At 26.1% G+C, this 72,089-nt stretch overlaps 3 protein-coding genes across 6 annotated transcripts; all 3 read left to right on the forward strand.

Annotated features, from left to right (window-relative positions):
• The first annotated feature begins 1,685 nt into the window (after nucleotides 1-1,685).
• On the forward strand, nucleotides 1,686-20,202 carry LOC129976152 (proteoglycan Cow-like). 2 transcript variants are annotated; one of them, XM_056089579.1, is made up of 12 exons: nucleotides 1,686-1,988; nucleotides 3,477-3,662; nucleotides 4,964-5,021; nucleotides 6,148-6,250; nucleotides 7,714-7,979; nucleotides 12,506-12,677; nucleotides 12,896-12,984; nucleotides 14,411-14,527; nucleotides 15,079-15,285; nucleotides 15,573-15,620; nucleotides 16,260-16,397; nucleotides 16,813-20,202. In XM_056089579.1, exons 2-12 carry the CDS (start codon nucleotides 3,486-3,488, stop codon nucleotides 16,920-16,922), a joined length of 1,485 nt encoding a protein of 494 aa, XP_055945554.1. In that variant the 5' UTR covers nucleotides 1,686-1,988; nucleotides 3,477-3,485; the 3' UTR covers nucleotides 16,923-20,202. The 2 variants fall into 2 exon arrangements, with proteins under 2 accessions (XP_055945554.1, XP_055945556.1); XM_056089581.1 differs by having other exon boundaries at nucleotides 4,967-5,021.
• A 3,555-nt stretch (nucleotides 20,203-23,757) lies between these two features.
• LOC129975998 (ciliated left-right organizer metallopeptidase-like) lies at nucleotides 23,758-47,007 on the forward strand. 3 transcript variants are annotated; one of them, XM_056089321.1, is made up of 18 exons: nucleotides 23,758-23,849; nucleotides 25,277-25,575; nucleotides 27,655-27,733; nucleotides 28,298-28,355; nucleotides 28,444-28,590; nucleotides 31,882-32,004; nucleotides 33,316-33,391; nucleotides 33,614-33,786; nucleotides 34,244-34,309; nucleotides 35,656-35,758; nucleotides 37,712-37,775; nucleotides 38,863-38,962; nucleotides 39,530-39,607; nucleotides 40,586-40,681; nucleotides 41,558-41,663; nucleotides 43,028-43,343; nucleotides 45,023-45,294; nucleotides 46,935-47,007. In XM_056089321.1, the coding sequence occupies exons 2-17, from the start codon at nucleotides 25,281-25,283 to the stop codon at nucleotides 45,246-45,248; spliced, it is 2,106 nt and encodes a 701-aa protein (XP_055945296.1). In that variant the 5' UTR covers nucleotides 23,758-23,849; nucleotides 25,277-25,280; the 3' UTR covers nucleotides 45,249-45,294; nucleotides 46,935-47,007. The 3 variants fall into 3 exon arrangements, with proteins under 3 accessions (XP_055945296.1, XP_055945295.1, XP_055945297.1); XM_056089320.1 differs by lacking the exon at nucleotides 23,758-23,849 and adding an exon at nucleotides 23,860-23,978; XM_056089322.1 differs by lacking the exons at nucleotides 23,758-23,849; nucleotides 46,935-47,007 and adding an exon at nucleotides 23,860-23,978 and having other exon boundaries at nucleotides 45,023-45,317.
• A 9,775-nt stretch (nucleotides 47,008-56,782) lies between these two features.
• On the forward strand, nucleotides 56,783-71,117 carry LOC129975783 (WD repeat-containing protein 74-like). Its single transcript, XM_056089003.1, has 9 exons — nucleotides 56,783-56,866; nucleotides 57,576-57,682; nucleotides 61,768-61,889; nucleotides 63,055-63,115; nucleotides 63,205-63,351; nucleotides 63,503-63,601; nucleotides 65,331-65,627; nucleotides 67,065-67,282; nucleotides 71,034-71,117. Exons 1-9 carry the CDS (start codon nucleotides 56,809-56,811, stop codon nucleotides 71,047-71,049), a joined length of 1,125 nt encoding a protein of 374 aa, XP_055944978.1. The 5' UTR covers nucleotides 56,783-56,808; the 3' UTR covers nucleotides 71,050-71,117.
• Nucleotides 71,118-72,089: the final 972 nt, after the last annotated feature.

Below are 72,089 nucleotides of genomic sequence, written 5' to 3' on the forward strand. Positions count from 1 at the left end.
AAAAATTATTTATTAAAAATAACCTTTATCCAGTCAAATAGATGATGATAATTGTTTATTAGCTTATCATCCAAATTAATGGAAAACGGTTTTATTTAAATCATGCAGAAATCATCCCAAGGTGATTTCGTACGATTTTCTGTTGTATTATTCAATCAATAAGACTCCATCATTTAGCAACTTTTCATTGTGTAACTTTTTAATGGTACATTCTTATCGTTAGAACCATATATAATGAACCATAATTAAATGCTTTCTCCATAATTCCACATAAATTTGAATGCAAGTATTTCTGGAGAAATGAAAGGAACTTTTGAGTATCTTTTGCTTATCTTCCTTCCCCTCCCCGCCTTATATTTGAGGTTAAGTAGAATAATCAAAAGAGCAGTATTTAAAATAAAATCTGAAAACCTAACAGAAATATAATTAATTTCAGTAAACTAGAAAAGTTTCTTTTCGCTAAATGATCGTAATGATTTAATGACAAAAAGTAAGTTCTGAGATGCAAACATTGACTTCGTAGCAAAGTTATTGGTCTTATATTAGCACAAAATGTCCCAAAACAGTGTTACTATATCTTTACCATATTATCTAGCATTCAGAACAATATCGTAGGAATATCACAATATCGTAGGAATATCATATAATACTTTCTATTAAAACGAAGAAGGAAATAATCTGTTAATATTTTAATATGATCTGTTCACCTTCAAAAATCTTACTAATGGCTTACCAAGTGAAAATGACAGAGATATTTTTTCTGCCCATCTTCATATTTGTCTTTTAAAAAAAAGCATAAATGTGTATTAATGCTTTGCCTCATGACGTCTAGAGCATCTACATTTCCTTGTCCTCCTATCAGTGATAGCATAAAATGCTTGCCTATATTGTTGCGATATCGTCAAGACTTTCTCGACATCAAAATATTGCAAAATGTCATAATAAGCTAACAGGGTCAAAAAACACCGAGCATGGAAGAATTGATATTCGACCCTGCCAAATACCTCCTAAATGTGTAGGTCTAATGCACACTGATTTTGTTATCGTGGGATAAATATACCCCCATTGTGTGGTATAGATTCAATACTTGCATATTTGTCATTAGTTGCGCAGAAAAATTAAGAAGAGAAATTAGCGCATAGGTTTTAATATGATTTTTCCCTCCACCAGTCTTTTTCATTGGAATGACATTCTACACTTGATATTATTTTTTCGCCCATTTATGATACTTCACTTCAAAAAGTAACATAAAGGCCATATTATTTCATCTTCATAGCTCCCGGACCATCTGTACTTATCTTGCCCCGGTCACTACGCCACTGAAATTTACGAGATCCTTATCTATCGCCCCTCATGTAATTTTTCAGAGAATAATTACTATCCAAACAAATTACTAGTTGAAATGCGTAATTGAGTTACTTCAATCTTTTTATCTGTCTTTCTTTCTAATTGTTGAAAGATGTATTAAATCTAAACACAAAGTTATTTAACAAACAGACTGAATGGCCGTAAGACTTTACTGAACAAGTATTTTTATAAATCGAATCTAAATTCTTAACAGTAAGAAAAAGGTATTCTCTCTACTTCGCTAATTGGATATTTCTTTCATGCAATGAGCTTCATTGGAGTCAAAGAAAATACTCAATAGCCAATCAGGTATTAGAGTTATCCCTATGCGTACACATAACTGTGATTACAAACGCGCAAACTCTCTTCATGTCTGCAGGAAATATCGAAGATTATCATAGCCATAATGCAGTGCTATGTATTACTCTGGCACTGAAGAGTTAAATTTTGCTTTCGATATTGTTTACAAATAAACTGAACTTTGTGCGATGGTGTTCTCAGTAATGTTTTAAAAATATAAATATTTGCAAACTGTGCGGAATTATTTATTCTGCTTTTGTGGGTCAGAAATCGAAAACTAAAAATCAATACATTTGTTTTAAGTGTTCGTAATATTAATATTGAAATCGTACATTGAACTGGTAAGCTAAAATGTAATTCGTAAATTCCTTAAATAATTATATTGTTTGATTTTGCTTTTTCAGTAAATTACGTAATTACTAAACATTATCGAATAATCAATAATTAGATGTAGGAATGAAAAAAATATTAGACAATGAGACAGTCTTAAAAAATTTGACGTTCTTGCATCATTCTTCGTACAGTATTATTCCTTGGTAGATTTCATATGCACTTTGATGTTAATTTTCTAATAAATCAAAATGCTGGAAAATAACAAATTTGAAAGTACTTATTTGTGAATTAATTTTTTGTGCAATTCCATGTATAAATCTAATTATTGTTACGATTAATTGAGTAATTTTTCAGTAAATTGTCTGTTTGCAATTTGTATTTACAGCATATTTTTATGTCCAGGTATTCCTTTTTTTTTAAATTGATTTCTAGAAATTTATAGCAAATGAGAGTAGCTGCATTTTGTTTCCTACTCTTTAATATTTTTTTCACAATTTTTTAAGTTAATAATGGCACAAAAATGAATTCGTTTAATTATTTCCTTTGTGTTATTAAATAAAAAATTTTATTAACAAATTTTAAATTAGCATTAATTAATAAAATTGTTAGCAAACAAGTTTTTCATGTTAGACAAATTTATATTTAAACTATATTATTTTCTTACATTCTGTTTAAATGTATGAAAATTGTGAAATAAGTTTTAATTTGATGAATATTAATTAACATTTCTTAATGTTATTTGCTTTTTTATTATATATTTAATTTATGGAACTCTCAAATTGCATTTTTTCCACTCAAATATTTAGTTATATATATGTATTTTTTGTTTATTCGTTTGAGGTTTACTTGTTATTTATTTTCTGGAATCTTGTAGGCAAACTTAATTCTATATATAAATCTTTAAAATTTCAATAGTTTTGAATGGCTGAATTTCTTTTATTGAATCATTTGCCTTTAAAAAGATTCTTTAAATAATGATTATTCATTTAATTAACTTTAATTTAGTAATTATCAATCAATTTAATTCATTAATAATTACTAAAATATGTTAATCTAGGAAACCATTCTTTAAATTTCAAAACCTGAGCTTGTCATAAATCTCTCATACCCATAGTCTTCTAATTTCTGAAGAATAGTAATAAATTCAAAAGAAAAATAAGTAACATTTGTAAATTATGTAAAATTTGAAGATTTGTTCTTTTAAAGAATATGCACAACCACTTAAACAGTTACAATATAATTCTTTCACAAAGATTCTTATGAACTGTAAATGGCATGTTAAGATTATGTTTAATAACTCAATTAAATAAAGCACCTAGAGACTAAATTTTTAAGGTAAAACATATTATAAATAATATTGTCTATTGTTCATGGATTTTTTGAGATAATTGTTATCTATTCTTTAATACAATTCTTTCTTATATTATTTCTATCAAATATTGATTTCTGTCAAAATTTATATTTCCAATTTAAAGATTTTCCTATTTATTCATCAGGTAAAGAAAATGTATTGTTGCAAGGCATCTCTTGCTGTTTCTCTCTTACTCCTGCATACTTGTCATGTTTTCTCTGCTATCTCAAAGAAGGATCCAAAAGATCCTTTGGACTGGAAAAGTCCAAATGGATCTTATGAGCCATCTGCTCATACTTGGGATTTTGAATTTGATGATAAGCAAATTCAAGTAAGTTCTGAAATTGTTTTTATTTTTTTATAATATTTATATTATTTTGGTACAGATTGGAAATATTATATTGTTCTTGAGATAAGACTAAAGAACATGATACAGATTGTCCACCAATGTCTACTAAATCTTACCAAAAAGTAAGAATATCATCAAATATTGTGTAAAGGATGTAGATGTGTTACATATATGATAATTTATTACCTTAAAAAATTACAGCTTGGTGATTGTACCATAGTTTTTGTTGATTTATATATTTTTGCATAAAACTTTTTTTGGCATCTTTTCAAATTATTAGTAAATATAAGACTTATTTTGCATACATAATACATATAAAAGTAGTAATTTTTATCTTTGCAGTTAATAGCTATTTAATATATTTAGATTTGACTACTAATTATTTGTAATTTTAAATTTATTTCTTCTCTAGGAATTACATTTCAAAATATAATGGAAATTATTTATTTGCATTCATTAAAATCTCTAAATATTGTATTTTATTAGTAACTAATCCATTTATAATAAAGTAATTGAAGTTAAATAAATAGGAAAATTTTTAAAGAATGTAATGGGTGAATTTTGAAATTAAATATTAAAGGGTTATTGTAGATACATTCTTATATTTCTACTTGCCCTTACGTGAATATTGTATGATTTCTTATGTATATTTCATTATGCAATTTTCAATTGCTAAAATAATTAATTTATAAATAGAAGTTATTTCATTCTACTGCATTGTAGATATTGGCAATTGAGATTCATTCTCTAAATTATTATAATTTTTTAATTTGAAATCCTTTACAATTATTATTGTTTGAAACAAAAATTTCATAAAAGCTTTCAACATTTCAAGAATTATGATCTTTTAAATAATTATAATGGCTTTGGCTATTGAAGTAGAGTCAGTCTTATAAATAATAAATAAAAAAATATTCATTCATCAATAACTGTCATACATCCAAAAATTGTGACATCTTATTGGTAGAAGCCTAGTTTTGTCATCAAAGAATCACGGATTTAAATATTAATTTTTCTAACAAAAGGTGCAAAAAAAAAATTTTTTTAACATTAAGCTTGTAATATTATAGAAAATAAGTTATTGCTTTGAATTGCATCTTCATCTAATAAATTAGAGAAGTTTACTTAAAAAAAAAAAAAAAAAAAAAAAAAAAAACAAGAAAGAAACTAAGTATTTTGATTAATTTAAATTTATAATTATACTGCCTAAATGAATTGCATTTTGTTTAATAATTGTATTAAATTTCTTTTGAAAAAAAAAATTATTTATATATTTTTACCAGCAGGATGATGCAGAACCAGAAAAATCATTTCTGAAGGCAACAGAAATAATTTCTGAGAGTAAGTTTAATTCATTTTCTTAGTCTTAAGTCATATTTGGTTAATGATATTCTTGCTTTCGACTTTTCTCTGCCTTGCATATTTTTCTTTGTCCTCATTTTACAAAAAGCAAGTGTAATTCCATAGTCATTAAAAATATGCCACACTCCTGCCATGTACTAAATATTAATATAATCTTTGAATATTTTTTAACTTATTTTTGTTCTTTTGCAGGTTTTTTTGTATTTTTTGCTGTATTTTTTTGGAAAAAAAATCTGTTAGGATTTATTTTATACTCAGTATTATAATTTTTTAATGGATTTTTAAGACCTTTTTTATATTTTCTTAATTTGTTTGTAGTTTTTGTGATTTTTCAAAAAAATTGTTAATTTGATGTGAATAACAAGATTCAAATAATGATCCTATCAAATTTGTTTATTTAAAATATATGAAGCTAATATTCTTAATATAAAGCTACTAGAATTTTCTGAAACAGTTTATTAAATTAGGTGATTTGGTTTAATTAAACTGAAAAGAAAGATACAGAGCAGAAGTAAAAAAGTTTTATGCCATTGTTTATAGACATGTGGGTGCATTTCTAGGAAAGAAATTATAGAATAAAGGATACATACCCAAGATTAATCATCAAAAATAGCATGCCTATAAGCATTTTTGTAAGTAATTTTCACCAATGATATGTGATTAATACCTAAGAACCAAAAGAAGAAGAAGAAAAATGGTTTCAAGAAAATTTTAAATAATTTAATCTCATCATAAAATTTAATATATTCTCTTTGAAATTTCTTCAGTTATCATCATCTATTCTAAAGTTTATAAAATATAACTTTCAAATTACTGTAGTGAAAATTAAATTTAAATATCTCATTTATATATTACTAATATGAAATTGTAATTTAAACATTAATGTAGTTATAGAGTTGTATTAAAGAACGTAGAGCATATTACCAAAAACTTTATTATCAAATTTATTTATGCTTCAAAAGATAAACTAATTATATTATATAATTTTAATTTGAGAGTATAGATAAAATTGTTAAAAAATATATTATTATTTAGTTACACAACAATTGAATTATTGTGAACATTTATTTGCTTTTAATTCTAATGAATTTTAATTCTTTTATAGATGATCTTTGCAAAAATCTCCAATGTAAACCACATCAGGTTTGTTTGGTTGAAGATGATGATGTTGCTGTGTGCATTAGCAAACGAAAGCTAAGTGCCAAAGAGTAAGAATTATATGAATTCTTTCAAAAAATATATCTAGCAAGTTAGATTAAATAGTATTTGCTTATTACATAGTCTGAGTTAAAATTATTACATTTATAATAACATAAAAAGAATGCATATTTCATTTTATCATAAGTAGATGATGATTTTCATGATGTTTCATTACATTTTCAATTAAAAATCCTACTTTTTAATGTGTGGTAGATTAAGAGAAATGTTTTTTTTTTTGTCTTACTTTAGACAAAACATATTACACAGTTTCTAAAAAGTTTTATGCATATACAAGAAGGATAAATGTTAAACAAGGAAGCGTGGTGTATCTGTATCATCTAGATGGGTCTGAAATTTGACGCACTGGTCATCGTAATTCAAATTTTAAACATGAAATTTTTATTTAATATTTTGTGTTGTTTTAAGGTATATTCTGCATGTATTTGTCCATAGTATAGTTTCTTATTATTGCTGTGAAAAAGTCAGTGTATTCTAACTATTATTATTCTAAAGAAGCTGTTTCAGTCTATAACATTATTTACAGAATTTTGAGAATTTTCTTGTAAATATGTATGGTACTTTCTCAAAATTTTGGTTTGTGAAAAATGAGCAATTTTCTCAAAAAAAAAAAAAAGTAAATTTTTGCATCTAACTTTTTAATTTTTTCTTTTGCAATTTTTTTCAAGGTTTGTAGTGATAGAAGGGGGGGGGGAGATACATTCTTTAGTTTATTATTATTATTTATTTATTTAAACCAGGAAATGTTGAAATACTTTTTTTTTAAATTAAGTTTTTAAAAAAATTTCTTTCCTGGTTAATTCAAAAATTTTCTTCTGTGATCGTTTTTGGAAAATGTTATTTCTCCGTTGTAGCATATTTTTCCAATCTCTTATCGTTGCAAGGAATCAAATGTGTACTCATTTTCTAAGAATTGTGTAGATTATTTTTATATAGTTTAAATTCTAATAGCATCAGACTTTTTAATTCCTTTTTTCCAGGAGGGAAGTTGTTTATCTTTAATTTCTTTTATTATTAATCAAGCTTTATCATTGTTACAAAGAGAAATTAATTTGTAAATTGATGCTTTTATTTTCATAACATTATATTATTGCTCTTACAATTATCATGCTACCAACAATGTTGTGCATATTCTGTTACTTATATATAAATGCTGTGATATCTGCAATATATATATATATAGTATATCAATTATTTGTTTTTATATTTTTGCATTTAATAAATTTTTATTTTTCTAATATTATTTAAATAATAAATTTATCAAAAAATAATAAAGAAATTCTTCTATGGGAGCAAAGAATATACTTTTCACATTTAAAATATTATTTACTTTTTTATTATCAATCATTTAGTTTTACTTATTTATTGAATATCAAAGCTATATTCTCTTGAATACAAATAGCACTTTAAATATTAATTTTGTTTTGCCTATATTATCTTACTGATTTTGTAGAAATGCTTTGAAGATGACTAACAAAAAAGCAAAATCAAAAGAATCGAAAACTGATGAAGTATTCTGGGAAAAAGGTGGAGAGACTGGAAAAGAGGCATCTACTTATGAAAATCAAAATCCCTGCATTCCTTGCCCTGTGCTGAAACCAGAATTTGTTTGTGGAACTGATAATCATACCTACTCTTCAGTATGCCGATTAGAATTCCGTAATTGCATGCATAAAGCGGCTGTTAAAGTGAGTTGCAAGGGATTTTGTCCTTGTAAAAGTAAGTTATTTAAAATTCTCTCTTCTTAATTATTTTCATAGTAGATTAAATAATTTTTATTCAAATTTGCATGTTAAATAAAGATGATATATTTATTTATAAATGCAATGTAGTAAGTATTCTTTTGTTTGGAAAATTATGTGTGTGTGGTAATTTAAATTTATCTGTTTAATAAAAATAATAATTTTAATATAAACTCTTAATATAAAACTGAACCCAAATGCTTTATCAACAAAATCCTTTTTGAAACTACATAAATTCAAAATACTTTCTTGCCTTTTGCCTTTCTTTTCAGAATGTGTATCTTGCCTGTCCATAGCACTTGCAAATAAATCTTGATAATGGATAAAAACTAGGTGCTTTTTATGAGAAATAATATAAAAGATTCACATTTGCTTCTATTTAAATAACAAAAAAATTTACATGTACTGGCATATATATGTTTAAATGTAATATATAAATCAAAATATTATTTTACTAAACATAATGACATAATATTCTGAAATAAGAAGTTAATGTCAACTTCATTGCAAAGCTAAATTTGAAAATTTAAATTGTATTAGAAATAGGTAGAATTATTTCTATCTTGTTGTTTTACTCGAAATGTCAAGAAATTAATAGAAAATAAAGGAAATTACTTTTAATGCATTTTCTTTCCATTTCATTTTCCTTAATATTACTTTATTTAGTTTTCTTTCTTCCTTTATTCGGTTTTATTTTTCTTTTAAAGTTAGTAAGTTTTTATAAACTTTGACAATTTTTCTAAGAAATCAATATTTTTTTGCTCTGTTCTTTTATCTACTTTCTGCTATATGATTTTAATTCTTGTTATTAATTTGAGTCTGTTTTTCTCTTATTTATTCTTTTATTTATTTAATTGGCCTTATTTTTAAAGAAAACAATTAAATTGCAATCTTTACTGATTAATTATAATACTAATCATAAATGTGCTGCTTCAATTGTAGAAAATAAGTTGTGCAAAATTAGTATTATTTTTTGAGTTACTGAATCTTAATTTAAGTAGATTATTTATATTCCAATTATTCTTTTTGATTTAAATTAGCAAAGATAAAATGAATAACAAAATCTTCACCCATATTTTCTTAAATAATATGATAACAGTATGTATGTGTAATATTCTAAATAATTAAAAAGTTTCTAAAATAATATACAGAGTAGATAATAATTAAACTTTCCCTATAAACAGCATCATACAATGCAAACGGGTGAACGGATTGCAACGAAACTTGGTATATAAACTATACATAACATGCGCTCACAAAATTTCATAGAAAAAAAATTTAGTTCTAAAATGTCCACCAAAGGGTGCTTTTTTTGGGAAAACATTAATTTCAACACTATAAGCAACCAAAACAGAATACAGAAACAATATTACCAATGCAGAACGAGAATTATGATTAATAAAATTTAAAACTGGGGAAAACTGCTGAGATTTGCATGTTTACTTCTTTAGGTAAGAAACATTTGCAGTCGTTGTCATGTTTTATGTTGATGTTTCCGGCTGTAATGATGGTGGTATCCTGTTGCAACATTAAATGATTTAAAGAACTGCATAACACTTCATGTGCGAAGCATCACAACTGATCAGTTACGATCTGCTGTTGAACACACTGTCCATCAAAATTTTGCAGGTTAATGAGGGTGATCACATGGAGCATCTTTCCTTACATCATCCTGGACACAATTAACAACTGCTCCTCTTATGGAATTTTGTCCTAATCTGTTCTTGTTTCTACAAACTGAATTGTTTTGTCCCCCCCCCCCCCATCAAACAGCGAAACAGCGTACTGTTATTTTTTCCTTTCCTTTACTTAATGTGGTGTGATGGCAATGTGATTAGAAACTGAAACATTGATTGTATTGTCAATAAATGTTAATATTGTTTCTATATTCCGTTTTGTTCGTTTATTGTCTTAAAATTAATATTTTTTCTGGGAAAAGTGCGTTTAGGTGAACATTTTAAAACTAAATTTTTTTTTTTTTTTTTTTTTAATTCCTTGAGTGCATTTTGTATATAGTCTACATGCCAAATTTCATTGCAATCCGTTCACCAGTTTGCATTATATGATACTGTTTATAGTAGATGTTTAATTATAACCACCCTGCAGATTAAAACAATTGTGGAAACTCAAATTTTTATACATAATTGTCTATTCTTTAAAATTATTATTCTAATCCATCTATCAATATAAGGCAGCAAAAGTCGCTGATGATTATCTAATGCTGTATATAATTGGTAAAACTTAATAATTAACTCTTCCTGAATTACTTACTCCAGAATTCTTCCAATTAGTCTTTTATGTCAAAAATACAAAAGACTAAAATTTAATAAATTAGTATTTTGTATCAAAAATAAATCTTATCTTAAAAATTAGTATGTTTTATTAAAAATATATTTTGTCTTAGGAATTAGTAACTTTATATCAAAAATAAATTTTTCTCATGATTGGAATTGGATTTTCTTATCATCACTTCCCCTTTCTTAATCTGTGCAACTCTTTCTTGTATTATGTGCTTTTTATGCAAGAAAATCATTTGCAAACCTGTAAATTTCCTGAATAAATTAAAAACATAACTCTGGTGCAGTTTGTTCTACCAAAAGGCCTTTCACAGAGTTGCCAGGGCACTAGGAAGATCATGAAAAACACTAGGAATTCAAAAATTACCTATAAAAACAACAACTTTGAAATTTTCCTTAAAAACTGAGAAAATTCTGGGAATTTTAAATTTCTTAAGGAGAAGGAATTCTATCTAAAAAATATCAATCTCTTTAAGAATCTCTTAAATGTCAATCTCAATAAAAGATCATCATCAAAGTTCAAAAAATTAAACAATACTATTCATGACTGTTAAACCATGGAAGCTGATCCTTTTTCTACTCATTTCATTTTTCTTCTGCATAGATCAGTCCAATTTTCAATGCTGGGAAGAAAAAAAAAAATACTGATATTAAAATAGTGACTGTAACTATTTGAATAGTAGTGAATGAAGAAAAATATTGAAACTGAAGAAATATATTTTTTTACAATGTTTTATATTTGTAAAAAATGCTATAAAAATGAATTTAAAAAAATATACTTTTTGGCAAAAAGTTTATATTTGTGAATACTACTAAAAAAAAAAAAATTGAATGCAGATCTGAAAATTGTGCAATTTTAAAAGCTTTAACATATTTAAAACCACACTTATTGAAAAACAATGCAGTATTGTGTGAAAAGAAAGACAATGCAGTATTATGTGAAAAGCAAATGGTTGATTTGCTACAACTTTTTTATTCTAAATTATAACTTTTCACTGCATGTTCAGAATTTGCAGTAATCTAATTTGAAATTTTCTTGAAAAAACTAAAAAGTGAAACAAAGAACAGCTTGGTTCATTGAATGAAGAAATTCATTTAGATGATTTATTTGTATTCTAATGTTTTAAGTTTCAAAGAATCTTTTGGGTTTTGTGAAGTTGTAAAAATATTTCTCGTATTGACGCCTAGAAGTGCATCTGTGGAAAATGGATTTAGTTTCAAGATATGCTTATTGAAATCTGAAAAGAAGATTTTTTAATTGGTCTAAGAATTTTATTTGATGCCATAAATTTTTATGCAAGTGTCTTAAATGTTCTGATCTTAAGACATTTAGTTTAGTATGCAAAATCAGCACATGTGAAGTTTTATAAAGTTTTAGAGAAGCAGAAAAAAGTTCGGGGGGTGGGGGGGGGTGCAATAAATGCAAAGTAACTTTGCAAATTAAATTGCTAATAAAGAAAAACTACGAAATTGATGATTTAATTACACATTGGCGAAAAATGAAAACAAAAAAAAAGCTTTTTAATGTTTTTTGTTAAGTTATCATTAAATGATTTTTATCATGTTGGAAAGAATATTATTTTGTGTTTTATGTGTTTTATCCTTGCCCCTCAATTTTGATGATTGAATTAAAGAACTTGAGGAGGCAACTCCCCCCCCCCCCCTTAATATATGAATATTGTCTTGTTAAAATCTATGCCGTAATAAAGAGAAATTGTGTATTTCTCTGTATGTTTTTGTAATATAAGTATTAACTTAATATACTATTACTTGGTAATATTGAATTGTTCTCTATTTTTTCCCATTGATAAAAATTAGAGGATATTGTTATTCTATTATAACTAGTACGAACTCTTTTACTAGTCTAAGTAGAAGAGTTCATACTAGTCTAGTCCACAAATCTTTTTAGATTTGTGGGCCAACCTTATTTCATCAAATAAATTTAATCAATCAACCCTAAATGATATAATTTTCTTTAAGATGTAAAACAAGTTGGCCCCTCGTGCTTATATAACTTTAATGGAAATAGCTTTTACTTAAAGATGTAATTACAAGAGAGTCCTTCACTATTTCTGTAGTAAAATTTCTATAATTGAGCTTCTTTGTTATTCTTCAATTTTCAAATTAGTATTTTTATTTATGCTTCCTACATTAATGAATGGTTTTCATTTATATACTTAACTGAAAAATCCCTTTTTATTTTTAGGCATAAAAAATGATGTTGATAAAAGTAAGGAATGGCAAATGAAGGATCGCTGGAACCGTTACATGAATAAATATCAGAATACTGTTAAGAAACCAGCTTTAAATCAAAAGACTGTGAAGAAAAGTCATTCCACTAATAAACTGATGAAGAATCCTCACTCTGCTTTGAACAAGTATGTCAAGAATTACTTCATATTTTCTTTTTAGTTTGGCTATTATTGCTTTTATTAAGACTGCTAATATTAATTCTTTCTTTTCCAGTTTTATATATTATTCATATACAGACTAAGTCTAAAAAATTTTTGAGCTGAATCCTATATTTCTATGCACTGAAAATATTTATTTTACTTACATATTAAATTGTGATTAATTTTTATATTATTTGTTCCAGAGATCTCACAACTGTTAGTACTGATACTATGCAGAAACCTTCTAAGTCATATCAAAGCAACAAAATCTCCACTCCCATAATTGAAAAAAGTATGTAAAACTTTTTGTAATAAATTAATATATACATTCAAATTATTAAAAGTTTTTTTTTTTACATTTATATGTATATGAAATTTAGAATGAAAAATATCATGTTTTTCATTAAAATACATTAATTGCTATTATAATGCATTAATTGTGTTAATGTATTGTTTGAGTTATCTTAAGAGATAATTTATAAGTTAATGTAAAAATATGTAATTGTTTTCAGATTTTAATTCTCCAGTTTTTATTTTCACTATGTTTTAATGTGCAATGCCATTGCATATCATTGATATTTTGCTCTAGACTTTCTTAAAAATGCTTGTAAAAATATTATCTTTTGTGTATAAATTGTCAATCACATATTTCCAAATGCATATCATTTTCAAAAACTTATATCTCTTGAGTAGCTGAGACTTTCTAAATCAATCTGATTGTCTAATTGTTGGTTTAAGTATTTATTATTTATAAGAACTATTTTAAAAATTATAGGATATTATAATTATATTAAGTTCTACTTATTTCATTAAAATTAACTTTATTTAGTTGCACATTCAAAAAATGCTTTTCTCAACTTACAATTGCATTAAAAAAATTAACTTACTTAAAATTAACTTACAATTGCATTAAAAAAATAACCATAATAACTTATTAATATTTTAAAAATTTCTATGTATAATTTTAACAATGGTCAATGCAGTGCAACCGTATATATATTATATAAGGGGGTTTTTAAATACTCAAAAAAGAATTTTTTTTAAATGTGAATTTGATCAATTTTTTATTTGGGATTTTCTACAAAACAAGTACGACTCTTTGCAGAAAATTCTCAGACCTGTCTGATTATTGCAAAAATGAGTAATCAGAATCATTTAAACAATAAAATAAGTTGGAATTAGATTCTGTTATAGTAGATTTCTTGGTGACTCGTCCCAAGAATTTCTTAAACTATGATATTCCAAACTTTAAAAAAAAAAAAAAAAAAAAACTGCTAATCGAGTTCCCCATTTTCTTCCAAGAACTCTGATGCTTTAAGATAATCAGTATGTGATCATTTACACAGACATTTGATCTTTTGCAAGCATTTTGTTCGCTTTAAAATGTTGTTTTTTTTTTCATTTATAATTTTATCTTACATTCAGCTTAGAATAGCATGGCTAAAATTGGCTTTTGTGCCCCCTCCCCCCAAAAAAACTGAAAATTATCTAAGCAGAATCTATCAAAGATAATGCACTAACTTTAGAAATATTTGAGGAATATCTAATAAAGAATCATAATATAAAACTTCCATTTGGCACAGCAATACATTATTATGCTATGATTATAAAATATTAGTTGCTTGTTCTAATGCATATGAATTATGTTCCACACTTATGAATTAATATCTCTTTTAATTGCTTTAAAATACTATTTTTTTATCCTATTTTTCTGATAGGTTGCAATGAAAATGAACTGAAGGCAATGGGAGATCGTCTTCTTGATTGGTTTTCTGTTGTTATGGCTGACCATCGACGAGGACAATCACGCAGACGCTCTTTTCGACTGAGCCACAGTAAGATTCTTTGTGTATTTTTTTTTTTTTTAATGTTGTAATGTGTTCGAATTCTATGTATAGTTTTCATTGATTGGTATATTATTTGTTTCACCTTATTTTGCTTTTGATTTGAAAAATACATTATAAGGAATGGTTCATTTACAGTCTGTAGTATGACCATTTTATTATTTTTTAGTATGTTTTAAATATGACCATTTTATTGTTTTATGGTTTGACTTAGAAGTAGAGATTTAGCTAAAAATTTGAGTTAATTATTTCTTCTGTTTTTTTTAAATTTATCTAGCAAATTAGATTTCTAACAATATTGAGTATTGTTTAAAAATATCAAAATAGTTTACAATAATTGTTTTACTAAGAGAAAAGAAATCTAAAATTTAAAGAAGTCTTATGTTGATTAAGTATGAAGCAGAAAAAAATTGCCTCTAAAATTAAGTGTAAAAAAAAAATAAAAACTGTTAAATATGAAAAAAATATTTAACAAAATTTCTATATGAGTTGAGTTAATGATTTTCTCTTACATTTTATATTATCAAATGTCTCATCTCTAGCTCAGCTGCCAGATTGCAAACCTGAAGTGAGCTGGATGTTCCAACATTTAGATACCGATGGTGACTTGAAGCTGTCCCTTCAAGAACTTTATGATTTAGAAAATGATGATCAAGAACATTGTCTTAGACCTTATCTTTTAGATTGTGATGTTGAACGAGATTTAGTATTGAGTCCTTTTGAGTGGTGTTCTTGTTTTGACAAATCTCGTAAGTTAAGATTTGCTAAAATTATTCATTTCATTAGTTTTATTATATTCTTTATTAAATCATGTTATTATCGAATTTCATTATACTACTTATTTTATCTTAAAACTTTAAAATACAATTAGAGAATTATCTAATCTTGAATTCTTTTGCATAATAGCAAATCAATTATTCAAATAATTTTTAAGCCAATTAAAAGAAAAATATTACTTTTATATAAAAAAGTTTTTGTTTTAATTTATTTCTTTACATTTATAAACTTATTTATTTACTATATTATTTATTTTTAGAGCGTCCTTGTGCTGCAGCTCTTCGAAGAATCCCTCAAGGGCTAGTTGGTATGTATTTAGTATATTAAATAATTTGATTGAAACGATTTTTACCCTACCAAAATTGTCTGTTCAATTGTATAATGAAAATATGTAGCAATAGATTCTAAATTCACCAAAGCTAATGACTAATGAAAAGTAAAGAATTTTCTATGGTGCATTTTACTTTAATTGAACATTTTAGAGGACTATAGAAAAGAAATGTTAATACTAATATTAAAAAAGTAAATAATATTTGTAGTTTTTTTTAAAAATCTTTTTTTTTTTTTTTTTTTTAACTTTATGACTGCATAGTTGCTATAGAACCAACCTTATTATGGATATGATTGTACATTTGGATGAAAATTTCTTGTAAGAAATTCCTTCTTCTGTATACACAGTTGAAAAAGGGTTTTTTTTTTTTTTTTAATTGTGTCTAAAAGTAAAAAAAATGAGTAAGGGAGTGTTCCTGTCAAAGAAGTTTAACTTTTCATTGATTTCATTTTTTATATTTTATTTCATGATAATTTATTACATTTTCCTTCTTCTCATTATGTTTTTGGTTTTTAAATGCTAAAATAGGGAAAAAAATTGTGGTTTATTTTTTTCTAAAAATCAAATAAATAAATTTAAAATAATTTAATCTTACATCTAAATTTATTTCTTTAGGCGGTTATACCCCTGTCTGTGATGGAGATGGCTACTATTTGCCTACTCAGTGTCATACTGGATCAGGCACTTGCTGGTGTGTTGATAGACATGGAGTTGAATTCACCAATACACGAAGACGTGGACGGCCTGATTGTGGTAGGTTCATGATTTTGTAATACCTATGGCCATGTCGTAATTAAATAATACATGACCATATTTATAATATGGTCATGTAAATAATGTTCCTTAAAGCTAATTTTATTTTTCAAAAAAATATTTTTAATTTCTTTCTAGCCTATTATGATATATCCAAATAGTGTTTAGTGTGCATTAATGATTTTATGTTTTTGCAATTATTGAGAAGCAGGAGAGATTATAACAAATTAAAAAAAGTATGAAAGACAATAGTTATTTTTACTAAGAATTGTGTGAATTAATATTATTTTTTGCAATTGGTTGTATTTTCTCTTGTAATTGTACATTTGGTTGTCTTCTCTCTAGATCTAGAAAATACAATTTAAATATTATTTAAAATTGGTATTTGTTTCACCAAATTTTTTTCTCTTTCCAGGAGGTCTTCTTAAAAGGGCCCAGTATCATAAAGTAGAGAACACAGAAAATGACCAAGAAGATGACAGCAGTGAAGAAGAAGGCTCGGCTGATAGACCTTTAGATTTTTAAGTTACGCCAACAACATTCATGAATGTTATTTCTAAATCTTGTATTTCATAGACCTTAATTTTAAACACATATGATTTTTGTCTAGTGCACTATAAATCAGATTTGTTTTGCTTTTGTCATAGCAGGTATGACATGCGTCGGATACACATATCTTGAATGTTTCCAGTGCATATATGTTTACATTTTGCTTAAGCTTTTGTAACAAGTTTGTACTTTCAGTGTTTTAGATTGACACTGTTACGTAATACCCTTTTGTACTTAAAGCTGAGAGATTAATTTTATGCGGAGCAGTATTATTAAAAATGCGATGAGATGTTCTCTGCTGTTATCATTTTTGTTCATACTCACTTGTAGTAGTTTGAATGTATATTGTCCAGTGTTTTGTAATTTTGAAGTAGATTTTATGTGACGTTAGATCTTAAAAATATAACATTTTATCTATTAATTGTACACCATGTGTTTTGGCAAGCTATATTTTATTGTACCTAATTATGATTTACTAATTTTGACATTTGTTATATTAATAGTATACTTAAACAGTTTGACTTTATGGTGATAGCTATTTGGAAGAAAATTCTCTTTTCATATACTTGATTTTAAACTACTTGTGTACCTTTGGTGTGTAATTTAATTTTGTGAAAATATACTTAGTGCCAAAGATTTGCAATTAACTGTAGTTTAGTTTAGATTAATCTGTTTTTAATATATATCTGCACATAACAAGAAGGCAAATTAGAAATTTTCTGTTATAAAAATTAACCATTCTAATCAAAATGCAATGTGAATGGCTATATAATTATGTATTAATTAGAAGCTGTTTTTGAATAAATTCAGTCAGTAATTAATATAAGATTAGCATTTGGCAGCTGATTTTATAGATACATAAATTTCCCATTAATATTACTTATTACATTCCTGTCTTTAATATTTGCTATATATTTTAAGTTGGACCAATGAGTAATTTTAAAATTGTATTATTTTTGTTGTCATTGTTGTTATTTTATCTATATATGCATCAATAAGAGATTTAAATATATCATTTTGAATTTATTTTATATATTTTCTCTATTTCTTCTTAATTTTTACTTTAACTTTTCAAATCCAGTTTAATATGGAAGGCATTTCATACTTAAAATCTTATTTGATTGAGAATGTGCTATAATAATTTTAAATTAAACTCCAGCACAATTAGAAAAATATAACATTGAGAGGTTTTATTATATGTGTAGCAATTAAGATTTTAAACTTCTATTTATAGTTTTAAGCATGTTTATTTATTATTCATATTTATGATTTGCTTTCATTTATATTTCTGTATAGGTTGTTTCCTCATTAATTTTCATTCAAAAATATGATGGTGTATTAGAAAAATTGTAAACGATAATTGAAGGAACTATGCTATAAACATATATTGAAATGTTTCTATAATGCAATTCTGTGCAAAATGAAACACCTAGACCTGAAGTACACAACAAAACATATCCAGTTTCATATAGTTATATCTATCATGACTATCAACTCAAAGAAGCAAGATATCATCTTAAATAATACTTTTCAAACATGTAAGTAAATAATTTTACAAAAGCCAAAGAAACTGACCATTCTTTCACCAAAGAGATTTTGAAATAAAACTTTACTTAACTTTTCTTTAAAAAAAATACATTCTGTGAAATCTACATTGATCTGTCCCAGTTCATTTTTTTAAGGTATTTCTTCACACATTCCATTAAATATAGCATTATTATTATAAATGTGTGATAATCTGTGTTGAAGGTAAAGGGTTTTTTAGTGTATTATTGTGTATTTACTAAAGTTATAATGCCTCCCCCCCCCCAGCTAATTGTTGGTTGTTGCATTTCTAGTCAATTTTGTATAAAAGTATTTGTTTTTTTTTGTTCTGTGTCTTTTATGTGAACAAGAATTTTTAACAACAAAATCGAAGTCTTCCATTTGATTTGTTTGTTTTGCCATTTTAGAATCCCATAAATACTTAATTTTCTTTATCTTCCAACTTTATTCTTCGAGCGCTGTATTGAAATGCTTTATGTGCTGATGTTTGAATGTGTTTTTGCAAAGAAATATATATGTATATGTTTATATATTTGGTGTTAGTGAGTAAGCTAACTGTTTAATTGTATTACTTTTATCTGTGTTGCTTTTCATATCTATGCCTCATTTGCATATAGCTACAGTAACTCCTTGTGGATGGTTTTATAATGATCTTTTGTTGAATTTTCTAGAATCTCGGTTTGATTTACTTAATTTATATTTTTTGTTAATGCATTTTGCTTTTTACAATGTTGATGTTTTTATTAAAAAGAAATTTCTTTTCTTGTAAGTTTTTTTTTAAATGTTTAGTTATAAAATAATTTTCTTACTTAATTTTTTCAAAAATTTTAAGTTTCTATGCTAATAAATTTTTATGATGACCAATTTATTATATGGTTACTGAATTAATGTAAAAGAAAACCAAAAAAATTCAGATTTTTGTTAAATCAAATAAGATAACTTTTCACTATTAATTTGAATTAATAAATAATTTTATAATAAATATTTATTTACACTTATGCCTTCAACAATGTTTTATTATTCATTTCTTTATTTCTTTGTTGTTGTTGTTTTCCTTATTAATTAATTATCAAGGAATTGTATGAAATATAATCTGTATTTTTTTTTTTTTTTTTTTTTTTTTGTTATATATCCAATAATATTTTCTTTGTGGGTTTGTTATAATTGATAAGTTTCTAAAAGATAAAGATGCAAAAAAAATTGTTTCATTTATGATAAATTTTATAGCACTAATTTAGAAAAAGCACTTGCATATTTTATATTCATCTTTATAGCTAAATGATGCCGAATTTCGATTAATATATTATTATACTCACTTTTTATGTACTATGAATTTCTAATATAAGAAATGAAAATCTATAATTTCTTATTTAATAATTACATATAGTTTGCGGTTTCTTTCGTTTATATACTTTAAAATTCCAATATAAATTTTCTTTTAAATTATTAAGTTTACTGAAAGAAGGTATCTTGGTAATGAAGTTAAAATAATATAAATAAAAAGAATTTATAGATTAATAAATTAAATAATGTGACACACTAATTTCATATAGCCTAGCTGCTGCCAAAAGGGAATGAGATTTTACAAATTGTCCTTAGACTTGTTACAGTTTTTTTGTACTAGCTTGTGTGTAGTTTTGTAGAAATCACAAGCAAATACAATTGTTGCTATGAACTGTCCATTGCTCCAATAAAAAAATTTTCAAAACAACTGATTAGTGTTTTCTTTCTCAATAATTTCTGCAATGTAAAAAAAAAAAAAAAAAAATGAGTGTCTTAGTTTTAGAATTATCTAGAAAAACATTATGCAAAATTTTAATTTTGATTGATTCTTTTAATAATTATTCTATTAATTATTTTATTAATGAATAATATTGTTTCAATCAAAAGTGTCCACATGCCAAAAAGTGACATTTCACATTTTCTACTTAGCAAATGTCATGTGATACAATGGTTTTTCTGAATTTCTTTGCATATATTTCAGTTATATCTAATTTAATTTAAAAAATAGAAAAAATGCAAAAATTTCAAAAAAGGCTTAATTATGATAAAAAAAATATTAGGGTTGAAATAGATGTGAAGCAGAATTAAATTCTGAAAAAGAAAAAAAAAAAAAAAATTAGAAATAATTTTTTAAGTTTATATAGATAAATTATGAAAAAAATTTTAAATTCTTGCCAAATTTTCAAAAAATAAAGATTACTTTCGAATTTCTTTCATTATCTCAAAAATAAATAACAGGAAAAAGCAAAAATTCAAAAATGATGATACTTTGACTTCAAAATCTCATTAATGGATAGAATATACCAGTTAAAAAATAATTTGGAAATAATATAGACTTGTCAGACAAAAAAGAAGCAGTGGAATACATTTAAATTTGAAAAGTGAAATGTTGTCTTGTAAATATAACGCTAAAGATTAACATTATACTGTCTGTATCTTTTCTGTATAGGCTTATTACTAGTGAAAACAATTACTATTCTATGGCAGCAAAAAACTTCAGTTATCTGCAACTTAATGAAAATAATAAAATGCCTGCATTCATTAAATCCTGCTTACTGCCTGCTTAGCTTAATTGATCATAAATCTGATACTAGTCAGTATGCTGAATAAAGAAATTCCAGTCGCTTAATCTAGCTTTCAATAGCAGAATTACCAGAATTTAAAAACCATGCTTAATTACCTTTTTTATTTTTCGAGTTCTATATATCAAAAGCTGAAATTGATGATATGAATTTTCTTATGGGAAAACCTAATTAGATTAAAATATACCTGGTATTTCATACAACTTATTTGTATTCTACTGTTTAATATATATTGTGAAAAAAAAACCACCATTCTGTTAATACTGAGAAAAATAAAAATCGTGACTTCGATATTCTGTTTTTTGTTATTGTTACTGGATAAAAACATAATGTGCATCTTTATACTTCTAAACATCCTTTATGGTTTAATGATATCCAAGACATGATGGGATTTTTTTTTTCAACTTCTCGTTATATTTAGCTTTAAAAAAAGGAAGGTTTGATCCTACACAATCAGTTTCAATGTTTAAATCACATCTGATTCTAATTTTCTATCCCTTTAGTATGATTATTTCAACTTAGTTGCTTTGTTTAACCATTTAAGTATATAGGGGAAAAAAACCCATTCATAAATTTTAAAATCACCTCCAATAAAATGCTCAAACATTCACCTAAGTGTCTTCTAAATATTTGACATCAACAACTTTTCAATAAGTTAACTATCTCGGACATATGAAACTTTTAATTTACTTATTATGCAAACTAGCCAGAATATGCATTTAAAATTATGTGACACCAAATATTGAAAATTTACATCTTTAAAAGAAGCTATTCATTTTAATGAATACAAGAGAATGACATTTTTCCAAAGCAAAAGTATAATAATTTTGTTGAAACAATCACTTTTGATTAAATGTAATGTTTGTAATAATGACTTTTAGTCAAAACAAATAATGAAAATCAATTTTTCGTAAGAATTCAGTGTGTAATAAATATATATTGATTTATATAATGCAATAATTTAAAATTAATTATGAAATTATCTTAAAATATAAGAAAGAAATGATAATAATATATATATAACAGAAACTCTTGATTCGACTGTTCTTTCTGTTAGACTAATTGATTTCTAAAAAATTGTTCAACAATATTTTTGCCAAACAATTCTGCTAAGAATGAATTTTTTTAAAATCTAGAAATTTTGTGAAATTAAATTTTTTTCTTTGAAGCGTTAAAACAGTTTTTCTGAACTCTATTGAAACAGTAGAAAGCATTATTTTTTCATATCATGATTAGTCAATCAGATGCATAGTAGGTGTCAAGAGAGTTAGTTGACCTTCGCTCACCAATCTATTTAATGTGAACAGAAACTGTTAAAGTTATGAAACTTGGCTACATTTCCCCCCCCCCCATATATATATATATATATATATATATATATATATATAACCCTTAGAGAATAAAGAAATTTTTTTAAGATGGAAAATATGTATGGTTTTGCATCTAGTATTAAAATATGGTGATTATAATGGAGATATTAACAGAGATGATGAAAAAATTAAAATATTTTGTAATATTTAGTGAAAGTATTTGAGACTGGTTTGCATTTTAATTCAATCAAGGGGAAAGGCATTGGCATTTTAAAAACCAGGGATAGCGATCTCTTCAAAACTTACTCGCATGTATTCTAATAAAGATTTTATTCCAGAGAACGCCTTACATAACATTTGCGTACAATAGTTGGCGTAAAATTAGCATTTCTACAGAATCTATCGTCTCGTCCTTAGCGAGTTATTTGGTGATAAATCCCTGTCATGCGGTTAATAGCATACAGACATTGAATTTGTGTATTAGATGTGTTTTTACCAACTGATTGCAATAAAATTTGATATAAAAGTGCACTTGTAGTTACAAAATTTCATATCAATTTTGATATCGTAAGTTATTGCGTTTTTGAGTTACCGAGTTTATACGTTTTTGAGAACACAGACAGTGAATTTTTAATTGGATTTGGCTCATTATTTTATAGGTGTCTGGATTATATATGTTAATTCTGTGAATCGAATTTTATCAATCTAGCTATCTCCGTTTTGTAGTTATCATGTTAAATTATATTTGATCAGCCAGTCAGACAGACTTCTTCTCAGCGGCTTTTGCTCAAAGTTTGTTAGAAAGCTACAAATTTGGTATGTCAAATTTTATCTGTCTAGCTCAAAGTATTTTTGAGTTATCTTTCTCACACAGACAAACGGACATTTTCCAGAATTTATTTATTTATTTTTATTTTATTTATTTATTTATTTATTGAATTTAGGGAGGTTTAAAACATGGAAATTCGTCAAAATCTCGAGTTTGAATTTTTATGTCGATTATTATACTTTTTCTATACTACGTATACAAGAAACTTCGATAACTTTAGGAGAAAAGGGATCCGGCCCCCTTTTTTTATTTTTATTTAATTATTTATTTTTACTTTCACTTCTGTTTAAACTAGCAAAAGATGCTCTATAAAATATTTTTGTACTTACGAAATATTTCATATCATTTCTGTACTCACGAAATATTCATACTAGTACGATATGTAATTGAAATTTATAAACAAAAATAGTATTATAATGTCTGTGAATGAGTAATTCTTTCCGAACATTTTGTGCTTAGCTAGGGATTTTAAGTCATAATTTTTTCACCACGGATTGGCAACATTTCCCAGCGCGTTTTATTTAAGTTTTTGTTTACCATTCCTTATGTCTTGATGACAAATTTTTCTCGAAATTATATTTTGATATTGTTTTATTATATCAAAAATATTTTGATAACTACTAATCTATCATGGGTAGTTATTTATTTATTCTGACTTGCATATGAAAATTTTTACATTCATTTTAAGATTAATTCATATTTTAATATTTATTTTTAAGACCGATGGACATAAATTGCAGCAAAATGAAATTCTACCTTATTGGTATAATAATTTATTATATTTTAACATGATAAAAAGATTTTTTACAAGTATGTTGCGTGAATCACTTAATATTTTAAGTGATTCAAGTGGTATCATTCTGCATATTGAACTTATGCAACTTGTTTAAATGAACTTTTCTACTGACATAGTTAAAAACTTTCTTTTTTGTATAAAATTTTGTTTATGAGTGATAAATTAATTTTATTATCAATGGAATAATTTGCAGTTTATAAAATCATACAACTATAAAAATGGATATATAACATTTGTTTAATAAATTATTGAAACTGCATTTGACTTTTTTGTTGCTAATTCAATCATATCTTCTGATTTTAAATATAATTTTCAATAATATAAATTTAAAAAATTTCCATTTTTTTTTTATTGTAAGGTTCTTAAAACATTGACTGTGTTTTTAGATGTATACATTACTCATGTAAAGCATTGAATGTTTTTCTTTTCTCATTTACTTTTAGTGGTGCAAGTTAATGTTTTAAGAGTATGTTTAGGTATATTTTTAAATTTATGATATATTTTTATAAGAATCTAATTCAAAATTAGACATTTGCATGAACTAAACTGAATGACTATGAACTATTGTCTTTTACTCTGCTTGGCCATGTAAACCAAGAAAACAATCATCACATTGAAAATAGTTGATGTTTTTATCAGCCAGATGGGATAGTTCATAAAAGTGCTATGTTGCATCGAAATTGCATTTTTGTTTTTACTGTTGTGAAAATGAATTTTCTGTATAAAACAATAGTTTGGTGAAGCTTCTCCAACTTTATTTTTTTTCTATTTATTGTATGTTTTTTTAGCATGGATATGAATTTTGATTGTTAAATTTTACTTTAATTTTATGTTATTAATAATGACTATTTTTTGTCACAACATCTTTATTTTTTTATGTTGTCATTACTCCTGTATTAAATTTGGTGGCACTCTGGATAATAGATCAAGCTATGTATAGTTAGTTCTGCCTAGCATCAGTTTTAATAAAAATTGTATCTATTGTATTGTGCTTGGAAGTATACTATATATAGCAACATTAATCTACAAAACTGACATGGAAGTTCTTTGGTAATTTTATAGTTTTTTTAATATATCCAACCACCCCCCTTTTTTTTCATACTACCTTTTATACCAATGTTGAATATATGCTTAGATATAACTACTGTTCTGCTTATCAAAAAGTAAAAATGTGATGTTTTTGTCTCAATTTCTGGGAAAAAATTCTCATATTGATATTTTAGACTGATAGTATATATATATATATATGACTTTTTTTTTTTCAGAAATATGAACAAATTGTTGATAATTTATGGAATCTTATTATTTATTGAATTCCATAATATTGTACCAGCTGTTTCTGATATGTGTATTCATGATGAAGTAGCAATTCCAGATGTTCCTGTAGGAGAATTGACTTATCGACAAATGCGAGGGAAACGAGAAAAACATAGTGAAATTTTTCAACCCTTAAATATCCATTATTATATTGATGATATTGATCCCAATACTCCTGAAAATGTTATACTTAATTTGAAGATTGCTTTCAAGAAGGTGGTTAAATTTTTCCAAGATTCTGTTGCAGGTAATGATTTTCTGACATTTATATTTCATTGAACTCTTAGAAACTTTTAATTTTTCAGAAATCAGATAAAATTTTCAAAGTCAGTGTTTATTGCATGTTTAAAGCCTGCATAGACTAGTTTTTTTTTTTCAGCTGTTTAAACTTAAATTTAAATATTTTCAGTTCTGAGAAATGAGGTTTCAGATTTAATAAACCATGTTTGTTAAATGCAATTTCATTAGGCACAAGCAAAATCTTGCCAGATCATAGCAAAAACTTTAATGAATTATGCTTTGATGGAACTTAGGGGTTAATTTTTTGCCTAATTTTATTAGAATCAACTTTTAAATTGATAATGATCGAGGTCTCACCAACAGAAAGCACCATTACTAATATCTTTATTATCCGTTTTTTCCCCCTTCATTTTATTCTGAGAGATTATTACTCTTAAATGGAGAAGTTGAAAAAAATGTGCAAGTAAATATGAGCTTGACATTTTAGAACTAAATGTGAAGAGTACTATAAAAAAATTAATGTGCTATTTGGGGAAATGAGCTGATTGTGACCTTAGCCTCAAAAGTCATTATTTATATTCTAACTAAATTGATATAAATCAACCAGAGAAAATATTAATAATTTTCTACTTGATCTTAATTTGCTGATCTAACAGTTGGAAACATGATTGCCTGAATTTGATTTTTAAAAAATATTTCTTGTCTATTCTTCCTAAATGAATTTAAAAAATGAAACTGAACTGATAAGTTACTATAAAGTGCAATACCGATTTTGAGAATTTCATTCATATTTCTCATATTAGTTGAAATCATTTTTATCTTTAGCATTTTAAATATTTTTCATTGATTTTAATAGATTGTGAAGTTTTAAGAATGACTTATCTAAAGCTTTAATAGAAAGACGAGTAATAACTGGAAGTTAAAAATTCAGAAGTTCTACTGATTTTAAACTAAAACAATTTTCTATGTTCCTTTTTTCTACCCTTCCTATTAATGATTATGTTTCTTTTTAAACCAATAGAATAAATGTTTGCGTTTTTAATCTTGAAATTTTTTGATAATTACAAGCAGCCAGTTATTTCAGTCAAATAACTTAAAACTCTTATAAATTATCTCTTGAAGTAGATAAATGTTACTTTTGACATGTGATTAAACTTTAAATCTTTAGAATATTTTATTCCTGAAATTGAAGGAAAAAAGCTATATAAAAAATAAGAATAATCTATTTTTAAATTCAACTTGATAAGTAAAAAATGCCAATTAACCCATCTGAAAGAATAAAACCAACTATCATTTTTTACATAAATTTAAAAAGGAAAGAGTATTATAGTATTAAAATGAAAATATAGAATGTAACCTTAATTTTTTTATATTGTTTTGAATGTTAATTTTAAAATATTGGCATTGAAAATAAGGATCATTAATCTTTGATTCATACTTTATAAAAACGAAACTTGTCAAAGTAATGCAAGTTCTATTTCAGTTTAAATTTTCCTGATTAATTTCAATTAATTTAATATGACTTCAAAAACTTTACTATTCAAAACTGACATACTGGATGTTTTGAAATCTGAGATAGTTGTGTTAAGAGCTGATAGAATGCAACTAAGCAAACTCCAGTAACCACACAACATATGCTCAAAACCCAACATATAAAGTACTAGAGGGGACTTTATAGTAACAAAATACATATTTTGTGAATCTGACATGTAGTATAATTTTTTGGAATTTGATGTGGCAAGTTGTATGTTGAAAGGATGGCAAAAAATCCTTGACAAGTTTGTAAATGGATCAATTAATGCAGTAGGGTGGGAGGGATGTAAGTTGGAATTTTCATTTCTCTTACTTCTTCATATTAAAAGAAATTTCAAATTGGATCAATTATTGCCTTATAATAATAAGCCTTCCTTGAAGTTCTAGAATGCACTGTGATGATTGATTCTTTCCTAGTTGTGTTTTATAACTTCTTAATGTAACTGCCACAAATCTTGAAAAATCCTGTTTTTTACATTCTTTATGAAGATTTGCTTTTACTAAAAAATAATTTTTATTTATGATTTTTAAATAATAAGTATGTATTTTTCAGTTAGAAGTTCTTTTAATCCATTTCTAATAGAGCGTTCTAATTGTGCACAGAAATGGGTGAATGGTATTAATAAAAATAAGTAAGTATAACATATTTCCATTGTTAATATCATTTTTAAAAATGCATTTTCCTTCCCAACTTTTTGTTCTAATTTTATTGCATGTGAATTTTGCTTTTTCATTAAAAAATTAAATATGTAATTATATTCATCAGTTATTCAATCATTCACTGTTAATTGAAAAAAGACAAAGTATTTATCATATTTTTTTTTAGCTAAATCTAAAATTATCATGTATTAAACTTTTATTGTAATCACTTCTTAAAACAAAATAATCTAAAAATAAAACAGGTATTTCTATTTTTAATTTTGCTTATATTATGTGTCAAGATTATTAAAATATGTCTTAGATTTTTCATAAATGTCAAGCAAATTATGATCAGAAATAATATATTTTTATGGAAGTTTAGAACTTTATTACAGATATATTTATTGACATTTTTTGTTATTATTTTTTCATTTGTATGTTTGTGGTGAAAATGTATTAAAGGAATTAGTACTGAATAATATAGCAGCTAACATCATTAATTATTATGAAATAAGTTGATGTTAATGAAATTAATAAAATTCGTATTTTGACTGCAGGTGTTCCCGCTTGAAATCTGGACCTGAATTTTGTTCCATAAAAGAGACTGATTATGTTGTATGAATTATTTTTATCTTGCACACATAAGCATTTTTAATTTAATGTAAATGAGATTCTTTATATAATATTTTTTGTTTCTTTTTAGATTCCTGATAGATATTTAAATAAATTAGAAGTATTTGATTATACTAGCCCACATCCTCGGCATATACTTAAAGCTGGTCCTGGTGTAAAAGATGCTAATTTTTTTCTTTTTGTGATCAGTAGAACTACATCCTGGTGTACTGAAAATGTAAGTTTTTTTTTTTTCCCCCATCAAAATATCTTTTTTTTTCTTCTTCTTCTTCTCTCTCTCTCTCTCTCTCTCTCTTTTTTTTTTTTTTTTTTGATGGTATGAATTTATGATTTTATCTGTATACTGATTGGTTGTTTAATAGATAAAGCTCTGTTAAAAACATACTCATTACCTGACCATCTACTTATAATTCTTATGGAAATTTAATTTTCATTGGAGGTCCAAAAATAATTATATAATTTCTTATATTTAATTTGCAATAAAAACATTGTACATATAAATTACTCAGTTTCTGTGATGAACAAAGTTCCGTATCCTGCTTTTAAAAAAAAAAAAAAAAAAAAAAAAAAAAAGCTCATAAGATTATTAGCTTAAAAAATCAGAAAAATACTTACAAAATTTTAAAAAATAGAAATTATGTATTGCATAAAGATATTATGTATATAATTATCGGAATCCTGTATTTTCACCTTCTACTTTTGAAAGATTTGTGCTTCTGATTTTCAACATCCATTCTTCTCATCTGGGTATTTCAGTGCTGTTCCCTTGATACCCTTTTGTATCTGTTTTTGATTTATACTAGCCCACAATGTAGATGACAATAAGATGCAGTTGTATAAATCTTGCACAGTGTTGTTTTTTCTTCATTTGTTTTATGAAGCTATTTAAACATACACTGAGTTGCCAAATTATTATGAGCACCCCCTCAATATAGTGTTGGGCCACCTTTAACCTGTAATATTGCTCGCATTCTTCTTAGCATAGATTCTGTGAGATTTTGGTAGATGGTAGGAGGAATTTGACCCCATATCTGATAAACTGCACTTTCCAGTTCCTTCAAATTGGATGACACTGGATCCTGCTCTCTGATGCCCTGTTCGATCTCATCGCACAAATTCTCAATTGGATTGAGATCTGGTGATTTTGCAGGCCAACGAAGGCAGGTAAAGTCACTGTCATGTTCTTTAAACCATCTGACAACAATACCAGCTGAATGACAAGGAGCATTGTCTCGCTGAAAGTATCCATCCCCGGCAGAGTACACCATTAACATAACAGGATGTACTTGATCTGTAAAAACACTTAAATACCCTTGGGCATTCAGATGTTGTTCCACAGTATTCAAAGGACCCATGCAATACCAAGAAAACATCCCCCAAACCATAATATTGCCTTCACCAGCTTGAAGTGTTGTGGCAATGCAGTTAAGGTCCATGCTTTCGTGCTGTTTTCGCCATATCCGAATCCTGCTATCTACATGGTGTAATTGAAAATGCAATTCATCAGACTGCATGACCCTTTTCCAGTCATCTGCTGTCCAATTCTTATGCATCTTTGCAAACTGAAGATGTCTGCTCTTATTCAAGACTGACAGCAGAGGCTTTCGAACAGATCGTTGGCTCCTATAGCCTATATGGTGTAATGTGCACCACACAGTTTGTTCAGAAATCTTTCCAAAAGTTTTTGTTATAAGATTTGTGCACCTTCAAACTGTATCTACTTTTTACTGCTTATCTGTTTTTGTTATTATTTTCTGTTGTGATGCGAGCAAATGACAGTAAAATATGATTGTACAAATTTTACACACACTGCTGCTTCATCATATGTTTATTCTGTGTAGTAAAAATCTTTGAAACATGTTTTATATTTGTTGCTATAATTTTTCCTTGACTGTCCAATATAACTGATTATAAACATTTCAGTGTTTGCATTTACAGTCATCTTTTATTCAAGTATTTTTATTATTATCATTATTATACCTCATAAATTTTCTTTTCATTTATCATTTCCTTTAATCTACACTCATGTTATCCATGAAGATAGCTCTTTAGAAAGAATTATATTTGGTCTTTTTTATATATATATTGAATCCAAATTTGAAGAAGATGTTATTAGCCTGACTTTAAAAATGAAAAATAAATCCGTTTCAGAAAAATAATAAAAATATATACTATTATATTTGGAACTACATATTAATTTCATCATTTTTTAAAAGTAACTAAAACACTAGAAATTCATCCAGTTAAAAATTAGATGCTAAATTATTAAATTTCGATTAAAATAATACTTAATTATGTGTGTGTTATTTTATTGGAGATATAAAACAATTTAAGATTCACCTTTATTTAGTTACATTTCTGACGTACTTATCACTTATATTTATAAATAAATCTAAACATACTCCTTTGTACAATAGAGAAAAACTATTTTGTATTTCATAGTGTGATTAATTATCTGTTGAAAGTTAACGTTAGCAATCAGCTTATTCTAATAACAGCCATTCTGCAACAAAAAAAAGATGTTAATTTTGTTTAGATATTATTATAGCACTTGTTGTCACACTATTATTTTAAGCATGATATTTTGAAAGCATATACTGGACAGAATAACTGAATAATTATCTGAAAATTGATGATCTAATTGCAACTTTGAACTACTATGTTCCTTCTAAGTATTTCAGGATTTTGTTATTTAGTCTAATTTATTGTAATACTTTTATATCATGTCATTTTCTTTAAAATTAAAATAAATTTATTGATATGTTTTTAAAAAGTGATGTATATGTATATGAATAAAACCATTATTCATTGAAATTAGAATTATTTTCATCAGCCATCTATTGCAATCAGATAGATTGCCTGGAATAATGATTGTATTTAATTTCAGTTAAATCTCTGTGCACAATTTGATATTCACGATTCCTATTTTAAAAAAATTCAAGGTACAAATTGTTATAAGCATTTATAATATGTTATTTTTGTAATCTTTTAGTTCATTTTGTACATGAACTAAATACTAATAATACTAATGTTATGTTATAACTTTAATGCCATCAAATCACATTCGTAGTAATCTGCATCTTCAAACAGCTGAATTGCACATTGTTGATATCAACTTCACTTTCTTATTCTACATAGAAAATAGCTAGGTGATGGTGTTAAAAATATCATGAAAAATTGCTTCCATGCTATCAAAAATTGTTATTAAAAAACGGCAAGCTTTTCTAAATTTTTAATTAAAATTGAGGAAATTCACTTCAAGATGCATATTTTGCTTTCAAAGATATGTTTTTCTTAGTAATTATTTTTTTTTTGTAAATTTGATATATTTTTTTAATATTTAAATTTGTTGACATTGATTCCCTATATTTTTCATTTTAGGCATTTAGTATTATTCACAAAATAAGTTTACATTTTTGAAGTGAACTCTGATTGTGGTATTAATATAAAAAAATAATGGAATGGTTGTTTGATATTTTTGGTTATATTTTTAACTTGTTTGTTTCAGAATGTTCAAGCATATGGATCATATTGTAGACTTGATAGCTATAACCGTCCTGTTGCTGGTTTGTTAAATATGTGCCCTACATATTTTTCAAAGAAGATATATAAAGCAAGTCATTATTTTCATGTAGGTTCATGTGTATGCTAATATTATATGTATCATCATTGTCTTAGTTATAGTTATTGTTACATTATAATATATTCATGTGTTACATAAGAATAAAAATTAATTTAAATCAAAACAATTTAAATAAGGAATAACAAAATATTATTTATTTGATTATAATCTTTCTACATAATTGTTTTATAATTTAAAGAACTCAATTATTGTATGTTTTACAAAAAGACTTATAAGTACTCACAAGAAGCTGTAAAATTAATATTATTATTAACAAACAAGAAATATTTTCATGATTTTATTTAAAAAATGAGTTATATGAAATTACATTAATTGCGGAATCATTGTTTTGTAAGCTAATTGATTATTTCATTTACATTTTTTGTGTGTATACATACTTTAAGCTTTCTAATTTATTTATTATTTTAATCGACCACTCTGAGATTTTGTATAATTTCTTTCTGTGTGCAACAACAAACTATGGTAGCATTCCTGTTTTTTTTTTTTTTTTTTTTTTTTTTGTTGTTTGTTTTATTTCTATTGATTTATTTTCATAAAATGTACTCTGTTTTATTTATTGGTTTGTATTCAAATTTTAAAATACATTCAGTGTTCTTTTAATCATAATATAATTTTATTAATTTAGTTATTGTCCTTCACTATATTATTCAGTTTTTATAAATTAGCTTTCTTTTCTACCCTGTCTGTTTTTTGTTTATAAAATTTATATTTTTTGTAATTCTGTCTAAGTGGATAAAATACATTATGCAAAATTGTACTTTTTATATTGATTTTGTAATAAAATTTAACTTAATATATTATATCTTATAAAGTTATTATTTTTCAAAAGTAAATTTTTCTCATTGTATTATTTTCTTGATTATATCATTTCTGTTAAAAGCAATAATTGGTTATTGTTAACTTTTTTATTTCTTAGTTTTAGGAATTTTAATGTAAATCTTTATCTTTGTAGCTGTATAAGCATTTTATTCATGCTTTAGTACCAATCTTTAATCAAAACAATTTTTACTCTTTGTACAGACTCTTTGATTTTTTAAAAAAAATCAACTTTAATTGGTATTAAAATGTTAAAATGATGTTAATGAATTATGAATTATTCTAATATATTTTTGAAATGCAGGCTTTATGTTAAACATTAATAAGAATACACTTAAAAAATTATTAAATTTATGAAATGAAACAACATATTTTTCAATAGATATGCATGCTTAAGTTAGATTTAATGTTATTAATGTTATACAATTCTTTTTATTGCCCTTTTAAAATTCTATGAATAATGTTCTATTTTATTTATTATAGGTCATTATGCATGAAATCATTCACATTCTTGGTTTTTCAGTCCATCTTTATCCTAAGTTTAAAATGTGCACTTCAAGTAAATAATATTTCTTTCATTCACACTTTAACATTTTCTAATTTGCAATATTGTTTTTAAATCGATTCATTATTCTTTAATAATTTAAATTTTTTATCTAAATATTTTTATTGTAGTATTACATATTTTTATTTATAAACTATATTATGAATCCTAAAATAAATATTTTCGGTTTGCTTATTTGTGATATTATTGTTTTTGTTATGTATTTTTTTTATCTAGTTTATGATTGTGAAACTCCAAAGAAAATTGCAGAGGTTGATTCAAATGGGATTCAAAGATTAATTTTTCCTGAATTGGTAAAGAGCATGCAGACTCATTTTAATTGTTCTGAAGAAGAATTTGGGGGACCTTTAGAAATATCCCAAGGCAGAGGCAAGGCTTCAGAGGAAATGGTATTACTTTCATTTTAATTGATTTCAATACACACTTTTTGAATTGAAAAATACTATGCATTGCTTGCAATATTTCAATTGTAGTTTAGAAGCATTTTGGATATTCTAAGAACTAATGTGACAATTATCTATTGGCCAGAAGCATTATATAATTTAGTATATGTTCTACAAAAAATTCTTATGAGAATGTCCTACTTTTGTGCAATGAAAGAAAATTCTTTCATTGTGCAGAATTATTTCCATTATTTATGAAAACTAAGAATTGTTAAATCACGCAGATTAGGAATTGTTAATCTTTGTAAAATATATAATCACATTTTTTAAAAACTAAAATATCAAAATTTTATTAAAACTAAAATAAGGAAAAATAATTTTTATATATATATTTAGAGAGAGAGAGAACTAGGTTTGTCTAAGTTGCGTATTTTCTACTAATATTTTCTTTTGCATTTCATAGAAATACACTTCTCATTGGCATCCTCTGCTTATGTATACTAGTATTATGACTCCATTTATTGTGGAGGTAAGTATCATTCATTGAATTAATATTTACATTTACACTTCTGTATACAAATATTCGGGAAATTTTTCTACATTTTTAATGTTTATTTCTTATTTTCAACAATTAAAGTGTATTTCTAAAGTACATATTCATGAGTAGTGTAAAATTAAACAATTAAAAGTTATACTCTAAGCTGCAGTAAGGGAAAGCAGTACCCGTAAATAAGGATTAAATTACCTAAAATGATTAAATAAAGTGTTAGATCGTTTCATAAATTTTAGGAAGAAAAATCCAGAAGAAACAAACAAAAAAATGCCAAAACAAATTTATGTCAGTAATTAAATATTCCATATGTCATTCATTATTTTAATAATTATTTTTTCTCTTCTTTGTTTATTTTAATTTAGTGATTTTTATAAAATTTATTTTTTATTTATTTATTGCTTTGCTTAGCTTTTTATGTTTATATTTTTGCTACAGTTACATTAATGTTTTGAATGTATGAACCATTCATAATGAAATGTGTAATATTATTCACATTGTTTAATTTAAATATTATTCTTTCCTTGCCTTATTTTGCATTATTCTTAAACTAAAGAACAAGGAGAAAACTAATTTGTTGCATAATTCTTACTTTTTTTGTGATTTAGAAATCTAATGGTTTTTTAAGGATTTCGCCATTTTATTGCACTTTTTATAGGGGTTTTTGTTTCTAATGTAAGTTTAAAATTGCCATTTTAAATCTGTTTTGAACTGTTATTATTAAATACTTTACTACTTTGTTATTGTTGTCAACATGATCAAACAGAGTGTTCTCTTCATGTTAAAAGGGGAAATTTTTTAAAAATAATTTCTTTCAGCAATTAACCAGTTTATTGCATGTGATGAGCATATACATCAATCCAAAACTATTTTCTAGTGTTTGATATTCAAACTTGTCTATGAAATAAAAAACATTTACCATTTATGACTAAACTTTCAAATTTTTTTGTAAGAAATTATAAAAATGTCATTTAACATCATGTTTACATTATAATGCCAGTGAAAATACTCTATATGTTATAAATTTTGTTTACTTCTTTTTTCTTGTTTATAAATTTTATTTTTTCAAATTTTACTTTTTGTAAAAACAGCTTTTTCATTTAATAAATTATCAAATAAAAATGTAAATATTGTGCTTTAATTTTGATTATTATTTGTAGTGGATTCTTCTGCCCTGTGTTTGACAGGCATATTCACAGCTGATTGATTTTATTTAATCTTAGAGAAAATTTTCTTAATATTTTTTACAGTTAATTGCTATATACACATCTTCATGGATGCTATGTTTTTTAATTTTTTTTTTTTTTCTATGATATACTTTTTAGGATGAATATATTGTGATCGATAATATAACTTTAGCATTACTAGCAAGTACTGGATGGTATCGAGTTAATTTTACCATAGCTGAATACTTTCATTTTGGGAAAGGTAGAGTAAATTATTTATTTATTTATTTTACCTAGAAATAATTTGAAATTATATTTTAGTTTGTATTGCTATTTTTACGCATGCAATAAAAGGGATTTCATATTCAGCTTGATTATCTGGTCTTTCATAATGAAACACATTGAAAGTGTAGCCAACTTCACCTTACAGTTTAATAACTATTTACAAACTATAAACCAAAATCTAATGCAAAAACTTTTTCAAGATACGAAATATGTTTCCTTTAATCATGACGACAAAGTTCATTGTGAAACTTTGAGAATTAGATATGTGCTTCAAATTGTATTAAATAACATAAAAAAATAGTATAAAGCTTTAAATAGTACAATCTCCCAGTTCTGTTAGTCATATTTAGTGAAATATTTTTGAAGCATTATTCTAAACAGAAAAAAAAATTGCAACTAATGCTGAGTTGTGATGCTTTAAATTCCATTATTTAAGCCAATCAATCAGGAACCACTGTTTTCTGGATGTTCCCCCTCAAGGCAGCATTTAAACTGTCTAAAATAGAAATATTCAAAACATTATAATTTAGTTTTAGTCAGAAAAAAAATTATACCTTTTTTTGTTTAAAATAATAATTTACCAAGAATAATCTTCTAAAATGACTAAAATCAGAGGAAATTTGTAAAAATTTAGATTCCTTGATATTTTTCATCAGCACATTTATTGATTCAAACAATATAAAATATAATTCTTTATATTACTTAAAGTATTTTTCTTACAGTCTATTACTTAAAAGTGTAGAATTAGCTATTAGGGAACAATTAGAATGGGTGCCCCTGTATATATTCTTATTGCTTCAGGCCATGAGATCAATTTCTGTATCTTTTTCTCTTTTAATTTGAATGTAAATAATTATTGTGATATTATTTCAGTATTTGCCGACACCTGATTTTAAATGTTAAGAGATCATCCAGATATGCAAAATTCCATTACATTACGCTTTACAAAATAGTAGTACACATAGAAGTCAGAATAAAGCCTTTGTAGAAAGTATAAATATAGAGAGAACAATATGGGTGGCCCATTTGATTCCAACTATAAAACTATATTTGTAAGTGTCTTGTTTCTATTTTCTTTATATATGTATACAAAAAAAGTAAGAAAGAAAAAAGGATCATTTTGAAAAGATATCAAAGAATCAAATGTCTGCAATACTAGTAGAAAAAAAGAAATCATTTTTTTTTTAAACTGAAAAATAAGAATAGCAGTGTGACATGTAAAAGAATGCAGTGGCTATGTTGCAAAATAGCTTCCCAATTCTTTCCATTCTTATTGATCCTGCTGAAATCTTATTTTTCTAAGGAACCCATATGAAGCGCTAAACAATAACTTTCTGTGGAGTAGTAGTTAATAAGTTTTATAATACTTTGCAGCATTCATATTAGGAATTTGGGACATCCCTATGTAACTAACTAGGTGTACATTTTAAGTCAAGGATAAAGATAGCATAGGTCCAAGTAATAGAGAGATAGCATAGGTCAAAGGATAGGGAGATAGCATAGGACAAATAATAGAGAGATCTTTCATTTTGAAAAAAATATTTCAGTATGAACATCCAGTTTATATTTATATTTACCCATATATGCTTATTCTGATTACTTCTAATATTTTTTTATTTTTTTCAATTCATTAGTATTGAATTTTTGGGGTTGCTGATTGTGTTGTACATTTCATATTGTCTTTGTGCATTTGTATACAAATCTGGCATTTTTAACTTGCTCTAATTTTGCTGTAAACTCAGCAAGATTGAGTTTCATTTAATTTAATTTCATAAAATAGTTATGAACAAATATTCAATAATTTGTATAAAAAAAAATATCTCTCTAAAAATGCTTCTACATTTTTGTAATGTAATTTGTAGAATATTGCATTACTGTATGAATTTTGAATAAATACTCTGCTCAATCAGGTCATTTTTTTCCCCTACAGGAGAAGGATGCAAATTTGGATTTAAAGCAAATTGTGAGGATTCAAAGCATCTATGCTCTCCAAAGTATTAATTTTAAACTTTATTAATAGTATTTTGATTCCAAATCAATAATAAATTGCGAAACTATCTTTCTTGGCGAAGTCTAATTTTTAGAATTTTAATTTAAAACTTTTTTTTTTTTTTTTTTTTTTTTGTAAATTTGTTATATGTCTAAATTATTAAACTCCACAGAATTTTCAATGTGCTTGTTATTTTGCCATTTTTCCCCCTGCATTAATAATAGTTTCTGCACACTTTATTAATATAGAATTGTGTTGTTCTACAAAAGATATTTTTAAAATTTTCTTTTAATTATCCTATTTATTAATACAAAATTTCATAGTTATTACATTTTAACAGCATAAAATAAAGTTTTAATATTTTCATATTCTGCTCTATTGCCAGTTATTGCTTATTTAAAAATATACATAAAATGTAATGTACAATAACCTTTATCCGAATAATTATTTTACAACAAGATAAAAGGTAAACACAATTGATAAGGAGTTTTTTTATAATAAATCCAATTAATTTTTTAAATTCCAAAGAAAACTATTTAAGAGAGGGAGGAAGCAAAAAGAAAAATTTTAGAAGTTTACCAATTTCTAAATCTGTAATGAATAAAGGTAAGTTATTTCATTTTGTGATTCCAATTTAACTGCAATATTTAAATATTACTCATTTTAATGCCATTTTTTTTTATTTAAATGTGATGTTAAGATTGTCAACAATTTCAGGAACAATTCAATGCTACTTTGATGTTAATTGTGATTTCTTGAAATAGGCATAGTTTTTTTTTTGGGGGGGGGGGTGAGAAGGACAGTAAATTTTACAAAATATTGAAAATCTATTATTTTTTTTTATATATAATATCAGTTGACAGAGTTTTTTTGGTAACATCTGTTACCAAAAAAAATTGAATAAATATATTGTTGAAGTAAATGCAAAGGATGTTGCATCTTTACATGTATAATGCATGCTACTAATTAAAAAATAACTTTCAGGGAAAATTATGATACATAGCTTTACATTTTCTGTTATTTTGTTTATCATTTAAATGTTTTTCAAGTTTCTTTACAATATTTCTCTTTACTTTTTTTTTTTTTTCTAGGGATGCAGCTCGAAACTGTGATATATTGCGCTATACTATTGGCAAATGTGAAAGTATAGTTCCATATCATCCTTGTGGAGTATTTAAGCCAAATCATAAAGTAAATATTGTATTTTTTGTTTTGTTTTAATATCCATCATATTTCATTTAAAACACTGCAAACTATTTAAAAATTCGAATGATTTTTTAATATTTAATAACTTTTTTATTTATTTTTGGAGCATTATTTATTTGCAGAGTTAATGAACAATATCATGTAAAGCCATTCCAGTTTATAATCTTTCAATTTATATAGTTTATAACTTTGTCAATTTTAATTCTAATGCTGTATGAGTGTTTAAATTTAGCTTTTTTGTTTGTTTGTTTACACAGAATCTCTTCTACTTGTGTAATAAATATAATATTGATTTCTTTCATTTCTTATTTATTTTTTTTTGAAAATTTTCTCTTTTTTCCCATAAATTATTAAGAAGTTATAAACAGAAACATATTATTCATATTTAGACACTTGCATCCGTAGTGAAATAGATCAAATACCTAATCTGTAGTTGGAACACATATTTAGTGTAACTGACTGAATTCTTAATGAATTCAACTCTGTGTTAAAGATTTCAGCAGTTTAACAACTAAAACAGCTTTTTTAATTATTAATTAATTAATTTTATAGGAAAGCTGCTTAGATGAAATAAACATGCAAGCAAAGGAATATGAACAGCGGTGTGTTATGGTAACAAAAACAAATGTGGTAAGTTACTTGTTACTATCAGTACTTCTGAAGATTAAATGCAAATATCTTTTTAAATGTCATTTAAGATTAGAAATATTATTGCAAATAACTTTAAAAGATAGAAAACTTTATTAGATACATTTTGTAAAAATTAAAGCTTTGTCTTTTTTAATAAATTTTGAATAATTTATTTCTTAGTTATTTGAAAAGAGTAGATTTTCAATTCCATATAAGTTAATTTTAACATTAACTTTTTAAATTTTAACTTTAAAATGTTTTCAGTTTATATTTCTTGCAAGTTTGAATTTTATTTGTAAAGATTTAAATAACTGCAGTTTTACAGTAAAAGAAAGAATGGAATGTAAGGCTAAAGTCAAAACTAATGCATGGAAATTACTTTTGCATAAGAAATGAATTTTGTACAAGGAAAGCATTTGATAGTATAATATTTTGTAATTAATTTTTATTTATCATTCCTTATCCTTCATTTTTGTATTTATTTATAATTGTTTATGCTCACAAAAATAATTTTAAAAATTCTGCAGTGAAAAATGTTTAAAATGCCTCTTCAAATATCCCTGCTCTAATAGTTAATATGCAAGCACAGCAGAAAAAAAAATGAGATTGAATTATAAAATACAGCTGTATTTGGATATTCTCATTCAAAGAGATGTTTGCCATTTTCCTCTGTTTTTGCATTGATTGAAAGCTCTAATTAAAAAATTGCATTAGATTGTGAATGAATTTAAATATCACATTCAAAAATAAATAACTTATTAATTGATTATCTTTTAAAAAAGAAAAGTTTGAGGATGCTGGAGTTTTGTAATGTCTGTACAGAAACCACAAGTTGTTACTATAAGATTTATTTTTTTTTAATTCTTCTGATAAATTTTACATAGCATTTTCTCTTTTCTTTTTTCCCTCCTTGAATAATATGTTCATATATATTATTAAATAGGTACCTTAATTTTAAGATTTTATTTTTCATTTTAGGCAGAACCAAATTGTTTGCTTACAAAATGCATATCAACAAATGAATTTGAATTTCTTGTCAATTCCACTTGGGGTAAATGCAAAACCAGTGAAAAGGTATATAAATGAATTTTTCTATATTAAATCATAATTTAATGACATAAATTTGGTTTTATTTATAATTATTCATTGCTTTAAAAATATAGTGATATATTAAAGTAACGCAATATATTATGTATAAATGCTTTCAAGCAACAACTTTTTAAAATCTATTTTAAAAATTTGAAATTCAAAATATTTTAGTCTATATTTAAATTCATTCTATAAAGGTATGTGTCTATATTGAAGAAGCCATTTCGTTAGATTATGTTCGTGCGTTTAAACAGTTATATATAAAGATAAATAGTGGAAAATGTATTTTAAATGCATTTATTAAAATTTGTAAAAATTATGCAGACAATATATAGTTTGTTGTCCTTCTATAACAGCGTTGTATTTGAAAAATGAAAAAAGTTCTGAAAATTGTTTTATTTTATTTATTTAGTTTGCTAATATCATATATATTTATGAGTTCGTTTTGAGAAATTTAAGTTAAAATCTTATCTTTATACTTAAATCTAGTTTTTTAAAAAAACATTTTGATTTAATTTTTTTTATCCCATTTTACTATATAATGTGGTATTTTTATGCATTTGAAATATTTGCGATAGAATTTTGTGTATGGTGTAGATTTTTTATGATAATATTTTTATATTTTTTAATTTTGTATTTGTGCTCATAATTTGGTATGGAAAAAAAATATGTTCTGAATCCATAAATACCTTAAGAATTAATTATATTAAACATTAAATTGGCTTAAATAAAATTTGTTTATTTAGTGAAGTTTCTTGCATTTGCTATTTGTAGCATATTTGTGAATTAAATAATTTAATAAGAAATTTATTTTAATTCATTTAAAATAAAATAATTTGTGATTTATTGTGCTATTTTCAGGCAGAAATCAATAATGTTACAATAAATTGTCCAGAGTTAGGTTCAATTTGTTGGGATGAAGCAAAGCTTGTAAATAAAACATTTTGTTCGTGGGGCAGTGATGAAGGTAAAATATTGGAGATATTGCTACACTTTTTCAAATATTTTGTGATATTTTATATTATATAAATATTTAATTTATATTTCACATTTTAATTTGTTGTATTTCACAACTTTTATTAATTTTAAGGAAAATAATATAGGAGTTCTATATGTCATTTCTTAAATATGAGCAGTCTACTTTGCTATATTGAAGGTATTAGAGAACAATTACATAAGATGAAAGAACTTCATTTATATATTTCTATTTCTTTATGTTTATAGTTAAATATTAGTTATTTTCAAGCTAATCAGTAATCATTGTTTTTATACTCTTTCCTTTAATAGAATTTAGCAACTACGGTGAATAATATTTTAAAAAGGTTCAAAAAATTATTAACAATTATAGTGCCCATTATATAATATAATATTATTTACTTCTCAGCATTTTATGACATCAGAGAAAATTTAGAATCAATCTATTTAATATAAAATTTTAGTATACTGAATAACCATTATGTATGTTTACTTTAAAGCTAACCTCTTGAAATATTAGGTGATTTTAAATGATTACGGCAAGTGAAATGACTAATCAGGTGTGCAGAAACAAAATTGCATAGATCTGTAAGGTCACAAATTGCTTGAACAAAAATTACATTCCTTTTGATAAAATACATAAACAAAGAAGAATGGTTAGCAAAAATCAATTAATAAAATTTTATTTACACTTATATATCTATTTTTTATATGAAGTAATATTATTGCCAAAAGGGATTATAGTTTTTACCAGAAGCACAGACATATGATGCTTTAAATAACACATTATCTTAAAATCCTTGAGAGTATTTTTGGTGCCTTCTGCTGCCATTATAATTCCTATTTAATTCTATGCATAATGTTGTTATTACTAGTTGTTGTCATAACAATATATATATTTTAATGCATTTAATGGAATTTGTGAGTGAGTTATTTTACTTAATGTGAGTATACTCTTTCATTTTGTTGATGCTATTTTGAATCATTCTGTATATCAGCGTCATTTTTAAATGTATTAAATTGTATACAGTTCCATAAACTGGGTATCAGTCTACACTACATAGCTTTCAAAACTCTATCAGCTTGAATTATCATGAATCTTATTGACAATGCCATTTCATATAATTAAGAATAATATTTTATGAATTTACAATTTATCACAATTCGTTGAAATTGCAGAAAAAAATTATACAATATAAGGTATCAAAAACTATTTAATAGTTTTTTTAATGTTACAAATTAGTTTATAAACTAATTTATATATTTAATTGAAAAGATTTTTAAATGGATGTAAAAATTATTTTTATCTTTGTTTTTCTATTGCTAAGTTTTACATAAATGCCATTTTCTTTTCAGCTATTGCTGTGCGTATGTATTTTGCTGACCAAACCTATCAACAATTATTGGAAAGTGATAATATCAGAAATTTCAAAGTTAGCACTCTTCAGGCTATAGCTGAAAATCTGCAAATGTCTGTGAATCACATTGTAAATGCAACTCTGACTATATTTAAAGGAGCATTTTTAGACTTCACTCTATGTCCACCCTCCAACATGAGTAATGACAAACTGGGTGCACTTATTGAGAAAACACAAAAGTTCCTTAAAAGCAGTTCCTTCATACATATTTTTAAAGGAGCTACAGAATTTGCTGTATCTTCTACAACCATTGTGTATGTAAAAATTATTTTTATATTAATTTTACCCTGCCACTTCTTACATCTTTACTATTACTATGCTTTTCTAAGGTAACGTGTATTTTATATTCAGTGGAGATGTGTGCGAATCTGAAATTAAATAATGAGGATTTTTTTTAACATATCTCGTAATGAAATTGTCTATGGGATCATTCCATAAAAAAAGAGGGACTTTCCTTTTCAGTTCCTTTTTTATACATGGTTTCAAAAATTAATTCAACGTTGTTGTTTTTCCATCTGTCAAATATTCAGCCTTTGTAATTCTTAAAAGTTACTTACTATAGATTAATATTTATAATAATTTCATTTCATGTGAAAAATACTTCAACACAAGTACTCACCATATTCCATGTTTTTATCACTTTATTGATACTGATTAGAAATTGTTTTTAGTAAGTTTTAGTAGAAATTGTTTTTAGTAATTGCTTGGTAAAGATCAGAATCCCAATCTGATATTTACTGCTTAAAATGTAAAAATATAAGAGTAGACCAATTAAATAAACAGATAATGACATAAAAATTCATAATTTATTAAAAATCTTAGTCAGTTTATCTAAATTAAATTGAAAAATAAATATTTAATAACAATGGATAATAAATGTAGTGGCATCTTTTTATGAAAGTATAAAAAAATTTAGAAGCCTAAATATTAGGCAGTTCGGAATGTGGACAAATAAGTTTTAACACTCTTATTTATTGTGTTAAGAATGTGTTATCTTATTTAGAATCCAATGCTTCAGATGCTTATTTATGTGAAGGAGTAAAAATCAAATTTACATAGATCTAGGCCCAAAAATCAATCTAGATCTGGAAGAAGAATGATTGTTTGTATTCTTAACAATCATTCCTCTCAAGATCCAAATTTTCCTCCTGTGATTTTTATATAGATTTGAACCTTAAGATTTTATTTCTGACAAGCGCAATCTGCATGTCAATGTTGTGAAACAAGCAGTTATCACTTATCATCATAGGCAACTTTGTTCTTGACTACCAAAATACAAACTATGGTGTCTCTTTATGACAAGTATCTCAACAAGGACAATGAATTAGGCTTACATCTAAAGTGCATTATAAATATTTTTTTATTCCTTAAGCACTCTGCTAATGTACATGAGATTTTTTGCTACAATTTACATTTATCTGATCAATCAAGTTAATGAAGTTAATTAAACAATAAGATCTGAAATACTGTTAACAAGATAAAAGCCCATCTACAGCCAAATGAACACATATAGCCAAATGGATACAGGATAACAGCCAGATGGACACATCTTCTAGTAATAAATAAAAACAAATACATTTTTTTTCCAGAGCTATTAAAAAGTTGTCTGAAATAAAACATTAGCTTGTTGATTAAATTTAAAAATATATTGAAATATCAATACTAAGTTGGTCAGTTTATTAAATTAAAGGTATTATAAATACAAAGTGCTATTAAATTTTGGAGTGCATCATCTGCATTCTTTAAACACTACTTAATTTTATTCCAAAATAAGTATCGTCCAACTTCAAGGTGAAGGTATTAATTTAATAAGCCTTATCTTTAATATCACAATAATAAACTGGAAAAAAAAAGCATATCTAATATTTTTATGTCTGTGCAATTCATATTCTTTTTTTTTTTTTTTTTCAATTTGAATTTGTTTGTATTCTAGGATAGAACCAGAAATTGCAGTCTCATTCAGTGACCATGAAGGTTTCCACATGTTGTCTATTATACCTGTGATTTGTGCTATTTTTATTGTTGCTTCTTTTATAGCATCATTGTTTAGACTCGTTATGAGTCAAAAGTATAGACCAAAGAGAGAAACTGTAGAACTTGAAGATTTCAGCCAAAGTAATTCATTTGCTCAAAATTCTAATCAAAAACTAACTGCATAATATGAATGAAATTTCACAGTTACTTCCATCTGTATGGAAGCAAATGGTGAATATATAGTTTATATATTTTGTTTTACTGAAAAATTTATAGTATAAAATTTATTTGTAAAATGTTAGTTTGACAATTTTTATAAAATAAAAAAATATATGATTGTGACATTTTACTGTATGTAATATATAAAAAATAATTTTAAAATGTGTTTTGTGTACTAAAAATTTTTATGTTTTTAAAATATTTAATTTCAGAAAAAGTATTTTTTATAAAAAAAAATAATAAAATTATTATATAGGTTCCAGGTTTTTAACTTGAAGAAAGAAAGTTTATTTTAAATATATAATTAATATATATTTTATAAATATATATATATTTCATTATTTTAGATATATATTTCAAAAACATCATCTGCAGCATTGCTTATTTCTCATTTGACAAGCCGCTACTGCTTTTTGTTTTTTATTAAACAAAATTATTAAATACTTTATCAAACAATATTATAAATTAGAATTTTCAAGCTGTAAATACATTGTTAGAATTCTAATTAACAAAATGCTTAGAAGAGTTTGAAGAAATAATGATGTCAATAAAAATATAAAAAGCATTTATCATATTTCATATAGGAAATAAAAATCTGGCAATATCATGCATATGGCAATGCATTAAATTAAACTATCCCACAATGTGCTTTCAATGCAATTTAGTTTGAGATTACGGCTTTAAAAAAATGCGCATTTAACATCTGAAATGGAATATTGTTTTCAATTTATTTGTATATAATTAGCACTGCATTTATTTTATATATCTTATGTTATTATATATATTTATGCCAAAGAATTTTATATGTTATGTTTAAAAAAATATTATTTGTGCAATAGCTTATTATTTGTACTTATTCAAAAAAATATTTTTAAATAAAAATATGAAAACTAGAAGGCTTAGTTGCTATTCATTGCATTTGTTTGTGTACAAGCAATATCAGTAGATAACCGCAGAAAAGGCAACAGTGCATTTAGTACTAGATATGTTATCAGTAGTTTTATTTTCCCCTTTGTACTGATTCATAAGTAAGTTCCCTACATTTGAGCCACCAGGATATTATTGCCCTAACAAAGCTTATTTGTTGGATCACTAATCATCCTGTAAACAGTGTTATTTTTTTTAATCTTAATATAATTTTCTAATGAGGAAACATAGGATCCAGCAAATGTACAATTAGTTTAAAGTACCACAAATTTTATCTACTTGTGACTTGGAAAAGGAAAAGCATGTTCTTGTTTCTCCATTTAAATTTTCTTCTTAAAAAAATTTTTGGATTTGTTTAATCTAAAAATTAAAAATATTTGAAGTGTCACAAAAAATTTAAAATAGCTGTTGCAATTATAATTTTGGATAAATGGATAATAAATTATGGTTTATTTATTTAGTATTATTATTTATTTAGCTACTTAAGTCACCTTAAATTTTTACCGCTTTATGATAAGAAATGACATTTTAAACAAATGACACATTTGTTTGCTTTAAATTCGAATAATACAATTTATAAACCTTTACAGAATTAAGAATAATCAGGCTTTAAGTTTGCCACGCAGTTGAATCAATATATGAATTCTAATATAGCAGGTTTTGAATTTTTTGCATTTTCTTGCAAATTATTCACCTGATTTTTCTTTGTTTTGTTTTTATTCTAGTTCCTAACGAAAATGAAAAGCCTCATAAAGTTTCTTCAAAAACCCTATGATGGATTTGCTCATTTTTAAAGCTTGTTTAAACATATTATGCTTCATCTTTCAATAATGAACATGAACATATATTGAAACTGACTATTTATTAATATACTTGTCTATTACTATTCACTGTTGTATTGAGCTGACAAGCATGAATATATCAATTATGTAGCTTGTTTCTGTAGGATATTGTAAATAAATAATTTTTATAAATTCAATAAGTTTTTACTTTTTTAATATAAGAAAAATAAATTTACAAGCATTAATTTTTCTTTCAATTTTTATCCTTATAAAGCAATACAAATCACTTAAACGACATATTTTTTTTAAAATAATTAGTAACTGTTAGTAAACATTTTATATTTATAAAAGCAGGTTTCAAATAAGCATACGAACTCAACCATGAATTTAGGATAAATATTTAATAAAAAGTATGCTGAGAATCTGTATAGTTCCCATTAACAGATTCATTTTACTTAGAGATGAAGGAAAAATAAATTTTGTGGGTGAATAAAAGTAAATTTAAATAATAATTTCAAGCTTGGTTGGATTATGCTCATTTTTTTATTGCAAGTGAAGCTGCCTCTGTTAAGATCCAAAAGGTCTTCTGTTTCAACTTTTGAAATGTTGACGACTTTTTAACCACTCTTGTATCGTACACAGTGGCATAATGAAAATAAATGGCGTTCGTGCATAATATGGATTTTTTTCATCCCTTATCATTATCATTGGTTTAACAAGGGTAAATGGTGCTCGGTTATGATAAGTTTTCGCCCCTCTTGATATTTAATTTCCAAAACTGGCATAACTACCTAATTCTTTTGTTTAGTGTGTATACCTCCCTTGGCCTGAGATCATAACTCTACTTATACCAGTTATATTTATTTAACTTTTCTAGAACTGAACATCACAATCTTTATTACGTCTTCAAAAAGGCTACCATGGCTCACCTTTAATATTCGAAACTATCAATTGAAGACTGGACATGTAAAATGCAGTTAGCGTCAACTGGAAAATTTAGAGAAAAATAAAATAGATTTCCAATCAGTAATGACATTTTCTGTGTTTTTTATGTCATTAATACTTTTTTTTTTTCCTTTTTTTATCTCTTTTACAAAATTAAAACGTTAAGCCTGCGTTCTTTTGTAAGATACATTTCCTTTTATGCAATGTGTATTTCAAAATGCATGTTGTAATGTACTGAGCGAATTTCAAACTAAACAGTTAATAAAATGATAACATCCGTGAGGGTAATCATGGTCTTCAAATATATTCTCTGGGTCACTTATCGCAATACTTGTTCCACTAAAAAATTCTGCCTACTGATTTTTTAACTGCTTAAAGTGTCTTGGACTTTAATTTATTTTCTCACTTTGAAACCTTGATCTTAATGCAGTAAAAAAAAAACTTTTAGTAACTTTTTTTTTTCTTTAGTTTTCAATTACGATGGGTAATCGCTTAATAAATATAATTTATTACAATTTATATTTATTATTATATTTAATTATATTATATTATTATATTTATTATTATTAATTACATTTATTTATTTCGATTTTCATGCTTAGACATTTTGCTGTTCCTTCTGTCCACTCTTATTATGTGAAAACATGGTGTTTTTTGGTTTGGGGTTTTTGAAGCCTCAAAATGCACGAGCAGAAATGTGGCAATTTATCGCTTTTGAGGCACCAATTTTACGCTTTTAGGAGTATTAGAAAATGATAAAGAAGATTGTCACATTTGGTGACTTATCGGCCAAAAAGAAGTTACAGCTTTTCGCGAATGTCTGCCATATACCCGATTCTCCAGTCTGGCCAATAAAGGGTAGGTCGTAAGAAGTTATCGCTTGAAGAAGCACAGGGAAGAAAATGGGAATGAACGCGAAACAGCGAGGTGAGGTAATTTTTAATTTAAATCTTCAATTTCTTTAGTTAGCAAAAACCGTTTTGGAGTTCCAGCGATTTTGAGAGGAAAAAAACACACATTGTTTTTAAATATCGACGCATGCTTAATCTGATAGTCATGTGATTGTTTAAAACGGGTTTAAATTGAGTTTTCAGGAGGGGGGGGAAGTCCGTCTTCGCGAAAAAAATTTTAGAACTCAATTGATTTTGAGATGGTCAAAAACCATCGCTTTTCTAAATATTGATGGATGCGAAATATGAGTCATGGGAGAAAATGATGTTTTTCTATCGGATTGATACCACGTGACTTTAAAAAAATAATGTTCCCACATGATAATTTGAAATTTGCGATTGCAAATTTCATTTTTATTATTATTATTTGCATTTTTTCTTATATCCATCTTCGTTCATCTTTCCTCTCGAAATATTGATTAATACCGCGGCAGTATATTCGTTATCTGATCCAGGGCAGGGACTCGAATCCAAGCTGTTTATTAATATGTCATTTACTATATCGGTACTTAAATTAATTCTGTGCAAACTATATTAATTACTTTTAAATAATTGATCTTATCCTAAACAATTAACAGGCATTTTATTAAATTTCCAAATTTTTCTTCTTTTACAATAGGTAAAATATTTCTATTTCTACAAATATTTATACGATATTTAGGTTATTAGTAATATTTGATTGTATCATTGAGATCCAATATCATATGATTAACAAAGTAAAAATTCGCTAAATTTTGCCTTAGAAGTATGCACATATTCCCAACTAAAAAATAATTCACTTGTGAAAGTAACGTTTTTACTTAATCATAAGGTAAAACCCTAGTATTGAAAAAAAAAAAAGTGAACCCTACAATGTGAAAAGGTGTTTAATCCTACAATGCATCATGTAGGCAGTTGGATACACGTTTTTATTCTTATTTATGAGCTTCATATGAAAGTTATCAAAGAGATTTTTAGGAAATAATGGCTTTTATTGCCAAAAATCTCATTCTCATCAATTTCAATCAGTGTTTAGAAATTTTTTTTTACATGGGTTTTGACAAACATTTTCAGAAACTATCGATATATGGGGAAAATAGAATTAGATTTAAATTGAAAATTTAGTCAAATACCAAGATGGCTGTTATATGAATTATTCTACCATTAAAAAGGCCACAAAAATATTTTATTTCCATTGTAAAAAATATATTAGTAAAAAGGGGCTTATTTTTCTTGCAGAATTGTTATAATATGATTTGTGTCACTGGGATATTGTTTAATTCATAATGCAGCCTATTGGCACAGTTGTTTTGTTAAAATTTCATTACAAAATAAACTAAAAAAATTGTTAACAATTTTCTTAAATTATATGCAGCTATTCAAACGCATGTATTTTTTTTTTTTTTTGTACAAAAATGTAAAAAAAATCTTGCATTTTAGAATTAAAAGCTTTTTACTTGGCTAATTCGTTCTTTCGTACTAATGACTTACTACAGTGGATACAGATATTATTACCACGATAAATCAATAAGTATTGCTTTTTTCAAAATAAATTAGATAACACTTTGCGACACTGTTTCCGATTAATTGGGCTACTAGCTGTTGCTTCAAAATGCTTTTCAAGTGACCATCTTAAAATTCCCTGCCTGCATCTTACTTCTGCTTTACCATGAGTGATGACATTACATAAAATTTTCCACATATATATATAAACAAAAATTTTTAAGCAGATGCGTGGCCGAGATTAGATGAGAAAAGAAATTTCGAATTTTTAGACTTCGCTTCTTTTCCGTCCCTAGAGGCAAAATTTATGCATAAGAAGCACGGACAAAAGACATCCGTTCACAGCACGGCACAAGAGCGAAAGAGAAAACAGCTGAAAAAGACAGAAAATATTTTTCAATGTGTTTATATACTGTGAGATTCTGATAGGGATTTCTTTACACGTTCCAATTTAAGTAGGGGGAATTTAGGTATCTTTTAGAAGAATGTGTTATTCAGCAATTTTAGAACTCGTGTTGAATTAATTAAATAAAAAAGTGGAAATAAGGGAATCAAGAATAAGGAACACGAATCAGGAAATGAGAGAACATTTTAGAATGAAGTTAATATGGACTAAATTAAGCTAACAATTAGGAAATTAGTTAAGTTTAAATTAGATTTTAAAATATCATTATATATAATTATAATGTAATGATATAATAAATAATTATATATAATAAATATTGGGTGTATAATAAATATTACCAATATTAATAGTGGTAATATTAAATAGCGGTATATAATAAATATTGCCTCTATATATATATACATATAGCAAATTAAATTATAATATTTCTAAATAATTAAAATTAGACATGCGAAGTCGTGGTCGATGATGAATTACTTTTAGTCCCGATATTGTAACGAAAAAAACTACGTAGCTTGATTAAATTAAACTTGCGCATTGTAATAACAATGAACTCCAGCATTGGGTAGTAACGAATTTATAGCATTATAGCTGCATATTATTCTCGCCGCCGCTATAGATTAGAAGTTCACTAACATGTTTTAAAGGCTAATTTTTCATTTTGTTGCTGAGATATAAAGTAGATAACTCTTTTGTCATACATATAATTTATGGTTTTACAGACCATTTCAAAGTAACCAAAAAATTTTTTTAGTGGTGCCAATACATTCTAAGGTTGTCCCTGACGTTCCTTAACTCTTTGCACTTTCTATCAAATATCAGAAGAAATGTGATGAGTGCATCAATGACTCTTAGGTGGCAATGCCATCGCTAGGAATATGCATTTTGGGTTTCAATTAACTGGACTCTTTGAATACAGAATAATATTGAGCTTTTATTTAATATTTTTAAGACATATATTACTGTGAAGGAATGTAGTATGGTGCCGGCGTCCTTGCATAGGGGTAGTGCATCTTCCCCGTGATCTGGGCGTCCCGGTTCGGGCATGGTTGTTCTTCATCTGTGTTCTATCTGTGAGGTGTGTGAATGTGCCCCCCCTGTAAAAAGGGGTTGTTCAAGCGAATGTGTAAGTTTCATCTTCATATGAGCTAGAAGTCAGACTTCTGCCCTAGGGTGCTCAGGGGTCTTTACTTTCAGAAGCTACTGCATCCCCTTTCCGTGGTAACGCGGACACGACATCATCATGTAGTATGGTGGTCCGCTATTACTACAATAACCGTAGTTGCAGATTTATTTTCTCTAAATCACTATTGCTTCTCAGGATAATGATATGTCAAAAAAACATCTTCTCAGGGGGGTCAACTTTTACAAAAAGTTTTGTGGTTCTCAGAATTTTTTTTTTTTTTTTTTTTTTTTTTTTTTTACTTTCTTGTATATGAAATAGAGAGAAAGCAATATTATCATTTAAAAATTCGAACTACAGATTTTGTGGAATCTCTACATTAAAACAACCATGAATTTGAAAAACATATTTTTGGCATTATGTTTGTGTGAGAGCATGATAATTCAAAAATAATTTTAACTATACGGTTGAAATTCGGTTTATGGACTTCAGACCACGTTTGTATATTTTTTTTAATTCAATTTTTGAAAGAAATCCGTTGAAATGAAATCTAGCTGTTCAGGTACAAATGAATTTGATGACTTATAAATATAAAGAGCTAGACTAATAAAATTGGTACATACCTTTAACATCTAAAATCTAGAAAATATAGAACCAAATCTGCCAAAGTGCTAATTGACTGTCAGTTGTGCTTTCGAATGCATATAAACGTAATAACTCATAAGCGCAATGATTTAAACCATGAAATTCTAAATGTGATCTTAATGACTACGATTTGCAATTTCAAGTCAAATTTTCCGTTTCATTCGGTCGTCATAAAGACATCCAAAATACATATTCTCACGATAGATTCAGTAAAAATGCTAGATTCAAGTTAAAGATCAATACTTTGTAATTTTGTTCACCAATCGAACACCACATATTTTGTAAATTTGTTCACCATACGCGGCATAGCATTCCTGCTCAAAGTTCCCTATTTAATAGAAAAGGGCGATAAAATTTTTATTGGTGAGTGTGCGACAGTTTAAGTGAGACCACTCCCAATGGTTTAGATGCATTATCAGCTTATTTTTTTAAAGGAAAAAAAAAACTGCAGTTTGTTTAGTCAGTTAGTGATTTTCCTATAATTTGTGATTGAGAAAGTGTTTTGTTTTGTGCATGTTTCTTTTTCTAGATTCAACTTGCAAGCATTTTTTTTTTTCAGTTAAGAAAAGAAATAAAACTTCTGGGAGATTAAAGTTCCTAGTCGGTTGCTTAAGAAGAAACATATGGCCCGCACCGGGTTCCAGCTCTGAAAGGGTGATAAAATAATTTGCCGATTCTGAATTAATGCGTTTTGTTGTTATACAAAATATCACATGCCAAATAATTTACAAAGGCTTAATTGCAGCAAACTGTGGGTGAACGATGTGATGCTATAATAATTTATCATTGTTATGTCAGTAGAGAAGAGGGGGTTTCGATTCCTAATCTTATTTAAATTTTAAGATTTTTCTTTATATATTTCTGTTCCATCATGTGAAAGGAGTTTTTTAAAATTCAGATTAATTAAGAATTATCTCAAATTCACTATTAATCAAGTACAACTCTGTAGCTTAGCTGTTTTGTTAATTGAATTTAGTTTAATTAAAAGAATCGATTTTGATGACACGATTTCAAAAATCGTGGAACAGAAACTTAAAAAGAAAAAATTCTAAATTTCATGTTAAAAAAATGCAGATTTAAAAAAGTGCAGAAAAGTGGAAGAAAAAAGCTGCACTTTATAAATAATTTTATTAATAAATACTTAATAATTAATTTTTTATAAATAATTGCGCTTTCATCAAATTGTATTATAATAATAATACAGTATGTATTAGATGCTAGCATTATGGGAAACGAGTTTTTTACTTTATAGATTCAACCAGCCTATTAATAAAAGGGGATTTTACATTTTTCTTCATTCATAAAAATTTGTTTATAAAATAACTTATACCAAGCCCTCTTTGTTTAAACAACTGAAGTACAAAAAATGCTTCCTCTGTAAAGTGTAGTTTATACACTCATGTCCCTAAATTAAGGATAATTCAGAGGCATGCGTAAATCGAACTTTAAAATACATATATCACCAGTAAAATGACTATACACATCTTCAAAAATCATATGCAAATTGCAGGAAGCCACCAGATGACACCGATAGTATGTCACAATGACGAGAGTGTAAGAGAGTGATGTATAAGGAATACAGGCAAAGAAGTAAAATCGCTCGCAAGCGCTTTATAAGTTTTTCAGTACAATAACCGCAGAGTTATGATACAAAGGACGCATTTGGATGATTTTTTAGGTAGTAGAATTATCGGCCGTCTGGAATGTGGGCGTACCCAGCTGGAAATATCCGAGGAACTTGGAATCGTCTAGAGTGTCATCTCCAGGTTTTAGCAACGATTCCGAGGTGATGATAATGTGAGTAGACATTACAGTACAGGTCACTCCCGAGTTACAACGTCGAATGAGGACTGGTATTTGGCAGCTACTGCCAAAAAAAAAAAAAAAAAAACAGACGGACAAAGCATCAGACTTGTTTTGTCAGCTCTCTTCAGCCACTGGTACGACAGTTTCAAGGCAGACCGTTACAGACGCTTAGGGCAGATTGGTCTATATGCTCGTAGGCCTGTCAGATGTGTTCCACTTACTGCAACTTTCTGTCGCCTGCGGTTAGCCTGGAATAGAGAGCTTGCATTGTGGACACCGCAACAGTGGCCTTGTGTGATGTTTTACGACGAGTCCAGGTTTAGCTTTCAGTCTGATTCTCGCCGGACTTTCATATGGAGAACGCCAGGTACCCGTTATCTCCAAGAGAACATGACTGAACGACAACCGTTATGGTGGTGCAGGATTGCTCGTTTGGGAAAGAATTATTATGGGTTCCAGAACTGCCCTGCATGTTCAAATTACAATCATGACAGGCCAAATCTATCGGGACGTCATTCTGGAACAACATGTACGTTTATTTCGGGGCGCCATGGGCTCAGAATTCATGCTTATGGATGACAACGCCCATCCTCACCGTGCAAACATCGTAAACGAATGCCTTCGATTGGAGAATATCACCCGTATGGACTGGCCAACATTCTCACCGGACTTGAATGCAGTATAGCATGTAGGACTTGCTTGGGCGATGAGTTGCAGCCCGTCAACCACCTCCTACATGTCTAACGGTACTTCGGAGAGCATTCCTTGATGATTGGTGTAATATTCCCCAAGATCAGATCGATAATTTGATACTCAGCATGCCTAGGCGTTGTACGGACTGTATTGCATCGTCTGGGAGACATACTATGTATTAATTATTATACCACGTAATATTGGTTTTTAAATAAAGTTTTTTTTTTTTTTTTTTTTTTGTAATTTGCTCCAGGGAGCAAAATAACGCAATTTTGATTAATGATATCAACCACATAGCATCTTTCTTTGCTCTTTACCTTTTGTTTAATAAATAGACTTTACAAATAAGTCACATTTATTTTGCTTCTGACTCTTTCTTTTCCTGAAATTGCATTATCTTTAATTTATGAACATGAGTGTATTTTTGTGGATTTGGAGTGACATGGTAAAACTCCCCACGGAGTGCAAACTAGACTGCTGCTTCATTGTTTCTAGTTTACGCTTCGTAAATTATAAAAGTTACTAACAAACTTCCTTTAAGATGAAAAACTGGTTTCAGAGAGTAAATCCAGACATTTGGAAGGACCTCTCCATATTAGTGTATGATATCGTGCTTTATTTCAAGGATGTTTAATAGTCTGCATGTGGACAATATCGTGAAAATACTAAAGATTTGAGGGAATTTTGTGCTAATAAGGTTTGTTTTATTATTTTCAGAATGAATAAAAATATACTTTTTCTAAGTATTTTATTTCGGCCTTCATAAAGTTTTAGTCTTGCTTTTTTATTGTTGTTATTGTTTGTTTTTGACTCTGATAGGCTTTGAATAAGATAATCCTTGTTTAAAAGATACGCCCATCAAAACGAAATAACAAAAATTGATTTTGGAAATATATATTATAAATATATATATAGAATATTTCTCTCTCTCTCTCTCTCTCTCTTGGCTGTACTCTAGAAAAGGCAATACGATTTTACTTGCATAACAAAATTATTTTACCATTGTAATAATTAGATCACTCTGCTGTAATAGTCATGACATTTTGTGCCATGACGATTTTTTTTTCTGCCTGAGTGTCTTTTGGTATTTTTGTTTCGAAGGTTTCCTTATGATCTTAATATTCTGAACTTTAAACTATTTCAGATAATAAGAATATATAAGCAAAGTCTGTTAACAGTCATCTTTACATTTTCTATATATTCTATTGAAAATTTTAAACATTCGCAACTTCAAAACCTCTGTACCATTTCAACTATTAAAAAAAATTATTTGGACATACACTTTTGAAAATTAAATAATTCAACATATCTTAAATGTCAAATGCTTGAAAACTTCTGAGATATTGTTTGATCTTTTTCCTCCAGTCCGACCAATGTTAATTATGAAACGAAATACCAGGATTTACTTTTATGTTCATTTTTGATGTATTTTTATACTTTGAATAATATTAATTAACCTAATTTAATTCGTTTAAAATGATCCTTTGAAACATCAATTCAAAGAAATTGTAAAAACTGCATCAAAGTTTGATCAGCGCCTATGTCATAGTGATGGTTATTTATTCTCCCAGATTTCAAGAAGAATAAAATCTACCCATTAACTCTTACTTTCGTAAATTTTTAATTTTAACTGAGTCTATTATTTGCCTTGCAAATTGAGAGAGAAATATCTAACTTTTTTATTTTTTTCCCACTAGATAGCAGTATAGATCTTTAAATTTGTATTACAAATGGCAACATGTCCTTCGACATTTGTTTATTTTGAAAATGACGGGCCATCAGAAGTGGCACGTGTTTGTTGGTACTGAAATTGGATTGCTAAAAGGTTAGTTAAATATAACTTTTTTTTTTTTTTGCGTGACATTTTTTTATATATTTATGAAAATATTTGGAAAGCTTAATTTATTAAAAACATCTGCCCTTGCGGTAAATTTGTTTGCAGGCCTTTACTTTCTCTCATCGAATCCATTAATAAAGGAAAGAGTGCTATTAAAATAATTGTATAAGATTTAGATATAACTATATTTTTCATTGCAGCATCGCGGCTTTTTATATGTTTATTGAATATTTTATTGTATCCTTGAAGAGTTTTGCACTGAGTAATTTTGAAAGAGAGGCTTGTCTTTGAATGTGAAAGAAATGAAGGATCTTTTTAAAGCAGAATTAATGTAATTAAATTTATTTTCGTTTCATATGCTGTATAGTTTTAGATTTATATATTTTTTGATATTGAGAAACGAATATGTTATTCTGAAAACACAATAATCCTTAGATTGAAATAAAAACTATTCCATCTATATTTGTAGCGTTTTTTTAAAATTTGTTTGAACTTCGTCATTTCTATTTAAGTTTATTTTTAGTTATTGTTATTTTTGATTTTTACCTGTTTCCCAACTTTTTAAAAAATTTTTATGATGCACTTCCTTTATTGAACAGAATAAATGCCCAATGGATTGAAAGTTTAATAAGATTCGATGATAATATAATGTTCATTTTAATTTTAATCAGAGATTTTAATTCATTATAATTTGTAGGTGTTGACACTGAAAAGAAAACATTTTCTAATTTGAATCCTGTGGAGAATCTGAATAAAGATGATGAAATCACTGCTATATGTTGGGAAGATTCATCTGAAAAAAAGGTACTTACCAAAAGTTATCTGAATATACTGGTATTTGATATGTTATTTTTCAATTAATTTTTCATTTTGCTTTACCTGTACAAACTAAATGACAATAAAGCCATAATTAGAAACTTGAAAGCCTCAAGAAGGCAAGTGATAATGTGCCTTCCTCTTTATGGTTTCTTCAACCTCTGTCACTTTTATAAGACTTTTTTTTTTTTTTATCATTCTCTTAACAAATAAAGTAGTTTTATATATTTGAATTAAATTTTTTCTACAAATGCCTTGTTTAGATATTCTCTTATATTATTTTTTGTTTCAAATTAAGTCAAAAAGAAATAAGAAAATTTAGAATTTTAGTATTTCTAAAGCCATATGACATCACACTGAGAGTAATATGAAATAATGCAATATAATTTTAGTAAAATATATGTTAGTAAATTATTCAGCGTACTTTATTTTCACTTTTGAATTTTTATTGAGCACTCATTTGCATATCATCTTTTTTTATTGAACTTTCTAGTCCAATCAGAAGTCTTTTATATATTTTTAGTACCAATTGGTAGCTACATTAACATAATTTAATTACTTATCAATGTATTTGCATAATTTTTTATTTAATTAAAAATAAATTTTGCATGATTTAATAATTTCTTTGCTTGCAAAGTGAAAATATTAAAAATCTTTAGTAAAGCTTTTTTTTTTCTGCCCATTTTTAATTCTTCAACTAGCTAGAATGTAGGAAATTGTCCAAACAAGTCTCTCCAATAATGGCTGGAATGTAGAAAGTTGTGATTTGATTATTATTCTAAAATTAGCTGAAACATAGGCAATCATTTTCCAAGAAATTTCCTAAGACTGGATTCTGATTAGTAAATTTAATGTGCCCCGCTTTCCCCTCTTCACATAATGAATAAGATGGATCAGTTTCTTCTTCAAGTAGTTTTGTGGTTTTCACCAGTAATTAGAATTTTTGTGGTCATTCATTTTTTGAGAGATGAATTCCTGAGAGAAAAGAATAAAGTTACAATTACAAAATTTGCAAATGCTTATGTATATGAAATGAATGCATATTATCTTTTCACCTCTTAAAGGGCTAGTTAATCATTTTATTGTACAGTAAGTTTAAAGTAAAACTTCAATTAAGGGTTTTGTTTTTTTTAATCTATGGATTTTGTGTATATGTTCTCATTTATATCAGTAAAGAGAAGCATCAGTAGACAAAATGTGTGCTGTACTTGTAAATTGCCCATTTGCATTATCTTTTATATATCTTAATCTATATCTTTTATCTTAAATATCTTTTAGATACTGCATTTGAAAGTATTTTGAATTGAATAGTGCATGAAGTGCAAGAAAGCAATAGTTTGAAAGGGAAAATTTTTTGCTTTTTTGATACATGCTGAGAAATCCCTTCTTTACCCTGAGATTTCTTGCATTTTTGTATCAAAATCATATGAAGTAATAAAATGAAAGAGTAGTAATAAAAAGGTTAATTTCAAACTTGGGAATTCAGTGGAGAGAAAATTTGTAATAATATTTATGAGAACAGAAATGGACGACTTTATGGAAATACTTTGGTCAAAGTAATATAGGGATATTCAGTCATTCTACATAAATTTGCAACAAATCTGTAAATATATATAATAAGAAACTGATGTTAGAAATATACAAACATTAATTTTTATCAAAAATAAATTTCCTGTGTAAGCAGATGCCTGAAAATATTTTCTTAGTAAATTTTTAATTTAACACTAAAATATCTTGTCTACTTTTTAATTATTTTGGCTGGAATCTTTGAATGAATAATATATTGCATATTATCTATATCTGACAAATGATTTTTGTCTTAACATTTTAAAGACTTAAAAATGGAATTAAAAAAAACAATAATTGTTTGAAGTAAAAATTATTCAGACTTTTTATTGACTGACTTGGAACAACATCTCTTATATTCTCTAAATGAATTTAGAGTGTTTATTATTATTGTATTATTAAATAATACATTAAAAGAATTCACTAACATGTTAACAAGATTTAAATAACAAATATACTATAATTAGACTAAGCTATAATTTTGTATTGTATTTTTAAGTGATATAATAAAAAAATATAGTTTGAATAACATTATACTAAAATTTGTTAATAAAATACTTAATACTAAATAAAAAGAAACTGAAATAATCATTTGTTTAAGAACAAAAGGTTTTATTCTTTTTAAAATGCAACTAGATAAGTAGTATTTTGTAGATTAAATAAATTTTCTTTCTATCTATTTAAAAAAGGAATTTCTAAAATCATAATATAGGAATTTTTTAAAAAAAAAATTGTGTTTCAAAACATTTCAGAATTAAAGGGGGAGCAGTTTTTGAGGGGAGAAAGTTTGATAAATTTGTTTGTTTGTTAAAAAAGTTTGATAAAAAATAAAAATTACTAAAATGCTCATAGATTCATTACTTTGAATGAATGACCATCTGATCATGCAAATTTAACTCGCATAGCTCCTAATCAAAATTTCTGATGTTATTTAACCTTCAAAATAAGTGATAGAAGAAGATTATTCTTTGACTTTGAAAACAATAAGACAGTGGAGAAAACAGAAACATATGCATCCGGTTTATAAACTTTTCATTAATTTTTCTTTGAGCAAATTATGTTTAGTATTTAGCAAGAAAACTATCGCTTTAGAAATATTCAAATGTTGGCAGTCACAATCGTTGGGTTAAAATAAAAATTCCAGTAAAAAAATAAAAAAAAAAATCTACCCACTTGGGAGTTTTGAGGAATTCTTGAGTGATAGTTACAGGGTTATTTTAATAATTTATAATTATTAATAGAATTAAAATAACTATAATTTTGAATAACTCAGTTATTTTAATGATACATAAAATGTATACAAGGCAAAATTTCCATATATAGTTTTAAAATTCTGTTTGTTTCATCATTCAAGAGTTATTTCATATATATTAGAGATTTTTTTTCTATTCCAAATCCTGTATTATTTGAGATTTAGAAAAATCTGAATGTAGTTAAATTAATTAAAATAATTAAAACACTACTTTACAGATTTTCCATCCTACTACAATTTAGGAAATATGATGTGGATTAAAGTTTCAAAATTATATCTTTCGTTGTAAAATTTTGTATAAATAAGCAGAAAAGTAGGGGCTACAAGGAGCAGCATCCCATCCCAAATAAATTGTGGTAATTAGATAGTTACCCTTTGCTAATGTCTTGTGACCTTTTTCCTCATTCTTTTAAACTGTTTATTTTAGCTTTATTTTTTTAAGCATACTGCTTCAATACTTTGAAAGTAATCTTTGATTACAACTTGATTAAATTGTCTTTATTTATTTATGTTTTTAAATATCATTATTCAGACAAATATAATTATTTAAACAGAAACCCATATAAGTCTTTTTATGTTGTACTATACTTCAATATGTAGATAAATTTAAATGTTTTCACCAGTATGTATTACATCTATATTAGCTAATAAAGCTAAATTAAATCCTATTTAATTACTATTGCTAAAATATAGAAAATTTAACATCTTATACAGGGTTTAATGATTTTGGTTTAATAGTATTTAAAGACTTTTTCTTATCTTCATAGCATATCATTTTTGTAATGATGAATTATCTATTTGTTCATATGTTGTATAAAATATTCGAAATAATCTTGAAACATAATTTCTTATGCATATTTTAGTTAAAGGAAAATGAATTGAAAAAAAAAAGATATTTGTAATATCTTTTAATGATAAGTACATAAAGTAAAGTAGTACTCAATACCTCTATGTTTTAACTATTTGTACATTTCAAAATTTAAATATTCATTGTCTCCATTATAAAAAAAAAATCTTTATGATCATTTTAGTATTTGAGTCATAAGAATGTTTCTTAGATTTTAATATTATTTATTTTCATATTAATAATCTTATTCATAAATTTTGAATGAAAATTTAATTTTAAAAGTGACTTATAAAAGAATATATATGTTTTATATATCTCCTTAGAATATATGAAATTTTCGAATGATAGGTTAGTTTTTTGCGAATTTAAAATTATTTTATTCTTATAGATATTCTTTTTTTTTTTTAGGTCTATACTGGACACAAAAACCAAGTTGTCAAAATTTTTGATTGTGAAATAGAATCTTTTGTATCAACTCGTACGTGTCATGTTGGTGAAGGAGGAATAAAGGGAATTTATCCATATGATGGGTATGGTTAAAAAATTCCAAATCACAGTAACAGCACTCTGTAGAACTGCAGATGTTTGATTCTTGTTAAATAAGATACACTCTCTATTTGAATTTTCATTCATAATTAATTTACAAGTCATCAGCTAAATAACTGTATACCATTAGATATTTTGCCTTTAATGAACAAATGTGACTTTTTTTATGGTAATTATTAATAGAATGTGAGCCTAGTAGCACTTGTTATTGTACCAATATGCACGTAAAAATAATTAAATGCTGTCATTGGTTTGAATTCTATATCAATCGTTTCAAATTTTTTTAAATGTTTTATTCGTACGGTTGACTTTTTTTCAGAATATTACTGTCCCTTTTATTATTTTTTTATCCCCATTAAAACATTAACAGTTATAAAAAGATCCTTTTAAAACATTAACAGTTATAAAAAAATCCTTTTTTACATAAATTAGCAAATATTTTTATTTACTTATGTGCAATTTCTGGACCAATGTTCGAAATAAACTCTTTATAAATCTTACTATCTCTTATATATTCCATTCAGATACTTACTCAAAAAAGAATAGTTTATTGTTTCAAGCATAATTTTCTCTCTCTATTTTAAGACATAACAAAATAATAATAATACATTCATAATAAAAAATTTTAAAAAATGGAAAATTTAATATTTATTTTTGTTCCTGGCATGACAGTTGGTGAAGTATCTGCTGTTAATTAATTGATTATTCTAATTCTTTTTATTTCTTTGTGATACCTGATTTTTGTGTGATTATGAATAGAGAAAAAATGTATTTCTTGACATATATATTCAGAAGTCATCTTAACATGTCATTTCTTAGTGTATTAGTTATATATTCATCAGAATTTAGCTGTTAAACTTTTTTCAGGTTATAATAGTCTTTATGTTTATGTTGTTATAAGAACAACCACTGAAATTTCATTTCTACATTTTCTTTGTTATTCACTATAATTTCACAAATATTATCATGAAATAAATACTTTGGTTTATTGAGAGAATTTGCACATGTTTACTTAGTTATGTATTTTCATTTTTTATGAGTAATTTATAAATGTTACAGAAAAGATTAATTATCATATATCTTAAAACATTCTTCTTAAGTTATTCATATTCTTTCCGTTCATTTGTTATATTATTTTTCTCCTTTTAGAAAGTTGGTCACAGCAGTAGAATCTGGCATTGTAAAATTATGGAATAAAGATGGAGAAAAGGTAAGGATTTTTTTTTTCTCTCTTCCAGTTCTCTTAAAAATTAAATACAAAAGATTTAAGATACAAACATAAAATTTTCTTAATTGCAGGATGTTGAAATTAATACTGGTGATAATTTATGTAAAATGACTCCTAATCCATTTTCCAATTTACAAGTGGGGACAGGTGGTGAAGAAAATGACTTAAAAATTTGGGATTTAAGTATGCCTAATACTCCTGTGTTTCAAGCAAAAAATGTAAGTGCACTTTATTTACCCTATTATCAAATTAATTAATAGTTACCTAACTGGTAAATACTTTTTTTAAAAAAAAATTGCATATAAATATGAAAGCATCACCTAAAGATAATATTTCGTTATTATTCAACTATAAATTTAATTATTTCAGGTTAGGAATGACTTTTTAGATTTGCGGGTTCCTGTATGGATAACAGACTTAAAGTTTAAATCGGTTGATAAAATTATAACTTGCACTCGCCATCATCAAGTAAGTATACTTGTTTGTTATATTTATGTATTCAAGATTCATAATATTTGCTTTTGTTAAATCATTTTAATGAATTAAGTTTATCAAAACCATGCCTTCAGTGACATCAAAATAGTTAGTGATGAGCGCTTGTGATTATTACAGCTGTGTATTTTTCATGTTTAATTTATTACAGGAGTATATATGGGAACTTTAAAAGTCCTTGCGATAATGTGTATAAAAAGTTTATGCAAGTATTATTATGTGGATAATTATAACTCTATTAATCGAACTACTGGGATAATCGCTGCTGTATTTGTAATGATAAAATACAAGAATGACAGAAAATAATGAAAAGAAAAATCTATTAATTTAAGGAATGGATTTAATGGCAATATATTTCTGATTTTGTTCAAAAGTGCAACCACTTAGTAAAAGCTGCATCAGTATATGTGATCTTCTGTATGTATTTTTAAGTGTTGGGCTTATTCCATCAGGCAGCTACAGAAACTCTAGGAACAGGATCTTCATCGGAATCAGAGAAATTTTTCAGATATGAAGATTTGATGACAGTACTTGCCACTGTTTGAAACAATCCCTGAATAGGAAATGACTTCCAGTGTTTGAGCAATTACCAGCAATTTGTATCCATCCAGGCATCTTATTGGCATTGAAAGCTTGTACCAATAGCATTCCATATTTAGGTTGGGTAATGACCAAATTTCATCATTGAAATTTATCATCCAAGACAGATCAATATTTCTCAATATATCATGATTAATACTATAATAAATTATAAATAATCTCTCTTAATATATTGACTTATCAGAATTTCTCCAAAAAAGGGAGAAAAGAGGAGAGAGGGTTTTTCTTTTCAATAAAGTAATTAAAATATAATAATATTAAAATCTTTTCAATAGAGAATATTGACATAGTATTTTTTTTAGCTATATTTGCATTGTGTAATATATCATGATTTTTTATTTTTTTCTTAACACAGTGACTTTTTAAATGTTAACCTCTTTAATGCCAATTTAGAAAATTCAAGTTCCTTTAATTTCTTGCAACAAATTCATTTCATACAACAAAAAAAAAGCTTTTTGTTTTAAAATATATTGATTTAGTCCCTTGCAGGATAACTAAATCAAAATGGAAGCATCGAAAATGAAAATTAGATGTATATATCAACTTACTGTTACACAATTTATCATGGGCTTTGATTAATTAATTTTTTTTTTTCAAAAATTGATATTTCCAAATTATTGATACTTTAAAAATAGGCACAGCCCTACTCAATGTATCTTTTCACCCAGATTATAATGAAGTATATCCAGTTTTTATTGTCTCTTTGTTAATCCTATTAAATGGTCTACTTGTGTCCAGTTATCTTGTAATGATGAAATGAAATAATCACATTTTCAAATTGAGAACGAAATATTTTGAGAAATTGGAAAATTTAAGCATTGTTATTCTAGATTTAGAAATAAGATATTTTTTAAATTATGTTTTAAAATTTTATTCATTAAACCTCTTTGTGACATTATCTTGAAAATTATTATTTCACATACCTAATTTTTTTTTTTAATGATTAACCATCTGAAACAGAAAATCAATATGATAATGTAAAAAGAAAAATTGAATTCAATATTTTCAATTCTGATTTTAAAATTTAACATAATTTAAATATTTTTTTTATATATTTCTGGAAAAAATGTAACTGTTATTTTCTACAAAATTTTTGAATTTTTAGGTTCGACTGTATGATACAAGAGCTCAAAGACGACCAGTTATAGATATGGAATTTGAGCGTTATCCTCTTATGTCTCTATCTTTAGCTCACAATGATAATCAAGTTGTTGTTGGAAGCAGCAGAGGTAGAATGGCCTTGTTAGATCTCAGAAAGAAACTTTTGGTCCATGTTTTTAAAGGTTTTGCTGGCAGCATTCGTAGTATACAATGTCACCCATCACTTCCACTTGTTGCTTCATGTGGATTGGACAGATTTTTGAGAATACATGATTTGAATCAGCATAAATTATTGAAAAAGGTTAGTTAAATCAATATTTATTTTATTTAAAATATAAACATTCAATATATCAGTATCTATTCTAACCATGGCTTTAGTTATTTTCTAAATTGTTAAAGATAGGTATATACTTGCAAGCAGAATATTCTATAAATAGCAAAATATTGTATTGTATAATGTCACTCAATATTTGTACTGCTGAAAAGTGTAAAATGTACATTTTAAACAGTCTCCTACAATCTTATTAGCCATATTGAGTAAAATTGTTTAAGTTTTGAATATCACTATTTTAGATAATTTTACATTAATTCATTGGCCACCTCAAGAAAGATTCTCTTTATTGTGGAAGGGAAAAGTAGTGAAATTCATCAATGCAAGGTTGAATTTGGATCACAGAAGCATGGAATTTGTTTAAAATCTTAGTTACATTGATAAAATATTCTTTACATGCCAATAGCACTAAGCAGACAGTGTTATAATTTATATCTTGTTTTTTTTAGTAGTACATTAATTGATGCAAACAATATTAGGAATTATAACATAATTCTTTATATCTTAGAATCTAATTAGAAGAATACATCTAATTTAGAAGTTACTGGGTCATGATTAGAATAGATAACCTGTATATTTAATGATAACAGATGTTAATTGTAATCCACATTTTTTTTATCACTTGAATGTTCTCTTGTATTAAAATTCTGAACTCCAAAATGTATACAAGTATTAATGTTAATTATTTAAATTATTTGCGAACTAAATTATAAGGATCCTCCCTATTTATGCCTAATTTCTAATATGTACAGCTAAACAAGATGTGACAAAATACATTTCCTTTTCCAATTTAGGAAAGAAGAATTAGAATGTGTTAGAACTTTAGAAAATTTTTCCTGAGAATTGTAGCATTATAGAATTTTGCTTGTGGTTAAAATTTTTAAAGACATTTTTGGCTATATTATAAGTTTTACTTTTTGTGTGAGAACAATTTGAACAAAATTGGCTCACTTTAGTAGTAGTTTTTTTAAAAAATAATAATAATAAAATGGGCTAATTTTTAGTAAGTCGGCTTCAGTCTTTAGGCTTTTATAGAATTCTGATATCTGGAAATAAATAATTGAATTGCACTTAAAAATTAACGTTTTATTTCATAATAAAATAGATATCTATTTATAACTTCAAATCATTTTCACTGATAAAAGGAGAAGTTAAAATTATAGCTTATTTCACACAAGATATATATATATATATATTTTACTGCAAACAAATCATTAAAAATTTTAATTCTGTTTCATTTAAACAAGATATGCTTTTCATTACTTTTTTTTTAAATTGTCTCAAAATAATTATTGTTTAACCCTGATTTGCATCAAATGAACATATTCATATGAAGCTAATTTATTCTACTAGTATTAGTTAGTAATGAAAAAAATTACGTTTCAGTATTTTCTGTTTGTTTTCTAGATATATTTAAAAACAAGACTGAACTGTCTTCTGTATCGAGCAGATATTTCTAGTTCTAATGAAACAGCTATTGAGCCAAAAGAAGCCACACCACAAATTGTCGATGCTGAAGAAGAAGACATCTGGAATGCAATGCCTCTTGTGAAAGAAAGTAATAAGCAAAAAAGAGTTTCTAGTGATGCTGATGCAAAGCCATCTAAAAAGAAAAAGAAAGATCAGTAAGTGCTTAAAATCCATTCTAAAATTCTTCTTTATCTCATTTTGAAGAGATTTATGCAATTTCTATTAAATATCAGTCATTTTCTTAAAAAATGTTTGTTGAAGACAAATTAAAAGCTACACTACCTTCAAAGTATTTTCCTTCTGCATTCATGTAAAATTGAAAACATTTTTCTAACCAATATATCCAAAAAGTGTGATCAACTGAATTTTTTTATAATAGTAAGTTTTTGTTATGAGATAATATAAGAAATTGGTTACTTTTTCTGTTTAATTTTTTAGGCTGTATGATATATAGTGTTTGCTTAGATCATGATCCAGTAGCTAGATCTTTAAACCGTTAGCATTATACTTCAAATTGAAAAATACTGTATATGGCAAAATATTATATTTAATATGCTTTAGATTAGGAAAATTATGAAATCTTAATATTTCATCAACTGATTCCATTAATTAAATGTTAGCCGTGGTGGTAAAGTCTCGGAAACTGAGGGTTTCATGTTCGAGACCCGATTCCACTGAAGAAACCTCATGTAAGTGGGTCTGCTGATGTTAAATCCATTGTGGCCAAACGTCCTCCAGTTAATGTGGTATGGAAGTTTGGAGAGTGGGTGTCATCTCAGGTGCTGTCCTCGTCATCTGACCTTGTTTCAAAATTACAAGGTCCATCCCAAAATAGCCCTAGTATTGCTTTAAAATGAGATGTTAATATAACTAAACTCTTTTAGTCACATTTGGTAAAATATTTTTGAAACAGTTGCTTTAAAAAAAAACCCTCACTTTTCTGTAATCAAAATTGACTGAATCAGGAAATTTGAATATCAATATTTTAAGCCATTTTAATAGCTGTCTTGAGGAAGTTAGGGTATCAATATATGCTGCAGCCAGTGATTGAATTAAAATTATGTATTTCATACTAAATTAGATTAAGAAGAAAAAATTCAATTTTTCTGCAAAGTGTTAAGGAATTTTCATTGTATATAATGAATAGAACAAGTTCACTGTATAAAAATGTAAGTTTGGTACATATATTTATTCAAATGATAAGATATAATTCTTTGTTGTTTATGTTACTTTTTTTTTTCAACTGGAAATATGCTGATCATTCTTTTTATTTAGAAATCAGCTGTCAGGTTATGATCAGAATATTTTTTTACTCTTATGGAGAAACGTTCTTCATTATATTGAGTTCAGACTAATAAATGTTTAGTAAGAAAATTAAATGCATTTTATATGTAAAAGAAAAAGAGAGAGAGAAATAATTTATGTCTAACAAGGGGAGGGTACGAGGTTGAAATGTGAGTTCTGAATGAAAGTATACATTTAGAATGTTCATTCATGAAAATATTAAAACGCAATGGCCAGTCAATTTCAAGAAAATGGTCCTCAAACTTTTGGTAAAGCTTATATACTGATAGTTTGATGTCTGGATGATCTCAATGGCATGGTTGTCTAGGTAACCGTCTCATATGTAGAAGGTCGGGGAATTTTTTTAACAATTCTTATTCAATTAAAAATTTACAGACACTTTTGATTAATATGTTTTTTTAATTTTTTTGTCCAAAATAAATATTTATTATCGAAATATATAATACTAAAATTATAAAAACAAATGCATATTTAAATTTAATTAACAATTTACAGATAGTTTTAATTAATATGCTACTTATTTTTATGCAAGGATTAATACTTAAATTATTTCTTAGGAAATTAATTTACTGTTTTTTCAACATGAAGTTGCTGGTTGCTTCCTGATGATATACAATATTTTCCGGATAATGTGAGCGCATATTGTGCTGTGTAAGAGTGGGTCACTTTCTTCAAATCGTGTTTTCTGACAAATACAATTTTGCTTCCTTTTTCAGAAAGAGTTCTATTATAAATAGATTGGTATTCACATCTTGAAAAGGGGAGAATGACATGAGATATACTGGATGGGAAAGTGTTAGATTGAAATTAAGGATCTATTTAAAAAATAATTGCATTGGCTTACCTGTCTGATCAGTATTAATAAAATCTTATAAATAATTTCAGCAAAGACTATGTTATGTCTGCATTCGAAAAGTTGTTGCAGAAGCCAAGATTTCTTCGACTGTAACTGTTTCTTTTTTCGAGACAAATTTGGTTACTTTTCCTTGTCGAACGCTGTATTTGTTTTTGAATTTCTTTACCCATCTTTCGGAAGCTTCGAATTCAAAATCTGAAAATTGACTAGCAGCAGCTGAAGCCCACTGCTGTAAATTCCTGGTAGTTACTTGTTGAAAATTCTCTCTTGCTTCAACAAAAACGATCATAAGTCCAAGAATCGATAATTGCATATTTATCAAATATGTTTCCTCCCTTTCTTACATCTTCCTCCCATTTGGGTAAATAATCTTTATTTTTAAACAACTACATCCATTCTTTGTAATGATTACAGATTCCCTGTAGGATGTAGTTTTGCTATGTTGAGGGCTTTGATTTTATAATCCAAAGAAATATATTCTACTTTTTTTTTTCTTTCTTCAGGTTCATACTCATCTGATGAAGCATTCATTATCTTCAATATTTTCAAAAAGTTCTTCATCATATCTTTCACTTGCATGAATAAGTTCGTCATCACATACAATAACTTTTTCAGAGATCATGCGAAGAGTATTTTGATAAATTTCTTCGCCCAACAAAATTGACGCTGAAGATTCCGATGCAATAAGATTATTTTCAGCTAACAATCCTTGATAAATAATAACTGCATCTTTTAATCTGAATTTTGACACTTCACTATATAGTGATTCCAAGGGGATTTCATCTTCATTCTCCGATGCATTTGCAGTGTCCGGATTCACAGACATTTAAACTTCAAAATATATCTATTATTTTTAATTAGTTAAAGTACGACATAAGATGCATCAAAATCTTTCCTTTCTCTGCATTTGTTTGAATTTAAATGATTATTAAAATTTTAACCATCTGCCTACACATTCAATAAATCGATACCTGCTCTCTACTATTTCTTTTCATTATTGCATTTGGGATGTTTTCTTACATATTTAAAAAAAAATATCAGCTGCTCCCTTCAATTTCTGATATAAATACAGCTTCGTCGAGTTATAATTGATTATTATTAAATCCAAGAATTTAAAACTTAATTGTTTGAAAATGAGGCAAGCTAGTTAAATTATCTGTAGCCATTAATGTTATGTTTTTAATTATTTTTTCTTTAAGTATTAAAAGAATATGAGCATTTATTCTTGCATAAAAATAAGTAGCATATTAATTAAAACTATCTGTAAATCGTTAATTAAATATAAATAATTTTTTTTTAAAAAATGCATTTGTATTTATAATTTTATTATGTATTTCAATAATAAATATTTATTTTGGATAAAAAAATTAAAAACATATTAATCAAAAGTATTTGCAAATTTTTAATTAAATAAGAATTGTTAAAAAAACATTCCCAGCCAGGTTTGATCCCTGACCTTCTACATACGAGATGGTTACCTAGACAACCATGCCATTGGAATCACCCGGACAGGAGTCAAGTTATCGATATATAAGCTTTACCAAAAGTTTGAGGACCATTTTCTCGAAATTGACTGGCCATTGTGTTTTAATATTTTTATGAATGAACATTCTAAATGTATACTATCATTATACTAAATCTCATCCCAAACTCAGATTTCAACCCTGTGCCCTCCCCTTGTAAATGTTTATCTTTTAATATAAGAAGACTATTTTATTTATTAATTTATTTTCTGTTTCCTATAGAATTGTTTCTTCATGATGACACAGGAGTTATAGAAACCATCATACAATTTTGTAAAAATAATGTAAATAAATCATTGCATTGTCTATTTGCTGTTTTATTCATTCATTAGAAACTGATATTATTGATTATAAATATGATTTGCTGATTAAAGTTCGCCCCCATTGTCAATACTAGTAGAAGCTCAGTCCTTACATATTATTTATAAATTAATTAACATTAATTTGATTTTTTATTCCCTTCAAACTCAGATTAATCAAATATTAATAAGCTTGTTTGAATACTTGTATTTTTATATTTTTCAATAAAAAACATTTTTTATTTTTATTTTAAGGTAGATAAAATTAGTAGGAAGACAATTAGCTCTAGAGGATGCTGTAGTAAATATAAAGTCCTAATATGAAGTTTAATAATATTTTTTTTAATGCAAAAGCAGACATTGCATAGAAAAGCCTATCATTTTTTATCATCACTCTCCATACAATGCATAATAATAATAGAGATAAAAAGAAAAATTCATTCTAATCATATTATTTATAGTTCAAGAAATATCAATAATTGTTGAAATGAACTCTTTCTGTAAAAATACAATACAAACCAGTTGAAGGTTTATGTATAAGCTACACGTTGGTCCCTTAAAAAAATTTGTATCACATATACTAAATGTACTTGGAATGTAAATGGACTTATAAAGGACCCCATATCTCAAATAGCTTAGAACATCATTAAGTTTAAATTCAGCACTTATTATATTCAATAAAAAAATGAAATTTTGAAGGATACTTAGTATACTTATTAAAGATATTATGGTGTTCAAAAATATTATACTTTAAAAAATTAAATGCAAAAAGTCAAATTTTTTGTTTACCTCTTCATATGTTTTCTCTTGGCAATAATTGAAAAGCTATTGTAACTTCCAAAGCCATTTTAGAATATCAAGTATTGAAATCCTTACTGCTGTAGTGATGTTTAGTCTAAGATATGATAAATTAGCTGATAGTAAATGAATATATAAATGACCCATACTATTCGAACAGAAATATAAAGAGCAATTATGA

Source organism: Argiope bruennichi, chromosome 7 (assembly GCF_947563725.1).
Source record: "Argiope bruennichi chromosome 7, qqArgBrue1.1, whole genome shotgun sequence".
NCBI classification, from domain to species: domain Eukaryota; kingdom Metazoa; phylum Arthropoda; class Arachnida; order Araneae; family Araneidae; genus Argiope; species Argiope bruennichi.

Coding starts and splice junctions, on each gene's coding strand:
- LOC129976152 (XM_056089579.1), top strand. CDS start 3,486: ATGTATTGTTGCAAGGCATCTCTTGCTGTTTCTCTCTTACTCCTGCAT. Junction 7,980..12,505: donor GGGATTTTGTCCTTGTAAAA/GTAAGTTATTTA, acceptor TTTTATTTTTAG/GCATAAAAAATGATGTTGAT. Junction 12,678..12,895: donor CCTCACTCTGCTTTGAACAA/GTATGTCAAGAA, acceptor TATTTGTTCCAG/AGATCTCACAACTGTTAGTA.
- LOC129975998 (XM_056089321.1), top strand. CDS start 25,281: ATGAACAAATTGTTGATAATTTATGGAATCTTATTATTTATTGAATTC. Junction 32,005..33,315: donor AAGCAAGTCATTATTTTCAT/GTAGGTTCATGT, acceptor TATTTATTATAG/GTCATTATGCATGAAATCAT. Junction 33,392..33,613: donor GTTTAAAATGTGCACTTCAA/GTAAATAATATT, acceptor TTTTTTATCTAG/TTTATGATTGTGAAACTCCA.
- LOC129975783 (XM_056089003.1), top strand. CDS start 56,809: ATGACGGGCCATCAGAAGTGGCACGTGTTTGTTGGTACTGAAATTGGA. Junction 63,602..65,330: donor CTTGCACTCGCCATCATCAA/GTAAGTATACTT, acceptor TTGAATTTTTAG/GTTCGACTGTATGATACAAG. Junction 65,628..67,064: donor AGCATAAATTATTGAAAAAG/GTTAGTTAAATC, acceptor TTTGTTTTCTAG/ATATATTTAAAAACAAGACT.